Source organism: Dermacentor andersoni, chromosome 4 (assembly GCF_023375885.2).
Source record: "Dermacentor andersoni chromosome 4, qqDerAnde1_hic_scaffold, whole genome shotgun sequence".
Classification (NCBI taxonomy): Eukaryota; Metazoa; Arthropoda; class Arachnida; order Ixodida; family Ixodidae; genus Dermacentor; species Dermacentor andersoni.
The window spans coordinates 203,318,531-203,390,619 of NC_092817.1; the positions used below are offsets into that span (position 1 = coordinate 203,318,531).

General features: G+C 45.3%; 4 long non-coding RNA genes across 5 annotated transcripts; 3 read left to right on the forward strand and 1 right to left on the reverse strand.

The window, feature by feature from the left end:
* The first annotated feature begins 7,168 nt into the window (after positions 1 to 7,168).
* LOC129386689 (uncharacterized) lies at positions 7,169 to 16,367 on the forward strand. Its single transcript, XR_008613988.2, has 2 exons — positions 7,169 to 8,616; positions 16,231 to 16,367. It is a non-coding gene; the product is annotated as an uncharacterized lncRNA (long non-coding RNA).
* Positions 16,368 to 29,277: 12,910 nt separating this feature from the next.
* Positions 29,278 to 36,838, forward strand: LOC129386688 (uncharacterized). 2 transcript variants are annotated; one of them, XR_008613987.2, is made up of 2 exons: positions 29,278 to 29,293; positions 35,318 to 36,838. It is a non-coding gene; the product is annotated as an uncharacterized lncRNA (long non-coding RNA). The 2 variants fall into 2 exon arrangements; XR_008613986.2 differs by lacking the exon at positions 29,278 to 29,293 and adding an exon at positions 29,302 to 29,501.
* On the forward strand, positions 29,511 to 31,315 carry LOC129386687 (uncharacterized). The gene is made up of 2 exons (XR_008613985.2): positions 29,511 to 30,704; positions 30,745 to 31,315. It is a non-coding gene; the product is annotated as an uncharacterized lncRNA (long non-coding RNA).
* Positions 36,839 to 63,322: 26,484 nt separating the features above from the next.
* On the reverse strand, positions 63,323 to 67,695 carry LOC129386716 (uncharacterized). Its single transcript, XR_008614016.2, has 2 exons — positions 67,314 to 67,695; positions 63,323 to 67,106 (listed from the first exon to the last, which is right to left on the reverse strand). It is a non-coding gene; the product is annotated as an uncharacterized lncRNA (long non-coding RNA).
* Positions 67,696 to 72,089: the final 4,394 nt, after the last annotated feature.

The window sequence follows — 72,089 nt, forward strand, 5'->3', positions numbered from 1 at the left end:
TTACAAATTGAAAATATCTAAAAATGTTTGTACAGGGTGTGCAAGTTATATTTGAAGCATCGCATCACCATAGACACCAACATTGTCATTCTGTTTAGGCACTTCACTTAGTCTTCATCAACATCTATGTCTATCTAACACATTTATTCCAGATTAGTAGTCTGACGCAGGAGAAGAAATTGCATGCAATTTTAGTTGCCTTAAGTGCTGGCCACAGCAACTTGGAGATCACCACCTACTTGAATGTGGCAAAATCTTTTCTTGCCAAGGCAATACTGTCACCTTTGACAAAAAAATAAGTGTTGCCAGTGGTCAGACATCATTCAGGCTGTTGAATTTCGCCATCAGGTGGAGGCCATTGTGAGTGAAAAGCCAACGATGGTTATTGGCAAGCAGCTTTGGCTGTCCAAGTCAGCAATCGGGCTTCTATGATGTAGAGAGAGTCCTAAGCTATGGATATACTCTTTTCCACTGGGCCTGCTTGATCCAAGAGCAAGAGCGCCTAGCTGTGAACTTCTGCTGCTATGTCCCCCTCAATCTGGTGTTCTAGTTTTAATATTTAAACCTTTTGCCCTGCTATCTGCGAAGGGGGGTTGGGGGGGTGGGGGGGGGGCAACATGTCACTCAGAAAGAGCCTTCATCATCATCATCAGCCTAGTTACGCCCACTGCAGGGCAAAGGCCTCTCCCATACTTCTCCAGCTACCCCGGTCATGTACCAATTGTGGCCATGTTGTCCCTGCAAACTTCTTAATCTCATCCGCCCACCTAACTTTCTGCCTCCCCCTACTACGCTTCCCTTCCCTTGGAATCCAGTCCGTAACCCTTAATGACCATCGGTTATCTTCCCTCCTCATTACATGTCCGGCCCATGCCCATTTCTTTTTCTTGATTTCAACTAAGATGTCATTTACCCGCGTTTGTTCCCTCACCCAATCTGCTCTTTTCTTATCCCTTAACGTTACACCTGTCATTCTTCTTTCCATAGCTCGTTGCGTCGTCCTCAATTTCAGCAGAACCCTTTTCGTAAGCCTCCAGGTTTCTGCCCCGTAGGTGAGTACTGGTAAGACACAGCTGTTCTACACTTTCCTCTTGAGGGATAGTGGCAACTTGCTGTTCATGATTTGAGAATGCCTGCCAAACGCACCCCAGCCCATTCTTATTCTTCTGGTTATTTCAGTCTCATGATCCGGGTCCGTGGTCACTACCTGCCCTAAGTAGATGTATTCCCTTACCACTTCCAGTGTCTCGCTACCTATCGTAAACTGCTGTTCTCTTCCGAGACTGTTAAACATTACTTTAGTTTTCTGTAGATTTATTTTCAGACCCACCCTTCTGCTTTGCCTCTCCAGGTCAGTGAGCATGCATTGCAATTGGTCTCCTGAGTTACTAAGCAAGGCAATATCATCAGCGAAACGCAAGTTGCTAAGGTATTCTCCATCAACTTTTATCCCCAATTCTTCCCACTCCAGGTCTCTGAATACCTCCTGTAAACATGCTGTGAATAGCATTGGAGATATCGTATCTCCCTGTCTGACGCCTTTCTTTATTGGGATTTTGTTGCTTTCTTTGTGGAGGATTACGGTGGCTGTGGAACCGCTATAGATATCTTCCAGTATCTTTACATATGGCTCATCTACACCCTGATTCCGTAGTGCCTTCATGACTGCTGAGGTTTCGACTGAATCAAATGCTTTTTCGTAATCAATGAAGGCTATATATAAGGGTTGGTTATATTCCGCACATTTCTCTATCACCTGATTGATAGTGTGAATATGGTCTATTGTTGAGTAGCCTTTACGGAATCCTGCCTGGTCCTTTGGTTGAAAGAAGTCTAAGGTATTCCTGATTCTATTTGCGATTACCTTAGTAAATACTTTGTAGGCAACGGACAGTAAGCTGATCGGTCTATAATTTTTCAAGTCTTTGGTGTCCCCTTTCTTATGGATTAGGATTATGTTAGCGTTCTTCCAAGATTCCGGTACGTTTAAGGTCATGAGGCATTGTGTATATAGGGCGGCCAGTCTTTCTAGAACAGTGTTCCCACCATCCTTCAACAAATCTGCTGCTACCAGATCCTCCCCAGGTGCCTTCCCCCTTTGCATAGCTCCCAAAGCGTTCTTTACCTCTTCCGGTGTTACTTGTGGGATTTCAAGTTCCTCTAGCCTATTCTCTCTCACCTTATCGTCGTGGGTGTTACTGGTACTGTATAAATCTCTATAAAACTCCATACAGCCATACAGTGCTAAAAACTTGCCAAAGGCTGCTATCAATACACCATCCAGTTTGAATCTACAGCCACTATCGAAGCCAAATTTAGTAATTTATTGAGGCTGAAGAGGGTTTTATTACAACGAAGCTGTATGTGGCTAGGGTTCCATGCATTTTACAGCGAACTTGTATATAGCTAGGGTTCTATGCATTTTACAGCAAAGCTGTATATGGCTGGGTTCCGTGCATTTTTGTTCACCGTGAACCAAGACTATCATCATCAATGGCTTGTACGCCCATAAGCATTCGTTTCCCTTAAACAAGCAGAAAATGCAAAGGCTCATAGCCCCATAAAGCAGAGGCTACAAGCACTCAGCAAAGTGAAGTGAACAGTGCTTAAATTCTTTCTAATCACGTATACAACATACAGACCAGCATGTCGAAAACTGTCCCCATCAATGGCTTGTACCCCCGTGAGCAATCAAAAAGTGCAATGACTCATAGTCCCATAAGGTTCATGGCTACTTACTTTACGTGAATTAGCTGTGATGACGCTATCCCTGTTGTCGTTGTCGGTGATTTCAATATGGATGTGTCGGTACTGAAAAGGGAGCGGTTTACGCATTCCGTGTTGCAGACATATCCCTTGCGATGCTGCACAGATCAGGCCCAGCCGACCACCCAGCAGCGTACGTGCATTGATCTGACATCATCAAAAAATGTGATTGCAGTTACGAGTGAAATAATGACCACTGATCAAGACAATAAGTGAGTGTGTGCGTGCCTTTCGTCACGATGACCACCCATCAAGACGATAAATGAGTTCGTACCTTTGTTCAAAATTATGTGGTGAAATTATTTAGTGGTGAACCACTTTCACAGAGTGGAATGACTCATGAGTTTTTCTTCTGAACAGTTTTAGGAAATATTAAAAACAATGTAAATAATTTGAAATTAATATATCAAGTGTTGCCTTAGGTATTCCTGAGGTCGTCGTCATGTCCTCAGATGCCTTGTGCACCCAGTAAGTAGTTTGTATAGCTATGGTTTGGCAATGTTAATGTGAAACAGTAAAATATGGATGGTTGTGTATGTATCATTGGCACATTGGCAGAGAGTCAAACTGCTTGGATTGCATCACAAGTTCATGTGCGCTGCACATTTTGTACATAGTACTTAAAAGGTTCCTGTAACAGTTTAGACAAACCTTGCGGATGCATACGGTACTGCTACAGTAAAACATTCATGCCGCAATTTAGGTGAAGTGTCTGATATTAAGAAAGCTACGGTCGCTTGCAAGTTACCCTCCTCCCTAACCATGTTTTTTCTCCTCAACTCTTACGCCAAGTGATCGGAGCTAAGCTCCGCCTTCAGTGGCTCTGCAACATCATGTGATGTCACTTTGCCTACTTTGGGTTGTTTTGGAGCCAGCGCACAAAGCCTCTCCAACCTCTCCGCCAGCCAGTTGGCCATCGATCCTCGGCAAGAGCCATCCAAGCAGCCTGCGGTCTGTCACAGCACCAAGCATGTCCGGTATTCCGGTAAATGCAGGCTGGGTGTTTTTCCGGATATATGGAGGCATAAACTAAAGTCCCTCTATATAACTACCACTGTGATGATAGGATTTCAGCGTAAACGTGAGCAGCCTGCAGGTTGCAGCCACTTTGGGGTGCACAGCTTAGCCAGCCAAACACAGAGCTAATATAGCAGTAACCAAGTGTACTCTACTTTGCTGCTGGCGTAACTTTTTGGCAGCAGCGTATCTGTAAGCACGTTTTTTTTTTTTTATGTTTAAAATGTTTTACATTTAGTTATGACAATGAGCAAAACGAGAACAATGTAAAAGCCGGACAAAGTTTCGACAAGTGGACTTGTCATTTTCAAGGCTACATATGCTTTCCTCGGCGCAGTATATATAGTAGGTAGGGTTCTTCTAACAAGGAGAGGGGCTAAGGTGGGTGGGCACAGCAATGACCGAATGTGTGTTAGCGGTGAAGGTGTAGAATTGAGAATAAAGGAGTGCTATGCACAAGCCTGGTGACACGGCCGTGTGTCAATGCCGGTGTGCACAGCACCCCTCTATTACCTGCATCGCTGGTAGTCGTGGGCTATCGTGTCTCTGAATGAGGTAATAAAAGGAGTGACAAAAAGCGGTGGTCATGAAAAGAAAACTTACTGATATGGAATAAATTAAAAAGAAGGAAGGAAATATAGAAACGCTAAGCAACCAAACTAAGTGCTGTTGCCTATAGCTTGAAATTTAGTATAGTGAATAGATTCTAAAGCTCCCTTTGAAACATTTATTTCTATTGGTTGCAATGTCTTGAACTTAAGAATAAGGTATGATTCTCCATACCTTCTTTCTTGTTCAGAACAGAAATTTGACTAAGATGTAGAGATTAAGTTCATCAAAGTTATGCCCTCGTTGGTTTAAATGCTTGGCGACAGGTTTGGGAAGCTTTTCAGTGGTGTCAGCGCAATGTTCGTTTAATCTGACGTTCATTGATTGTCCTGTTTTATAAATATATTGTTTCTTACAGAAGGAACTTCAAGTATATAAATCACATTCAAACTTGTACAAGTAAAGCTAGTTTTGACTTCATGTGTATAACTATTTGTGGTTCTTTTAATTTTAATGTCACTTTGAATGTGCCTGCAGGTGTTGCATCTGGGGCGACAACAAGCTTTTATTATGGGGGGGATGGTGGCTGACTTGTGCATGCGCTAAAGTGTCTTTAAGGTTCCTGTTTCGGCGATAGGTAACCACTGGTACATCCAGAAATACTTCTCTCAGGCGGTTGTTACTTGACAATGTTGGGTGGTATTTTCGTAGGATGTTGTTTGTATGGGAGTGCATTAGAATATTTTGTTATGCAGGCTGGTGGTCTGTCAGATTCTGGTGTAGGCCATTTCTTGGCTGATTCCAACTCTCTCTCCAATCTTGACGCAACATAATAAGCTCTGTCGAGAGCAACTTGCAGATAGGTTTTTTTTCTGCTAGCATTGTTTTAAGGTCATTTAGGCGGTGGACACAATCATTGTCTTTGCTGCACTCTTCTTATTCATTTCGCTTGTCCAACAAAAATGCCTTGCTTGCATTGACATGGGTGATGACTGTTTTAGTCTAAATATTGCTGGCTATCCATAGGCTTCCGGTAAAGTGGCGTTTTCCATTTGTACGTAGACCGTCTTGTCAAGGAAGTTGATTTGACTAGGAGAGTGGTGAGCAGTAAATTTAATACTCGGGTGAAAGCGATTAAGATGGCTAATGAAGTCGGTTAACGCACTTGTGCCAAGTTTCCATATTGTAGATATGTCGTCATTGTAACACAGATAGGTGTGCAGTTTTAAAGGGTAGGATTTCAACAGGTCTGCTTCAAGCTGTCCTACGAAAATGTTCGCATACGTGGGAGCGAATGGTGCTCCCATGCTAGTGCCGAAAATTTACAGGTAGTCAACAGAATCTCATTTAAATACATTGTCGTACGTGAGGACCTAAGGAGTGACAAGTAAACTTCAGGAGCGTGCACTTGGGGATTGATTGTGAGGAATTTTGAAACGGCCTCAATTCCTTCACTCATGGGTATGTTAGTGTAAAGGGCAGAAACATCCAAGGTGACTAGAATAGCTCGGTCGGAAAGGATTTAGTTGGCGTTGATGCCATCAATAATTTGAAGGAAGTGCGGCATCTTGAACAAAAAATGAGAGAGTTGTGGGGACGTTTGACAGGTGGTGATTTAATTTAGACAGTGATTCGGTAGGTGTGTTGTTATTAGACACTAGAGGCCAACTTGGGATTTCTGCTGTAAGTATTTCTTCTACAGGAACCTTATGTATTTCAGTAAGAAGATAAAAGCGGCCTGCTGTTTTGTTCTTCGGAATAATGAAGTGATATTCAGATTTCATGATTAGTTCCCTGGACAGGAGCTCCGCTGTTATGCTTTGCACAGTATTGCTGTAATCTGAAGTTGGGTTAGAGTTGAGTTTTCTGCGCGTGGTTGCTGAGTTGTTTGGAGGCCTTATTCACTGGAGGCCAACAACACCCATTCATACAGAAGCGCACAACCAGCCCGAAGCCTTCACACAAACAGCTACGTACACTAACAAGCAGACAGATACACAAACAGGCATTGATGCAGGCTTTGCAAAAAATAAAAAATAAAGCGTAAAAAGATACCACCTGAGATGTTTCACCCTGAATGTCTGCCCGAACCAAACAGAAATGACTACCACACACTACGGATAGCACACGGAACAACAAATATCACCCTTCCCTCCAATCCCACAAACAAATTACAGATTGCACTTGAAAACTTTCAGTAGATGCATTAAACAAAAGAAAATCCCAAAAGGTATCACAATTAAGGTTAGATGTGCTCCTGGATGTTTACCCTCCAGGCTGTTATTGACGTGGAATGCTTTCCTAGAAAATGCATCGCTCTCTTTAATTGATTTTTTTTTTAACACTGCAAGGAACAACCTAAGATAATTATTAATCAGCTCGACAGCATAAATTTATCTGAACCGGAAAAAAGAGAACATGAACAATTTGTCCAAACAAAGGAGGAAGAATTACTAGATAAATACCAGCACAACGGTATTAGAGCTGCAGGTCTACCCAAGAAAACTAATGTAACCCCTACAGCACATAGCTCCACCGATAGTGCTACAAGCGACAAACCAGAGCACTGCAGCAACATAGTAGACATATCCCAGAGCCTAAGCCCCGATGAAGTCAATCTCCTGAAACGTGGTCTGTTTTGTCCCGCGAACAATGCAGTAAATGAATACGAACTCCACAAAAATATAACAGAGTTTTCAAGATACATGCACATCAAGGAACGAGAAGAAAGGGGGTTAACTGAGGGGCCCAGTTAACCCCCTCGAGGACCCCTCAGTTGACCCCCTTTCTTCTCATTCATTACATAACGAGGGTCTCGAATCCGGCAACATTAATGCCTTCAGGTAGCATGTGTGGGTTTATTAACCAGTTGCCTTCACCCAAAAAGATCACACACTCGTGGCACCTGCGGCAGAACAGATGTTCCACATCCGCTGCCGAGGTTTGTGAATGGTGGCACTGGCTAACACTCCCAAAGTTGGTTAATTTATTTATTTGAGTACCTTCAGGGCCCATAGGGCATTACGGAAGGGAGTGGTAACAATAAACAGAGACAAAAAAATGCAAAGCAAATATTAGGTAACATATTCAAGCACATTTTTAAAGTCATTGGGGTCTGTAATAGATACATACAATGGAGGTGGGCAAGTGGTTCCAATCATTACAAGTTTGAGGAATAAAAGAATGAAAGTGTTGGTTAGGGTGACAATGAAGAACAAACGCTTTATAATGGTGGTCGATACGAGATGATATGAATGAAGGGTGGGAAAGTAATTCATGCTTAATATGAGAGTTATGGTAGTTAATCTTCTGAAATAAGCAAAGACATGCTATTGTATTTTCCTGCGCAATGAAAGGGACGGAAGCCGTAACGCTGTTTTCATAGATGAAACACTGGAAAGACAGGAGTAGTTGGAAAAAATTAAGTGTGCGCTACGATTCTGTACTGTTTCAAAGGGACTAACCAAGACTTTCAGTAAATGGATCCCACACAGCTGATGCATATTCTAGTTTGGAACGAACCAAAGTTTTATAAAGGACTTTAAGAGAAGGGGCCATTGAAAAATTACGGCACAGGTACCCAAGATGCGGTTAGCATTACTGACAATATAATTAATGTGTGGTTGCCAAGACAGGTTAGAATTAATGTGGACCCCTAAGTATATGTAAATAGTCACTTCTTCGAGAGGAGAACCATTTATGTTGTACTTACAAGTGTTAATGGATAGTTTACACGAGAAATTTGTACGAGTTTGCACTTTGTTGCATTGAGTTTCATTTTCCATGTGCTGCACCAATTGGAAATATCAAGGTCAGTCTGTAGTAGTGATGTGTCATTATCGGAGGAAATCACGTGTATACAACACAGTGATGTTCAGAAAGCCTAATAGAGGAGTTAATACAATCAGGTGAATCGTTTATGTAAATTAGAAAAAGAAGGGGCCGAAGGACAGAACCTTGGGGCACTTCTGAAAGGACAGGACTGAGAGAAGAATCGTAGCCATTAGCAGTTACAAATTGCTGTCAATTTAACAAAAAGATTTTTATCCAAGCAAGAATGTTAAGGTCAAAATTTAGTATACTTAGCTTAAGATAAAGTAGTTCATGGCAGACAAGGTCAAAAGCTTTTGAGAAATCTAAGAACACACAATCAATATGAAATCCCAAGTCTAGAGCTATAGATAGTTCATTAGTAAATGAAATTGTTTGTGTTTACAGGAGAATGTCTTCCTGCAACCATGCATGCTGACATGTGAAAAAATTAGCATCAAGAAAGTTAACCAGGTGAGAATAAATAACATGTTCAAAGGTCTCAAAAGGGACACTGGTTAATGATATTGACCTATAATTTAGTGCAGAATGAGTGTCACCAGATTTAAACAATGGCACCACTTTTCCCACCCACCAATCACAAGGCAGCACACCAGAATTTAAGTCTGAGCAAAAAGTTCATACAAAAAATAGACAAGTAAGCAACCATAGTTTTAAAAAATTTTGCATTTACACCATCAATGCTGCAGGATGGCAAAACCTTCAAATTGTTAATAAGGCCAACGATACCATCATAATCAATTACTACAGGAACCATTGTAGGAAAGCTTGCATCACAAAATTCTGGCAGGTACTCGGCACGCTCATATAAAAGTGCTTTTGAAAATACTTCGTTGAATACGTAAAAACATTGCAAATGAAAAACGGTAATACCACTGTCGTCGGTTATTGACAATACATTTTTGCGCGCACCCTTAACTACACTCTAGAAATTTTTGGGGTCGTCTTTTAACAAAGCAAGTGAAGTAGTGCTAAAGTGTGCTTAGCGTCCTTAATGGCATTTTTATATTTGCGGGCAATCTGTTGATATGCGGTCCAGTCATCGTGACCATTCCTGAACATTATTTTTCGGAAAAAGCATTTTTTTCTGATTCTGAGGGCGCTTTAAGAACACATGAAACCAAGGTGACCTTTGCTTACGACGGATGACCCGCAGAGGTACATATTTGCTTGTTATAAAGTTAACTTTCTTTTTAAACATTGACCAGTTTTCCTCGACAGTGCGCTCATAAAAGCCGGTCATGCAGCCTACCAAGAAGGCTGCTAGTTCACTATTAATAACTGAAAAATCAGCCTTCTTATAACCTCTGATGAATTTTGGTTTACTGGTGGGGCGTTTAACAGTTGCTTTAATTGAAAAGTTAACACAGTGGTGTTAGAATAAGATCAAGTACATTGGCGCTAGACGAAGTAGTTCTCATTGGAGTAGGGACTAATTGAGTGAAGTTGAAATCGTAGCATAACTTCACAAAGGCGGCATATTCACTTGAGGACTCTTTAAGAACAAGAAAAGGCCCGGGCCAATCAATGTTCGGGAAATTAAAGTCACCCAAAATAAAAATTGGTGCGTGAGGGAACCTAACAATAATAGCATTCAAAGCATCATGTAAATCGGAAGAAAAATTATGCCCAGCATTAGGTGGCCGAAAGCAAATGCAAAATATGGCAAACATGGCAAGTTTCGGGAACCTTTACTGAGCCAACGCGGCCCAAATGCGAAAACATACTTTGGAAACCCTGACTTCACACTGCCGTATCGGCGTCGGGATTTCAGCGCAACATTCAAGTACTGATACTTCGACCTTCATTTTCTTGTCTAATAATCAAACTATTATTTTGAAATGACTGTCTGCAGGGTTCTCAAACAGTTCTTTATTAGTCTAAACTGATTTATTGTTTTGCTTTAGTGTCCCTTTAATAAACTTTGCTGTAATTAACACCGAAGGTAGTGGGTTTGACTCTCGACCTTCACAATTTCGATTAGAATAGAACTTGGAGATATGGCCGGTTCATTCGATCATATCACCACGTTAATTGGGTCATGGGTTCGAGTGCCTTAACTTTGCGTTAACAGTCAACCACAGGTTGTGTGTTCGACTCCCAACAAAGGTCAAGGGTCTGACTCCCATCAAAGGTCATGGGTTCCACTCTCAACCTTCACGATGTCAATTGGAATCCTACTTGGATATGGCTGGTTCGCCCATATCTGCAAATTAATTAGACTCCTACCAAAGGTCGTGGGTCAGATTGCCCTAAATAACTCTATCTTAATGAACTGTGCCTTAATTCACTTTGTCCTATTTAACACCAAAGATTTAGTGTTCGAGCCTCAATTTTGGTGACCTAACGCCGGCCATTGGATTCTTCTACCCATGACCCATTTAAGGATTTCACCCTAGTAAGAAAGATACCTCATGAGTTTTGCAATCTATATTTTTACATTTACACGTTTACATGTTACCAAAAACATTTCAAACAAGGTCACCAGCTACTTGCCGACTGTGGGGTAGCTGTGGCATTAGTGTGCCTCAGCAGATGTACCATTGAGGACAAATGAAATGCAAACAGCAGAGCGTATGGCCAAAGCATAATTAAAAGTACAGTGCATTGTGCACGCGGGGGGGGGGGGGGGGGGGGGCATGTGGTTTTTGTGCAGCGCTGCTCGCCCTGCTACAATAAACATCACCCTTATTTTGTCCGAAAGTAGTTTTCTCGTCTAGCCACAGCAGTGCCAGTCCCACCTGGCAGTACACTGTTATGGTGGCTAGCACTATTTCTGCATCTGTAGCATGATGTAGCTGGCATGGACCCAGTTTCCTAACGTCCGTTGCTTTGCTTTTGTTTCCACCATCAAAGCTGCCAGTGTTTAATCGTAACTTGAATAGCACCAAAAATGTATTTATTCCACAGGAGGAGCAATAACGGTGCTAGCCACCTTAACAGCAATCACAGATAGGAATGGCACTGCAATGGTGTGGTGAGAATACAAACTTCAAACAAAATACAGTTGACATAATTGCACTAGGACAAGCAGCCCCGCATTCCGCGTCGAAACCACATGTACATGTGTGTGTGCAATGATGGCTGGCCGACGGTGCACACTGTGCCCCCCCCCCGGTTGCGTTTTTACGATTGCTAGTAGGTACAGCGGGGCGTGGCACTTATTACGGCGCTCGACGTTTCTGCGCAGGCGCGAGTAAGAGCGGGCGTGAAAGAGAAAATATGGGGGTTTTTGCTCCTTGAATATATGACTCAGCCTAGGCACTACGGAGGAGGCTTCTTAGCGCGCGTTGTACTCGTTTGTCCCCTAGACATGCCGGCATTGCGGAGTGCGGTCGAGTTTGTTTAGGATCCACCGCTGGCTGCCAGCGCAGTGAGCCAGTGGGCGCGGACGCCGCTTGGTGATCGCAGTGTCTCTAGGGGCAATGTTCTGAATGGTGTTGTATAGGTCCCGAGTCGCTTTTTTCGTCGTGACGATAGATCGGATTTTTTACAAGCACTGCTCCAGGAGGGCACATGTAACCGGCCAACGGAGGCCTCAGGAGAGCACCTGAGGTTACACCTGTGCAGGATCTTCGGGGCACCCAAGCGGTACCGGGGGGATTAAAGCTGGAAGCAGGGCGGCCCATGGGTTGGGCCCGCGGAGGCCGAAGCGTGCCACGAGGTGTTCGCATACAAAATTGGCTGTCCGCGATAGCGGACAGCCAATCTTATACTCCCGTGGTACGCGCAGGCCTCTGCGAGCCCCAACAGCCCACACAAGAGCGAGGCACTCGCGCTCTGTGATTGAATAATTGCGCTCGGCAGGTGATAGAAGTCGGCTGGCATAGGCTATAACGTGATCATGTCCACGCTGGCGTTGTGCTAACACTGCTCCTATGCCGTGACCACTGGCATCAGTTCGAACTTCCGTTGTGGCAGACGGGTCAAAGTGGGCCAAAATTGGAGGCGTGGTAAGGAGAGTAGTCAGCTGCGAAAAAGATGCGGCATGGTCAGCACCTCAAGAAAAAGGGGCGTCTTTCTTCAAGAGGTCGGCAAGGGGACGTGCGATGGTCGCAAAATCCTTCACAAAGCGTCGGAAATAAGCGCACAGCCTTACGAAGCTACGAACGTCCTTGGTATACTTGGGAAGAGGAAAATTCGTAACGGCGCAAATTTTGTCCGGATCGGGTCACACGCCTCTGGCGTCCACGAGGTGTCCAAGGACGGCGATTTGGCGGCGAGCGAAGTGACATTTTGACGAGTTCAACTGGAGACCGGCGCGGCGGAACCCGTCAAGAATCGCTGAAAGACGGTCTAGGTGCGTGTCGAATGTGGGCGAATAAACGATGACGTCGTCCAGATAGGACAAACAGGTGGACCACTTGAACTCCTGAAGCAAAGAGTCCATCATTCGTTCGAAGGTGGCGGGCGCGTTACAGAGACCGAAAGGCATCATCTTGAACTGATAAAGGCCGTCAGAGGTAACAAATGCAGTCTTCTCTCTGTCCATGTCGTCGACGGATATCTGCCAGTAGCCGGACCGTAAGTCGATAGAAGAAAAATAGGTGGCACCGTACAGGCAGTCTAGAGCGTCATCAATACGTGGCAAAGGGTACACGTCCTTTTTTTGTGATTTTGTTCAGGTGGCGATAATCTACACAAAAGCACCACGTTCCATCCTTCTTCTTGACAAGTACCACGGGAGACGCCCAGGGACTACAGGAAGGCTCGATAATGTCCTTTTCAAGCATCTTTTTGACTTCCTGTTGGATAACAGCTCGTTCCGATGCAGAAACACGATATGGACGTCGGTGAATAGGGTTCGCATAGCCAGTATTTATGCGATGGGTCACGACGGACGTTTGACCTAAGGGTCGATTCTCAAAGTCAAAAATGTCGCGATAGCCTTCAAGAACGCGGCAAAGAGCTTCAGATTGAGCAGGTATAAGGTCAGAGGAAACCATCTTCTCAATGTCGACGTCAGTACCGTGCGATGACGTCACGGTATGGGCTGAGCTGTAACGATCTTCCACTTTGAATGGCTCGACCTCATCATCCTGCAAAGCGCTAACTATAGCCAAGGAGATCCCCTGAGGCAGAACTTGCGCGGCTAGCGCGAAACTGACGAGGGGAAGGCAGGTGCGGTTGCCAGTAATTCTCGGCACAGTGTGCGGCATGGTAACACCATGTGTAAGCATAACGGCCGGAATTGGTGCAGCCACGTAATTGCCGTCAGGTACAGCTGGTGAGGACAATAAGTCGACGTGTGTCACAGAGTGGGGCGGTAGGCGAATGAAATCCATGCAGCTCAAATGGCTTGGAGGCGGGTCCACAGGGTCGGCAAGAAGAGGCAAGTCAAGGTGAAGTGAGCCGGCTGAACACTAAATGAGGGCAGAATGATTGGCAAGAAAATCCAGACCGAGAATGAGTTCGTGAGGGCAATGCTCGATGACGGTGAAGAGAACGATGGTGTGTCTCTCAGCAATGGTGAGTCAGGCAGAACACATGCCAACAATAGCGACAGTCCCTCCGTCAGCAACTTGTACAACTCGGTTCGGGGCAGGCGTCAGAACAGATCGGCTTGTCGTCCACGGTTCACCATTCGGAGGGGTTGCGCTGTCCATAAAAAAAGTAAGAAGAGCGCGGTGGGGACGTGCGCGGGGACAAAGGTGCCGAGCGTACGGAACGAATGGATTGCAGGCCGACGTTGGACAACTCTTGACGGACAACGGCCTGGATCAAGGAGATTGTCACCGGAGAATGATCAGGTAACGGTAATGAAGGGGCCGCCGGTTGTGCCGCTTCGACCTCACGACGAATGATGCGGGTCAAGTTGTCACATCGCGACGGCTGGTGGAAGAGGTCGTCACAGGATGACGTAGCAGCTGTGTTGGGAAGTCGCATGATGTGCTGGGACACCCGGCGGCTTTTAGCATGCTCGAGACGGCGGCACTCCTTGAGGATGGTATCGATGCTGGTGACGTTCGTAAACACCAGTAAATTGAACGCGTCGTCAGCAATGCCTTTGAGGACGTGATTAACCTTATCGTCCTCAGACATGTTCGGGTCAGCCTTGGCACAAAGGGCCAAGATGTCGAGAATGTATGACACGTAGGACTCGGTCGACGTCTGTACACGTGTGGCAAGGGCTTTTTTGGCATTGACTTGTCAACCAAACGGATTGCCAAAAAGGTCGCGGAGCTTGTCTTTGAAGAGATCCCAGCTCGAGATCTCCTCTTCATGAGTCTGGAACCACGCCAGTGGAGCTCCATCGAGGTAGAAAAGAACGTTGGCAAGCATAATAGTCGGATCCCACCTGTGACTAGTGCTGACACGTTCGTATAAGCAGATCCAGTCGTCAACATCAGGACTGCCGACTCCGTTGAAAACACTAGGATCCCGAGGTGGGGAAATGGCGACGTAGGTCAGGGCTGCAGGCGGAGACGCTTGCGTAGGTGAAGTGCCGCCAGCAGGAGCCGAAGTTGCATTGTCGCCGTTGCGACCGCTGCGAAGCTCCATGATGGGTACGGGGAACGTCCACCTCCACCAAATAATGTTATGTGTAGCTAAAGCCGAATACTATTTACAATTTATTTACAGGGAAGCTAATGGAGGCCAAAATGGCAACGCTATATCAAGCCGGCACACACGTCGTCTTCGTCCTCCTCAGTGCAGCACACTGTGGCGGCTGTTCCGTAGCAATATTGTGAAATTCAATCTGAAAGCTTCTGGGGTACCACATGTATTGACTGTGTAATACTGTAGGACATCTGTGAACCACACGCCTATCAGCACTGCACAAGAAAGAAAGCAACAATAATTAATACTGGCACTGCTTACACAGCACACACACACAAAATTTACTCATACATGTGTGTTTTACGCATAGATCTCACTTTTGAGTACCGTCTACTGTATAACCTTTCATCCTTAACACATTTTCATTTCATGAAAAGAATCATGAAGCTAAAACCTAAGGATAAGTGTGTCACAACACGCAGTACAGAGAGTAGGCAATAAATACTCCATACGAGGACTAATGATGCCAAGCAAAGTTTACAGTTTAGTATTCTCCTTAAACACATTAAATATACACAAGAAAAACAATACAAACATTGTTACAAATACAATACAAACATACAAACAGCATCGCTATTTGCTACCTACAGATACAGGAGCGAACTTGCCATTGCAGTGCAAAAAGCACGATTGCCGACCAGTTTTTGATAGTGTATTGATTGTGGGGAGAGCGTGCAGTAAACTGGAAAGAGAAATAAGTGAAGCGTTCCACATCAAAAAGTTGGGCTCTCATACATGTGTGAGTGAACCTTCGGTCCATATCAATGATAAAGAACTTCAATCTTTAAATTTATCATGTTAATCCAAGTGTTGTTGCCCTTGTCTGGAAGGAGGGTGACGGCTTTTGTGTATGTGTATATCTTTTGTTGATATTTGACTATAAACCTTGTTATTGTTTTTGGGTGTACACGCATGCGTCACGGAGATTTGCAGAACGTATTCCCAATAAACTTCAGTTGTAAGTCCAGCTTTGTCCTGTCCGTTTCTTCTTACTTGTACTCGCGTCCGTACTTGCTGGAACCCTTATGCGTTCACCATGCACCAAACTGGCCCAACAAACCACACTACTAATACAAACATTCTTACATTGCCCTGAAAGTGCTTTAAACTTTCCTTTCTTCAGAAGGTAGCATAACTGGTGCTATGTATTGCGACTTTTATATCAATATTTTCTTACTGCTAGCAGTGTGATTTTATAGTGTAATTATTTTTGTAACAATTCAATAACATTTAGCATCGATATAATTAAGTAGTTCCTTGCTTGTATAAACTGTCTTCATATAGTTTGTGTTTTCTATGTATGACGTGCCACTCGTGATCTCATTTATGCAATGGGTACAGAGCCAATCCTTTTTCTTTCGAAGAGTGCCAGTATACTCATACTTTGCTGCCTTGCCGGTTGTCAGGCCTCGGAACACTGTATGTTTCCATGTATTGTCATGCAAATAAATATGTTTGAACTTTGAAAATACTTCTGGTGGTAACATTCATCACATTCCTTCACAGTGGAAGGTCAGGAAGGTGATTCCACTACACAATTTCAGTAACAAGGATTCGACCATCAAGTAGCATCTCCATTTCATTAACTAGCATCCTCTGTAAACTATATTCACAGCAGAATAAAGTTCTTGGTTCCATTTCAATCTTTTCGTCTGTGGAACACACTTATCACAAATAATTCTTTTGTAAAACTCCAACTTTTTCCTTCACTCACAAACTTCATATCATTACACCTCGTATGGATGAAATCAGTTCAAATGCAGTCAGTTCCTTGGCTGACTGCATCTTCTTTGATTGCTGAAAAGCATATGATTAGGTGTCCACAAATTACCGTAGAACCCCAATAATGCATTGTTAGTGAACCGCGGATAAAGAATGAATGATTCTAGAAAGAGTAACGTCCGGTAATGCTTGCAGCAGCACTAGTGATGAAACAAAGAGCTATGCGTGCACAAAATCGCCTGCTCAGTAAAGCTCGTTATAGCTGCCTGGCATTTAGACTTAATTGTAAACACTATATGGGCAAGTCATAGCCTTGCATCGTCACTGTAAACGAATCTTGTAATTTACATATGGAAGCTGGGTCAAACCTTTGATAACAACCTTTTTTGAGCTCTTGCAGCCTTTTCTCAGTTTCTGTGCAGCCTTGTACATCGAGGCAACAGTAGTAGGTAATGAATATTATGAAACTGTGACTAACTGTCGGCATGGGAAGATCCCTCGTGCCTTTAGCCAGCCACTTCCTTTGGGCTTTAAGCTTTGTCAGTCATGTTGACATCAGTGATGATCTGAACACTGTTATGGCGATTTTTCTGAGCCACAGAGAAGGTTCTATGAAGTGACCATTCTCAGAGGTCACATGTGACAAAGAGACACCACTGATGGACGACGCCGCATAATTGGTGAGCCATCAGTTTTTAATGCGAAAACCAACAAGGAAAACATAAACAGAAGGCTCTTCGGAAATTAAGTGGGACTGGCATTTCAGAACGTAGAAGCCAGGAAAACAAACAGGAACACATGAAGGAGGTTCTACTGTACCACGTTTTAATGCTAGCAAATTAAATAACGTTTTCACACAAGTTTAACCGAGCTTTAAATTAATTGCATCTTAAGTCAATGGCATCAATGGCATACTGTTTGTAGTCTGACAGACTATTTTTGAAGTGCAATTAGCCAAGTTCAATTATGAAAAAAATTTAATATTCATGTTAGGGTGCAAGTCCGAACGGAAAAGTTGCAGTACAGGAAGTTCAGGAATACCTCCAAAAAATTGTTTCCATGACGTTAGTAAATAGCGGCTCTTCGGTTTTTTTTTTTTTTTTTTTTTGAGGGGGGGGGGGGGGAGGGTTCTGAAGAAAGTCAGTGAGTGAGTGAAAAAAAAACATGACATCACTGGGCACCTGTACATGTGGTTTGCAGCATTCTCAGCCTTGCTTCCAGAGAAAAAAGCCTGCATGCTCATTGTAAAAGAAGCCTATGAGTGTGTCTGGATCCACTTTCAGTGCCAGCTTATCACTCATTTTGGACTTCAGTGAATTTCCGTCAAAACAAAACCCCCTGCTGGTGTGACCAGGGCTATTTACTTTTACAAAAGATATGCAGCATTGTTTCTTTGGAAACATGGTCAAGAGAGGTGCAAACCAGACATTGAAAATTTTGCATAATTGAACTTAGCTAATTATCTAATTGTCCTTATTAAAGAATCCTGCTAGAACCCATCTTGCAATGAATGTCACTATTAATACAATTAGCATCGAAGCAATGTAGTGAGGCTAGCTTAACAGGACTCTTTGAGGAACTATCAGACGTTGTTTAGGATATTATTGGCCTTAGCGAGATTAGAAGAATTGGTGAGGCTTATACATTGCTAAATAACGGCCATGTCCTCTGCTATAGAGGTCTCCCTGATAAGAAGCAATACAAATTTCTAATCCATAAGGACATAGCAGGCAACATAGATGAATTCTACAGCATTAATGAGAGGGTAGCAGTAGTCATAATCGAACTTAATAAGAGGTATAGATTAAAGGTAGTACAAGCCTGCACTCCAACATGCAGTCATGACGATGAGGAAGTAGATCAGTTTTATGAAGATGTTGAATTAGCGATGAGAAAAGTGCACACTCGGTATACAGTAGTAATGGGTGACTTAAATCCAAAAGTGGGAAAAAAGCAGGCGGGTGAACAGGCAATGGGAAACTACAGTGTCGATTCTAGAAACGCTAAAGGAGAGATGCTGGTAGAATTCGCAGAAAGGAATAAGCTGAGAATAATGAACACCCTTTTCGGGAAACAACAACAGAAAGTGGACCTGGAAAAGCACTAATGGTGAAACAAAAAATGAAATTGATTTCATACTTTCTGCCAATCCCAGCATAATGCAGGATGTAGAAGTGATAGGTAGGGTAAAGTTCAGTGATCATAGGTTAGCGAGAGCTAGGATTCACCTCAATTTGAACAAAGAATAAAATTGGTCAAAAAGAAACAGGTCCACTTAGAGGCAGTAAGGGTAAAAGCAGACAAATTTAGACTGGTACTTGCAAACAAATATGCACCCTTAGAACAGAGAGATGATGATGACACAGAGGTAATGAATGAAACCGTAACGAGGCTGGTTTCAGAGGCAGCAATTGAAGTGGGAGGCAAGGCACCAAGACAACCAGTAGGCAAGCTCTTGCAAATAACAAGGGACCTAATGTAGAAACAACAAAGAATGAAAGTGTCCAACTTAAGAGATAAGATAGAATTCTCGGAACTGTCGAAACTGATCAGTGGACATAAAATAGGCTGATGATGATGATGAATACAGTGACACCGTATTTCCACAGCCAAAATACACCATGTAGTATGCGGTGCGCATGCAGTCATACATAGTCTTCTTCCTCTTCGAGCTCCCGGTGTTGCTTGTGGCATTGGCCACTTTGGTCAATGTAGAGCTGAAACAAAGCAAACAGAGCAATGTACAGATGAAACGGAGCAAACGTTGAAGCAGGAAGTTGTAATTGGTGTCTTCCAGAAGAAACAGAATCTATCAGTTAGAAGTGTCAAACATACGTGCCAAATTGGCCAATCTTCAAACAGCGCAAGGCCCGTCATTCTGCAGCTCGGAAGCCTCAGTGAAAAAGGGAGCTTCCTGTGCAACCACTATAAGTAGGAGCACATATATTTTTGTCAATGTGGACTTTTCACACTATGTAAGAAGGAAAAGACAATGCCTGTAGAACATCTCTGTTGAAAACATAAAAAGAAAACAGAAGGTTGCACTTATGTTTTATAAAATAAAGATAAACGGTGCCATGTACGCATGGGATGGTGCTACTGTCACAAACCAAGGGGTTGTAGTGGAGCACCAGACAATAGGACCAGCTTAACAGGTTCTTGGAACGGATTAGCGTGTGCAGTGCTTGCAACGATCTTTAGCGTCTACACGTAGCATCGTCGGTGGGCGTTGCACTACAAACGCTATCGGGTTACTGAGGGCATGACTGATACTGATGGAAAAACCACTGTTGCTGAAGATTTAGATGACTGACACGCATGCCGTGGCAAGCTTCAGCTATTGAATATAAACGTATGAAGCGTAATTGGCAAGGTTGTAGACTTAGAGCATGTTCTCAATGAGCATTGCCAAGATGTTGTTTGCAACAGAAATGTGCTTACATGATGGTATCCTTGATTGTGAAACATGCCCTTCGTGATATAACGTGATCAGAAATGAGTGTAGTAGTAGAGGTGAGGGCGTTGCCATTTTTGTGGATAAAAGCCTTAAATACATGGTTCAATACAAACCGTTCGACATCAAAGCGATTTGTTGTAAAATTCTTGCAAGACCCAACTTGATTGTGAGAGGGGTGTACCGCGCTTCAGGAAGCACTGCCACCACCAGTGCTTCCTGAAGAATATTTTTTGTAAGGTTTACGCGTATGCAATTAAGATGTTGTCACGGCGGGAAATTTCAAAATGCAGAAATTTGTTCTAAAATCTCCGGGTGATATGTTCTTGCAAGTAGCATGGTATTTCATTACTTATAAAGGTAGTAATCATAGCAGATATCGTTATATGGGTTTACACACTAATATCAATGTTGCTGAGATTAAATGGGACAAAATGGAGCCAGGAATGTGAGACCATGAAGCAGGCTAAGCAATTATAGAGATGTGCTTTCTCATAGACTCACACAAGTAATACATGACTTTATTAGGGTCTGTGGTAATAGCAAATCAGTTCTTGATCTCTTCCTTTTAAGCCACAGCACTGCATCTAGACCCCATCGAGTTGACATTCTGCCCAGGATCTTGTATCACTCAAGTGTATGTTTAGCTTTAAAAATAAATTCTTTTTCAATGACACCCAGACCTGTTTCATACCACAGAGTTTAATGAAGCTGATAATATTGCCATAAAAGCTGAATTAGCCTTCAGGTTTGAGCAGTTTGAGGCGCTAGGTGAGGATGAATCTGTATATATCAATGAGTTGTGGCTAAGCTTTAAAAGAACAGTTCACAGATGTCTAGGGTTCTATGTCACTCTCAAATTCAAAACACGAATGCACAGCCCATGAATTATGATAGAGATTTTACAACTGAAAAGTGGCAAGACATAGGTCACAATATAAGCGTACACATGATTCCACTCTTCATGATGATATATATTGAACCTAAGCAAAAAGCTCAAATTAATGCTGAAGGAATCCAGGGTCAAGTTCTACGGTGTTACAATGATACCCTTCTACCCAAATCACCACAAACTCGCCATGGTTGCTTAGTGGTTATGGTATTGGGCTGCTAAGCCAAGGTTGCGGGATCAAATCCCGGCCACAGAAACATCATTTCAATAGGGGTGAAATACGAAAACACCCGTGTACTTAGGCGCGCGTTAAGGAACCCCAGGTGGTCCAAATTATTCTATTCCGGAATCTAACACTAATCAGATCATGGTTTTGGCACGTAAAACCCCATAATTGAATTTTTTTTTTACCACTACAAAAGATTTTGAGGCATTTGGCTCCAACTAAGAAGGCAATCACTAAATAAGCACAGTACAGAGAATTATTGAAACAGTGTTATAGCAGACACCTTCAATAAATTTTTTGCGAGTGCCTTCACTGCTGATGATGGACAGCAGCTGCACGCTGAGCTGAAACAGGAGCTCCCAGTTGCAGAGGAGCTGCTGTTGACGTATGAAGGAATGTTAGGCTTACTGCTCACTCTAAATATAAAGAAATCAACAGGCCTGGATGAGACACCAAGTTTTTAGAGGTACGCTGAATGGACTGCCAAGTATTTTTTTATCATTTTAAATAATTCACTCTGGACAGGTACTTTCTGAAGAATGGAAGACGTCATACCAATATTTAAAGACAGAGACATTACCTCTACAGCCAATTGCAGGCCTGTTGCACTAACACCAACTTGCTGTAAGGTGGTGGAACACAATTTCTGAACACGTTCGGCAGTATTTATCTCAGAACAAAATTATCAGCAGCCATCAACACGGTTTGCATGAGGGTTCTTCAACGGTAACACAATTATTAGGAAGTATGCATTAATTTTGTAGTCCTCGATGGTGAGGGACAGATAGATCTGATATTTCTAGACTTCAAGAAGGCTTTCAACAAGGTAAATCATAGGAAACTGTTCATTAAATTAAAGGCTATTTTAGGAGATACAACTGTAGTTAAATGGGTGGAGGACTTTCTTACTCATCGCTGACAATTTTAGTATTGATGAGAATAGGTCAGAAGTTTGTGATGAAAGCTCAGGGATGCCACAGGGACCAGTCCTTGGGCCTGTGTTGTTCCTGGTCTACATTAATAACCTGATCGAAGAATCATTTATTATAGTCAGGTTATCCGTAGATGACTGGATTATATACACAGATGTGAAATCGATTAATGACCAAGTACTCTTAAATAACTTCCTAGGAAAAGTACTCCAGTGGTGCGATACCTGGCAGATGTCTTTCATCACAGTAAAGACATTATGTATGACCATCACACAGAAGCATGAACTACTTATGTACAGATTACAAGGTGAACTACTTCATCGTGTAACAGAGTACAGTACTTAGGAATTTTAAGAGCATCTGACCTTAGTTGGACACCACACATTAAAGAAGTAGTAGAGACAGCCAACCAGAGATTAGGTTATATTTCATGTATCCTTAAACATGCTTCCCCAGCCACAAAATTGACTGCTTATAAGATGCTTGTGCAACCAATATTAGATCATGCATATGAGGTTTGGGACCCGTATGCAAAAGACTGTAAACTGGAGCAAGTGCAAAGAAGTGCATTATGGTTTATTTTTTCCTGATATTGGAGGCAAGACGCTGTAACTCCTCTCTAGGTGAATGCAAGTGACCCTCTACTTAGTGTAAGGAGAAAAATGGTTTGGCCCTTTCTACTCAATCATTAATCGGTTACTTGTTGATAAGATCCATTACATATAAGTAAATCAAAGAACCATATTGAATGAAATAAACATAGCAGCCATGTTAAGGAAGCACGCTTTTACAGAAATTGCTACAAATATTTTTTTTCTATACAAAATGTGATACGAATTGTTTTCCTGCAAACATCATAAGTGCAAGAACATGTGAGCAGTTTTTCGAACTTGTGTCTAAGCATTTTCAATTATAGGCATATATTGTTGCATTGCTATATTGTTTTGTTCACCGTTTACTGTATGTTATTGTATCTGCTTCCACTACTGTGTTGGTCCGGATGTAAACCGACAGTATCTGTAAATAAAATAGATAAAGTAGTACAGCTGAGCAGAATCTTGGAGATTGCTTCTGAGGAACAGCAGATGGATGCAATTATGTGCAATGCTAATCACATTGGTGACGAGCCACCTGCTTCCTTCCGCTTCATGCTCCCACAGCTGCTAGCAAATGAAAGCAGCAGTAAACCAAGTTGGCGTGAAAGAGGCTCCTTAAGGAGCGGTACATACCAAGTGTCACATACCCAGGGGCCCAAGTTGTTTTCAAATGTGGTTCCGTCAGCACAGTCACTGGGTGTACCCACTAGACCATGGACTAGCCAGTGAACCAAGCTGGCAGAAATATGGTCATATACGGACAAACAGAGAGACATACCGTAAACTGCGTAAAGTTGGCAACGAATGCTCATTTCATTAACAATCTCAGCAACTCAGGATGACTACTAACAACATGCTGATCTCGGCCTAAGATGAACCACTTTCCTACAAATCTTGGTTCAACACTTCGTGTACAGGGTGTCCCACGCAACTTGTGCCGATTTTAAAAATGAAAGGTGCGTCAGAAGCGAATTGAACCAACACAGACTATTCACAATGTCCTATAGTAACTCGGGCAACATTTTGTTTTCACATAACTCGCTCATTAAGTTTATGTTGCAACCTCACGTGTTTTCGAAGTGCACGCCCCTTTTATCGCCTCATCTGGCGATCCTTCAGGGTTCAGACTATCACTACTAACACGTGCTCCTTTCTATCTTGCTGCCACTCGGCTACCTTTGAATAAACGTTCATTTTGTTCTACTGACTACACCGATGCTTCACTGGTCTGGCGTTACTGCGAGCAAGCCATGGCTATGCTACAGTTTAATAACCCAACTTGTTAATCATTGGCTGAGCACCCCAAGTATGATATGCAGATTTGTAGAGCGCCTTCAGAAACCACCAATCAAGTTTCCTGTACGATACGTCTCTTGCAGTCTGTTTTTCCAGATTGCAAAGAATGAAAGTGAAATATGAAAAAAGCCATGCGACGGAGCGCGGGCGCAGTGGTATCGCGCTGTTCTCAAGCGTGCACGATGGTACTGGAGGAGGAATGATGCATGCGCAGAGCTCCGAAGAAGAGAGAACAGCAGCCGACCGGCATGCCAGAGGTCGAGTACAAATCACCATGGCAGACGGGAGACAATGTAGTCACTAATGGAAGTGTGTGCTGTTATCCAGTATGAATGGGCACCCATTTCCTACATTGAAAACAACACTATCAATACGTCACTTCCAAAACAATGCCGAGGTGGAGCAGGCTGTGCGACAATTCCTTGCATTGGCCCTTGCACCAATAAACTCCAATCATCATCAATTCCGTGCACTGCAGGGCATAGAGTTTTACCAGAATGGTTTTTTCAAACTGATTGCAAGCTACAACAAATGTCTCAATGTCAGTGGTGATTATGTCGAAAAATAGTGCAAGGTGTATAGTTTATGATGCCATGAAGTATTCTTTTTTTGCAATTAAATGACAAAGCTTACTCATGGAACGTCCCTCCTAGATGCTGCATCTAACTGGTGCAGCACGTGGCTCATTAAATCGACTCTAACAAGTGCACCAAAACACAAACTGCCACCATCTTTCCACCTTATCTTCTCAATAACAGTTCTGGAATGTTTCTTCTAACACTAACTTGCTTGATCTTAATGGAAATGACTCATCAGTACAATATAGCAACTGCTTGCTCAGGCTACGTTTTTCGTAACTTCTCTTATGCTCCGCTTAATTACTACTCTACAAAATTCTTATGGCTCCCATGTGGCATCCATTTTCTAACACACTTGTTAAAATTGTTCAGAATAATTTCTGACAGATTTCCTGCTAAGAACTATAGCAGTGCACAGCTGGTGACATCCGTTCAAAGTATTATAGAACAGCCTTGACCTACCACAAACATTATAAGCCATCTTTATTTCACATACCACTCCCGTTGATCCAGTTTCCCTACCTTCTTCCATTCCTTCATGCATTGACCACAGCAGCAAGGTCAGCATCAAAATGTTGTTCAAATGAAATTGCCTTCCTGGATCGGCCTCCTCCATGCAAAACATTATTTGCGTTTGCACATTATTAATCGTACAACCAGAAATTTTCTCTCATTCCTGTACTTCTGAGCTGTAACATTCCACCCTGCAATGCCTTCAGAACTTGAGGGCACTAATAAATGAAAGAGTTAAAAAGCAGAGATCGATTACAATGAAAACAAATCTCAGGTGCAAATTCAAGAACATGACGCCCCATCACTACATTACTAAGACTCAACAGAAATGAAGGGTTCAAATTTAAGTAACGCACTCTACGAAGCAGACATGAAAGCCAAGGAGAACTCTGGAAAGAATTTCATTTTTTGTTTAATAAAACAGTTTATTGATGGTCCAGGAATACTAAACTTGTGCCTCCATCATATTGATGGCAACAGAAATAATGAATGAAAGAAAACATAACATTGTGCCATAACACGATGCTGGTGGTAAGTGAATCCAAACTGTTTTATAGACCAACCATCTCTTTGGCAAAACTAAGCACACCACAGAAAGGACAAAGAAAGACACACATGGTGCTGTGTGCATCTTTGCTCTTCCTTCTGTGTCAACGTGTGCTGCGCTGCACTTAGTTTTACCATGAAATACCAGCTCGCCCAAGCTTCCCCCAATGTTACCGCTTCTTCTTACCACCACCTTTCTTTCTGGCTTTGCTATTTTCAGCAGGTGCTGCAAGCTCATTGCAGCCAGCTTGCAAAGCTGCGGCTAGCTGAGCCAGCACCCCTAAGAATGCTTCTTCCTGGTCGCGCTGCGCAGCCTTGGCGCTTGCCCCATTGTTGGAGCTGCTGGCTCCACTGCTAGACGCAACAGGGGCAAACTGTCCAGGTGCTGAAGCCCCAGTCTTTGATGTGGCACGGCTCGTCTTTTTAGACTGGTCTGTGGCACCAGATGCACGGCTTTCCACAGGCAGAGAAATGGCACTACCGCAACATTTACTGGTTACTGGAGCACGCCCAGGGCAATGCGCCTTGCGTGTTGGACCATGTGCAGCTTCTTGAGGAGTGGATGACCACTGGCTCAGTGCCGCCGCAGTAGATTGCTTGCCAGATGGCCGGCTGCTCGGCACTGTGGTGGCACAATGCGTCGGCATAACTTTTCCAGAAGCTCGAGCGCCACTGCAGCAGAGCTGTCCTTTTGGCGTAACTTTTGTGGTGGTCACACACGGTTGTGCAGTTGTCTTTTTCTGGCATGTCGCCCCCTTGCCAGGTTGAACCTTTCCATGATGAGGCAAGTTGTTGCACCCTGATGGAAGCAACCTTGCTTCCAATGCCACTGATGAAGCTTTGTGTTTTCCCTTGTCAACTGTGAGCAGCGGAGAAGCCAGGAGCACAGATGGCACGAAAGCCACCTTTGTCTTGTTTTCCAGTGCTTGTTTTGCAGGACGTTGCAACGATATGAGTGGCGCCTTTGTTTTTAAAGTTGCTGGTGCAGTTTCCAGTTTTGCTTTGTTGTGATCAGATGATGAAGGGGCCAGGAATACCGACGGTACAAGAGCCACTTGCACCTTCTCTTTGTTCTTCGATGGAGACTGTTGTGTGCGACGTCGCCGCACTTTCCTGGCACGGGGCCGCAGATCTGTGTACTCTGCGCGCACCAACTGCCTCGCAAAGGGGCGGGACGTCACATTCGGCGCCGTGAGCGCCGCCTCCACCCGACGTTCCTGCTTCCAGACGCGACAGCGCCGGTCCGTCATGGCGTGCGGCCGGCCACAGTTTCCGCACTTTGGTTCAGAAGTGCACGAGTCCAGCGAGTGGTCGCCGCTTCTGGCGCAGCGCATGCACCGCGACGGGTGCAGGCACGACGCTGTCGCGTGGTTGAAGCGACCGCAGTTGGTGCACTGCAGTGGCCGTGGACGGTTCGGCTTGACGTCCAGTTGCACGCACCAAAGGTCCCCTTTCACGACGACGTCCGGCGGCGGAGACGGTGCATCAAAGCGTAGTAGCATGCTGCAGCCCAGCTCCGTAGGGTGCGAACTGGCCACGGGCACACAGGACACGATCTCGCTCTCGGCCATCTCTTCGGCAGTCAAGCGACCCTTGACGTTGTAGTGATCGTAGATGACGCCAGAACAAGTGCCTGGACGAGCAGCGAGTTCGCGGCCGACAACGTCGAGACCGCAGATGCTGTCGGTAGCCAACAGGGCCAGGACCGCAGAGCGCTCGACGCCGTCTACGGCCACCACGTTGCGTTGGAAGTTCACTCGCACCGCCGCGACACCTCCGACGTCCTCGAACTCTTTCACAATCGCCGGGCGAGGAAGAACCCTGAAAGACACGGTGCGGTCTTTGGGCCGGAACAGGACGGTGCCTGCTATGTTGGCAGGCGCCCCACCGTCATCGTGGCACTTTAATCGTCGTTTGCGCGCTTGGCTTCTGCGCTTGAGGTGGTCCTGGCGTATCGCTTCACGTTTCTCGGAAGCCCGACGCCGCGCACTGGCTCTGTCGCCGCTGTCCTGATTGACGCCGTCTGCGCTACCACTCACACGCCCTTCGCCTGTAGTGTGCCCAGTGGGGCAGCCGTCCTTGGCCCCTTTGTTTTCGACAGCCAACGACGTGTCAAGTGGTCCCGCCTTTGTAGACTCAGTAGACTCCAACACCGCTGCACCGATTTCCTCATGAACTGCATGCTGGCCGTTAGCGTCGTTGTGAAGCGGCAACATTCGTTTCACTGTCTCTACCAGCAGACAGCCCTCGAGAAAAATTATTGTTCGCGGCGCAAGAGGGGGCGGTTGACACATTGGAGCACCCACTTTTGAACGCGGCACTTGAGTCGCACCGCCACGTTCTTGTATCGGCCTGAAACCGTGGCTCATGCCGACGAAGGGAACTTGTGCGGACACGACGCGGGCGGTCGCTTTCTTTTTTGAACATTCAGAGGCTGGAACTAGGTCCTTCCCTCTAGCCTTGGCTTGGGTTATGTTCAGCGGTCCTGACTCCAGCTTCCTAATTGAATCGGCATTACAGGTACTGCGGGAGCACTGCACGGGAGCATTTTCCACTTCAATTTCGAAGTCCGTCGGCGGCATAATTGTGCCCGCAGTATATACCGTCACTCACCTAGCGCAGTTTTTCCGTCCTGATTTTGACCACTGACCCAGAAATTTAAAAGTTTTCTGCAGCGATAAGCGCACACCGTGTCACAAACCCACTGGCAACGAGGTCGACGAAGTGTTCTGTATCTCTGGCTAGTGCGGTATCCGCGGCCTCCCGGGTGGCACTGGATGCAATGAATGCCGGCGGCTGCCGCTAGGAGCGGCTGCCGCTACAGCCAACGTTAATAGATTAGGTTCAGTTTTCAAACTCCCGTGACTGCGTGGACCCACCACCGATCCTCGCATCTCGTGGCGCTGCTGTCGCACTTTGCTCGGTCAGCACGGCGCGGACGGGGCGACGAAGCACTGTCCGTTTGCGCGTTGTATACATGCGTGTTTTGCTACAGTCTCGGTGCATTTTGCGACACTCTTGTCCGTTTCAATTGCCGTGTGCGTTTTGAAGAGTTTACGGGTCGTATCATCCAATTTTATTTGGTGACGCGAATGCATATTTATGCTCCGTTCCTGCAGCGATAACCTACTTTGAATGTGCAAGTCTGCTCGCAAGGGAGCAAAGCTCACGTAGGTTTCAACATTGCACTTGTGAATGCGGGGCTCTGATGAAAGAAATAGTGTTAGCTTCATTTCTTTTTTTCTTTTTCACCCCGAAATGAAGTTCTGAGAGTGCGTAAATACCGTGTGTCCCAGATAACTTCAGCCAGAGTTTTGAAATATGCGAATGCCGCGTAGCTGGTCACAACCAAGGGAATGTTTGCCGTAGCTTGGAGATATTCAAATTATTTTAAGTCCGCCTAGTTAGGTAATGCGTAGTTAACTCATGATTAATATATATATCATAGAGTTTCTCACTACATTACCTAGAGGGAAATCTGGCGCTGCTGCGCTGTGGTATGCATGGGAATGCCGGTATATTGTGGATTCGGATTGGCATCGTTCTCGTAGAGACAGGACACCTTGAAGACGCGCTTGGCAAGAAAGTGTCTGCGTTCACCCGGTCGACGGAACGCAGGCGTTAGGTTCACCCAAACGTCACGTCCGGGATGTCGCATTCATTCTTTGTTTTTCGCGTCCGTGATGTCACATCCGTCTTTGGTTTTGGCGGCAGAATGGCAAGCTCAAAGAGGTACAAAGAGGAGCTACGCTCAAACAACTCCATAAAGATGTGGATCGTTTATTTTTCGGGGTTTGTGCAAGCGTAAGCTATCGTAAGTACTTCACTTTTCCATTCGATGAGCCTCTACTATGCAAACCTACGCTTTCGGCTGCCTGATACTTCATTTCCAGGTTCCTTACCAGCTTATTTTCCTTGTGACGCATCCCGCGGACCGCCGCACCGATCAGCCAGTGCTACAGTGTACTAGCGCCGAGAACGCATATTAGACGACACTGTTTATCTTAGGTTCCTTCAAACTTGTAAGAGCCTTTTTCACAATCACTTAAACGTAACATTACCTGGTTACGGTGCTGCTACACGGCAGAATGTGTAAATGGCAGATGACCCAAGTGCGGCATGTGCGCGCACTTGTTTAGAGAAAATAAGGAGTATTCATCATTTATCTCGCAATGTAAACGCACATTCCTGACACATGGTTCAGGTCTGCCGTCCGCCGACTAAGGACGGTAGTGAATGAAGTCGCTAAATGAGTGCTTTGCGGCGTCATTAAACGCGCGGGAAACAGCGTTCCTTTACATAGTAATATGAGCCTTTACATAGCAATATCGCTGCGCTGTCAACAGCCATTCTCTGGTAACCTTTCTCCGCAGCGTAACGCTCGAGTGCTCTGTGCAGATGTGACAAAGGTTGTGTGTGCGGTCGGTATTTGTGATTTTCTAGAAAGAAGCTTCATTACAAAGTGCATGATCAGGCTGCGTGGTCGTCCATTCTACTAGAGCGGGACAATCAATAAACGATACAAGCATGGACATACACATGCTGTTGCCAAATAACCCTTAAGGTGGGTCCATTTAATACTGGTGATCTAATCGTGGATGAAGACTGGGATGTTCTCTTTATGTGCTTGCTTCAAAGTAGGATAAATCGTAACTTGGCCAACAAATTTTACTAGTGGCATAAGGTTTTGTGAGAAAGGGTGTTGTGTATGGCTTTGTAACGAGTCATTGTCTCCCATCGCACGTGTATATCCAGGCTGGAAGTTATGTTCATGTGCTCAAGAGTGCTTCAGGAACCCTCTGAGCACTTGCACGTTGATATTACAGCCACTTGTGAATTCTGGTCCTATGTAAGCATTAAGGGGTTTTAGCACTCATCTTAGTGATAACCTTAGACGTTAATTCTATAGTGTATATTGTTAACTGACAAGCTGGGTCTGGTAAGTTTTACATCTTGACACTAAGAACCTGTGGCATGATGAGTTTGCGCAAAAGAACAGTGCAGGTGCCATCATATATACATTCATTGTCATTCACGCACACTATTGGAGGGACTCCAATCTACATTAAGTACAGTGCAATCGGCGCCAGTACCAGTGGTCGCTCAATGTGTGGTTTGGAATTTACGCCAGTGCAATAATCAGTACCATCTTCAATCACGCACTGACTGGACAGCGTTATGTGAACGAAATCCTTGAAGGAGTGGTTGATGAGTTTCTCAGCAAAGTCCCGCTGTCACATTTTCCACTTCTGCTGTATCAGCAAGATGGGCCACCTGCATGCAGCAGCAGCCGAGCATGAAACTGGTTGGGTGCTACTTTTCAAATAGATTGGAAGGCACGAGCCTGTAAAGAGGCCGGCTAGGTCACGTGACCTCTCCGTTAAGTTTCTTTCTTTGGGGTTATGTGAAAGATTGTGCCGGACGTCACATTAGTTCAAGGTAAGGATAACGGATGTCTGCCATAGAATTCCGCCATCGGTCATCAAGAAAGCCACTAAAGGTGTGATAAAATAGACAGTACTGCGTAGCTGCAAAAGGAGACCTATTTGAACACGTCCTCTAGGCTGATGTTCAACGCAGCTTACGAATTAATAGATAGTAAGAGCACACAGTTTTTTTTTTTTTTTTTTTTCTGTGTGTGTGTGTGTGTGCCGACATTCTGATTGCCAGTTCGGCTCACAGAAGTGGTATATTTAATTTCGTGAACGCATTGGTTTTGCCTTTTCTCTACAAGTTGGTCGCTTTCCAGTGTGTTTATTTCGCTTTTATTTGTTGACACGAACCTGTTTTTGCAGCACGTGTACACTTTCATGAAAAATAAAACGCTCACTTTATATTGGCTTTGGTCCGAAGCAAGTTTCTGGTGCGAAATATAACTTCGCCCGCACTCTTTCGATGCGGTGCGAGCAAAGTCTGGATTTTGAAACATTCTGTGCCTATTACATTGCTCTTCACATTTCGTGTGTGGTCAGAGCTGCACTTTGGCTGCGTTATCAAGGTGCTTTTGTTATCATTTATCAGTCGGCCTTGAGAGAGGGATAATAAGTGTGACGTACAGAGAAAGGAGAAGCTGCGAAACTGCTGTTGGGGCTCCTTCCGTACCATTATCAAGGTGGTGCGCTGTCTCTTCGGGTTTGCGATAGGCAATGCAGTTACTTTCAATCAGCTTATTTGAGGGCACTGCTTTATGATGTGGGTGAGAGTTCACTCACATGGTATTTTTCATAGTTTGTGAGGTTATTTTCCAGTCGGTAAAATTGTACGCAATTAGTATGTCGCTGAAAACACTGCAGTTAGATGTCATTTTGGGATGCCAACAAATGCCTCATTGACACTGAAAATTATGAGAGTACTTCTCGAGTTAGATAATTGTAATTACCAAATTAAATCTCAGTAACGAAAGAATTACTGGCTACTACTCCACTTTACTGGAAACAATATGCACTAGGTTTTCTTCGAGTAACGGAACTGTTTTTTTTTTTTTAATCTTAGTGCATGATAGCTGTGGAACACTCTCTCTCTTCGTCCCTATACCCCGTTTCCCAGTGGAGGGTAGAAAAACGGACATGCGTCTGGTTAACCTCTCTGCCTTTCCTCTCTTCTATTTCTCTCTCTATATAATTCACTCAGTAACCATAATGAGGCCAAGCCAGATTCACTCGAAATCAGAATCAACAGCAGTCATGTGCGGCAGCACTTATGCTCGGACTAGCAGAAAAAAAAAGAGGCTGCAGTTTTGCAGAAAGGCAAAGCAGTCTTAGTGATAGCCAAGTATGCGACAATTACACGAAGGAAGATTACACCAGCAAGGGGACTCAGGCTGCGAAATTAAACTGTCTCCTACTATGAGGTCTTGTATATGCTTAGCGCCGTTACTTCAGTGCTCAAGTCTTCGAGGTCAAACGAAGTTTCTTGAAGTGCAAGAAATATATATATATATGTATCGTAAGGAACCGCTTTATTCCAGCCAAGCTCGGACTACTACCTCGAGGATTAAACTGTGCTGCTAGTGATGATATATGCAGATGAAAAAGATGTGCAGATGATGAAGTTGAAAGTCAGGCATGTGTTGTGCCCATGCTAAATCTCTCTCTCTGTGGAAGCGGCCGCCTGGCTGCGCGTAAGTACTATAAAATGCGTCAAGTATTTGGTTTTAAGCGGGAGACATGCACTATCTCTGTGCCACAGCAACGGGAATCGGGTGGCGTTCTAACAAGCGAGACATGGTAATTGACAGGTGATGTCTGCTCAACGACCGCGGAAAGTCGAATAAAACACCAGAAATTTTTTGCATAAGCTAGGAACGCACACAGGAGTCCAAAGAACTTCGTCACCAGGAGAAAAAGTCACAGCACAGTGGGTCAAGTCGTAACGAAACTTGAGAGCGTCCTGGGAGACGCCTGTGTTAAGCGGGGCAAGGCGACTGCACTCCGCGAGGCAAGACACAAACTGTTCCAAGAAAGGAACTGATGGGGGTACAGGAGTCGAAAGGAATGATACATCAAGAATGAAACTTGGTGAATAGCCATAGATGAAGAAAAAATGTTAAAAGCCAGTAGTACGTTGCGTAGCCATGTTATAGGCGAATGTCAGGAACGGCAGGATTGCATCCCCGTTCGTGTGGCCAGGGCGGATGTACATCGCAATCATGTCAGAGAGGGTATGGTGAAAACACTCCGTCAAGCTGTTGGTCTGCGGATGGTAACTGGAAGTCGTCTTGCGAATTCTGTTAGAGGCGCACAGAACTTCGGTAAAGATAGAAGAGAGGAAGACTGCTGCGGTCACTGAGGAGAACGCGCGGAGCGCTGCGGTGTAAGATAATGTTGTGTAGAAAGAAATCAGCGACTTCAGCAGCAGTCCCGGATTGTAGAGATGCTGTCTCCGCATAGCGTGTTGGATGGTCTATGGCCGTTATAATCCAACGATTGCCATGTAAGGTCGTGGGAAGAGGACCGTACAGGTCTATTCCAACTACTTCAAAAGGCGAAGCGGGACAAGGCAGAGGTTGTAAAGAGCCAGAAGGAGCTGTTGGTCGTTTGCGGCTTTGACAATGAACGCAGGGTACAACATACTTCGCAACGGCTGAAGGTGGGCCAGGCCAGGAGCAGCGACTTCATATTCTGTTGTAAGTCTTGTGGTAGCCTAGATGACCAGTCGTCGCATGATCGTGAAAGGCTTCAAGCACCTCACATTGCAGAGAACATGGTATGACCGTGACCCATTTGTTGCCATCGATGTGATAAATGTTGCGATGTAAAACCTCATTGTGCAGCTTGAATTGATTAAGTTGTCGACGAAGTCAGGCGTTTGGAGGTGACGAAGAATCTTCCATGCGTTGGAGAATAGTTCAGCAGTATGGGTCGATGCATTGGTGGGACACAAGGACAGATGGGCTGTCGTGTCTTAGCCATTCGAGGGTTACAATGGGTAAAGCCGATGAAGAGGACTCGGGACGTACACAATTACGGAGAGGTTATGGTGAATCGTCATGATTCTTCAGAGGGTAGCAAGAGAGAGCATTGGTGTCTTGATGCTTCTTTGCAGCCCTGTAGGTGACATTGAAATCGTACTCCTGTAGGTGAAGCACACAGCAACCCAGGTGACCTGATAAATTCTTTAGCAATGAAAGCCAGCACAGTGTGTTATGGTCGGTAACGACTGTGAAATGGCGGCCATGAAGATATGGGCGAAATTTTTGCACTGCCCAACAGCAAGGCACTCCTGCAGTAATTCTCTGCACTGGTTAGTGCACGACTAGCATAAGTAATTACTCGTTCGCGGAATGTGTTGTCACGTTGCAGTAGAATGGCACCGAGACTGACTGCTAGCGTCGGTGTGAAAGATGGTGGGCGCGGTCGGATCAAAGTGGCACAGTACTGGGTCTGACGTCAGGGAATGTTGCAAAAGCAGGAAAGCATGTTCACATTCGTCGGACGAAACAAAGGGCGCATTACTGGCGAGGAGTTGATGGAGCGGGGACGTAAGCGTAGCGAAGTTGCATATGAAGTGCCGGAAGAAGCAAGTCCAAGAAAACTGTGCATGTCTTTTTGACGCAGTAGACACAAAATTCGAGGATGGCAGTAAGCTTCTCGGGGTCCGGTCGAATACCTTCTTTGCTGACTATGTGCCCCAGAACTTTGATGGCCTTGCTGGCGAAACTGCATTTGTGTGTGTGTGTGCGCGTGCGTGTGTTGAGCTGCAAGCCAGCATTTGCAAGAGAGGCAAGGACTTCATCAAGACGTTGCAAATGTTGTGAGAACATGGTTGAAAACACAATGTCGTCGAGATAGCACAGACAGGTTTTCCATTTCAAGCCACACAAGACTTATCGATCATGCGTTCGAATGTGGCAGGCACATTGCAGAGTCCAAAAGGCATCGCACTGAACTCGTAGAGCCCATCAGGGGTAGCAAATGTAGTTTTTTCTTTGTCGGATTTGGACATCGATATTTGCCAATAGCCTGGTCTAAAGTCAAGGCTAGAAAAATATTCAGCACCGTGGAGTGAATCTAGTGCATCATCCATCCGTGACACGGGGCAAACATCTTTGCGCACGATTTTGTTCAGCGCACGGTAATAGACGCAAGAACACACTGAGCTGTCTTCGTGACACTTGCAACGACATGAGTGTCAACAGCTCAAGTGACAGTTGATCCACGAGGCAACAGTTGGGGTTCGAGAGTTTGGTTTATTGCAGTAAGCAATGCAGACCCCTCAGAGAAGTGAATAAGGCCAGGGGTAATCAGAATTGCTCGAGATAGGGTATGGTCATAGGGTAGAATGAGTACGCCGCCATCCACAATGTTACAGGAGTTGACACCTATAATCTCTTCTCTAGGTGGCCAAAGAACGTAATCGGAAGAGGTGACGAGACGAATGCGTTCTTCGTGGTTAGGAAAAGAATTGCCAGTGGCATCCAGTTGTGTGAGGCGCTGACGACAAGAGATAGAAGCAGACGCCAAAGAAGTCCCACCCCAAGATGAGTTCATGGGTCACTCACGAAATACCGCAAAAACAATGTGGTGAAGAATTTAGTCTATGGACACACGAACAGTACACGGTGCGATTGGACGAATAATAACGTTGGCTGCTGCACAAAGAGAAAGGCGGGAGTAAGGCAATTCTTGTTTTATAGAGTCCCGAACAGTCACATGGCAATAATCGCCAAGCGTCTTGTAACATGGAGCCACCTCAGAATTGCACCAAACAAAGATGATGGATGCAGCCAGTCTTGCCAGATAACTACATTTTGACTATTCTGTATTGTTTGCATTTATTGTGCAAAAGGAATTCTCGCAGAGAGTTTTATCTTCAGTGGCCTTCAGTTGACGTCATCTGCTACAACTAGCACATAAGTTAACTCCATAGCACCACTAGGATGGAGACATTGTGTCGTGGGATGCTTCCTTAAAAGTGGACAAGAAGATTCTAAAGGAAAAGTGTGAGATCGTCACAGTAATAACCAAGGCATTTGGCATGGGAATGACCCAGCTATGAAGGTATTATCAGATGTGGACAAGCATATAATACAAAATGGCGCCTTGCACAAGTCCCAAGTGTCAAATGTAATGAGTATTGTGCATTGAAAGGGCCAAAAATGTTTTGTACATGCAAGGGAACACTATGGGCATTTGATAGCAGTTGCTTAGATGTACTACATTAAAAGGAACCAAACGAATTCCCTTAGACATAAGCATGCAGCAAATTCAAGGACTAGATGAAGCTTCAAAGAAACTGCATTTCATGTAGGATAGGTGTGAATGACCTTTGTGCATGAGATCAGTGACAAAAACACTAAATGAATGCAGTACAGTGTCTGTATCATATCTTGTGCAGACCAAACTAGCCTGGAGTTTAAGCATTCCTTGTCAGTACATTTAAATAGGCACTACATTGTTCAAAGTGCAATATTGTTCTACAAAACATAATATGCAAGATGTAGCATGCTAACCCTTGTGGCTCAACAACTACTGAACCGAAACCTCAATGAGCAGTGAAGCGTCCTTGTAATTTTCATCGTAACCATACTTTTGCTCTTGAAAGTGAACCTCTTTAGTGAATTTGCTTGTGTATTAATTTTTCTTTAGGCAAGTATTTTTTAAAACAAAATGCCTCTTATTTCAATTTGATCTTTTGACCTAGGAAGCCATCAGGTGCTGTGTACAGCAAGCACATGCTTCGGGCAAGGAGGGAGCGAGCACCATATCTACATCAGCAAGAACCTCGGTGCTCAAAATAAACATTTTCTGTGCAAATACCTGTCTTTTTATACTTCCAGCATGAATTAATAAGTTTTTTTTGCCTTCACATGCAGGAAGGTTTATAGGAATAAATAGTGACTGTTGAATGCCCAGGAAAAGCCTTGAAGCCATTCTACGTGTACAGTGATAAAGTACATGTGTACTTGAACTTGATAGTACAGAAACGAAAGGCAAAGTAACAGGCAAAATGCTCGGGGCAGCAGTCGTATAAATGGTAGATGAACACAGCTAATTGTGCTGTCCAGTTTCATTCAGTTTGACCAAGTGTTGCAAGAATTGCCTTCAATATGAATCATTCAGTTTAGCCAGCTAAAGTCGAACTCGTACAAACTTTGGAATGTCTGCTGAGAATTTTAGCATACATGGTATGTGTGCATCCTTCAGCAGCACTACAAGCCCAATAAGGTTTTTGCGTTACTGTCCCCCCTCCCTTGGGGTTATTGCAGTGTCTACTTCAAGTGCTTGAGGGTATAATGGAGAATGACTCCAATTTGCTATAAATATGTGCAGTGTTGATGCAGAAATGAGAAGGCTATATAAATATGCAGGACAAGAGCTGGTAGGCCTGGTTATAAGCATGAATTAGAAATTTATAGATCAAAGGCAATATGAATACAATATGTTAAATGACATCCATATGTGGGAACTGCCCACATGAAAGGAAAGAAAGTGCAATGCTTGCAACCTACCAACACAAACATCAGTCGGGAAGGATTCTGCGAGGATCCACTACGTGGACTATTTCAGCACACACTGATTAGGTAGAGCTCTAAGCTGGTAGAGCAAGCGGCAATCGTCACCGTGGGCTCTCGTGCTCTATTCATTCAGCGTGTACTGGAATGGACAGTCCACTTAGTCAACACTTACAGACTAGCCCCCTAGGGCTGTGGAAGCACGCAGTATATTAAGCTTAAGTCTGTGTGGAGTGCTACCTCCTGCTTATGCGGCAAGTCCTCCTGTTTACCTGTTCCTTTCAACTGAGAGCTGAGCACCGCCTAGGTTAAGTCAGAAAAAGCAACCAGCGTCCATAGAATTCAAACTATTACTATTTGCCCTATAAAAGGGGATAGTGAAGCCTAAAATGACACTTGACTTGGGCCATATTTTTTGCAATATGCCAGAGAATATTGGGATTTCCCATCAATTTTACCCTTCCTACATCACATAGTGAACAACCTGAAAAGTTAACACCGTTGCGCAGAGCGATGAAGGGTCAGGATTTGAGCGAGAAAACAACACGACACCTGAGCGCAAACTACAAACTGGTTTATTTTTCTGCAAGTGAAGCGTACATAAAGCCTACACGCATGCACAGGAGTCCTTTTCCCGGTCTACCTACACCCTCTATTGTCAGCGATTATGCTAATCTCTTTATTGCTGAGTGAAATAGACGGCGGGCTGACACATGAGCCCTGTGGGTCCACCTTGAGGTTGTATGCTTCCACGACTTCTCTTTTCCTTTGGTTCCTACTTTTCAGCAGAATCATTGTCTTGTGATAATCACGTTGATAGTTTGTGCTCAGGTGTCGTGTGTTGTTTCCTCACTCAAGTCCTGTCCCTTCGTCACTCCGCACAACAGTGTTAAGTATGTTGAACCAACTAGCCCACTGCACAATTTTCCTGAACTTGAAAACAATTGTAAACTAAAGTCCGTGAGAAACGAAGTGTTCTGTCATGACATACAGATTTATGCATGATCACTTTGCTATATAAAGATACAATTTTAGTCAATGTTAACGAAGAGCTTCACTTTTGGAATTCACTTAAATAATGTCTGTGATGCATTGTGACAGTACAAGGTCCTGGAGATGCTACTGTGGAGATATGTCAACATTGAGGCTATTCCTGTTTAATCTATGGATAGATGGCTTCACGAAGAGTTGGAGAAACTGTACAATACAATGTTTTATATCACATGTAATAATTATGCTGTGATAAAGTGTACACGCTGAGCTTAATGTTTTAGAAAAGCTCAAGAAAAGGCTCCAGAATAGGTATATGATGGATAGGCAACCTTTTATTTGGCTCTCTTCATAGTGAAGTCTAGACGCATCACCTCAGCCACACTTAAAAAATCTGTGGGCTCGTACTGCCCATGCCTTTACTGCACAAGTTGCCTTGGTGCTCCCAGTCTTGACAGGTAACACTTAAGCACCCTCTCATGCACATGTTTGTTCCAAAGCTACAGTTGCTAACTAAAGTAACTCCCGCATGCGATTCTGTAACTCTAGACCTAACTGCAAAAATGCATGCAGTACTAAGAGTTTGGCATAGAGTCCACATGAAATGTGCACAACTTCAAATTTCGTATAGGCAACAGATAACTGGTAACCTGTTAGAGTAACAAAATGGATGCCAAGGAAAATTCACCCAAAGCCTTAGGCAGGAAAATGAGGTGTTGTGATGAGATAAATAGCAATCACATTTGATCGACTGACTACAAGCTGGCAGGGGTATCGCATTTGACATGATTGAAATGAGCTGCAGCATGGCATGGTAACTGTGGCAGCCTTTACAATGCCATGCTCTCTGAATTACACTTATGTGCATCCATATGCTGCAGCGACCAACTGTTTTTATTCAAGAAAGCCAGGTTTGTGGTTCAGCATGCACACATCATACGCTGGCAAACTCACTGATGAGTCAACTCCCTCAGATCATCCCATGAGTCTGAGTGAGCCCAGCTGAGCAGTATTTTGGCGAGTTTGAGCCCGAGTGGGCTCGGCTGAGTAGTATATTCTTATGAGTTCAAGTGAGCAGCTAAGTATAATTTTTGCGAGTCTAAATAGTGAGTTCCGATTATTTTGCCAACATATATATGGTCCGTGTACTTTCGAAATTCAGGTACGACACTTGCGCATAGGTTGGAAATTAGGCTTCTCGCCAAGTGACTACTGCAGAAATGATCATAGAGCTAGAGAAGAACGATACGCCTTAATGATGCAGCGTGCCGCGCGGGATCCGTGGTGTCCAGCGTGCCAGTGGATGGGTGCGTGTTTGGGAAATTAGGGGGTTTCGACCCATCCACAGATAATTTCCATAATACCTTTCTCCATAGTGTATTATTGCGATAGCAATTTTTGGACACCCTAAGCGAATTTTCGCCATCGCCCTGATGTTTGGTTTAAAGTCCAAGTGTGACAAAAATTATAGTGCCCCGTTGCATCCCACGTGCTGGGGTTAATTGCGAATGAAAGGGTGCGAGGGTGAGCCGAGAAGGATGGCAGCTTTATGCGCGCTGTCCACGTCCCGTGATCAAGCGCGCGCTAGGGTAGGAGAGCGCGCGAAGTCTCTTGCCCGGCCGTGCCCGTGCATACGGCTGTCCGCGCGCAGCAGAGTGCATACACGGCCCGCGCGTGCCACATTTTTTAAAAGTAATTTGCGGCCGGTGTAAAGGCGGCAAGCCGACGTGGCTGCTGGTTTCACGAGTGTTGGAAGTAGCGTTATTCAAGTTTCGGACGAAACTTAGAGAACAGTGACTTAAAACAGTGACTTCCTTAGAGGGGCCAAAATTTTGGGGCGCATGAGCGGCACGTATAGTAGAATGCAGTGTTCCATTGTAAAAAAAATGTTTGATGTAACAAAGTACAGTGCTGAGTTACGTCTTTGTTACATCAAGGTTCAACAAAAATTAAGCGCTGGAAATCAGCGCTGGGCGCATATGCAACTGGATCAACACTGAAAACATTTGAGAAAACATTTTTTTAAAAATACTCTGTACATTTGTATAAATCCCTACCTGCAGATATTCCTCTGGTTTAGCCTAATTATGTGCTGCCTACTTAACTTACTGACGCAGCACACGTATCATTGCGAAATTTGCTTAGAAAAAGCACTGAGTTATTGAATTTTGCGAACAGAAAAAAAATTGCAACTTCCAATATAGCGCGCTTCCTAGGCTATTAAATAGCTACAATGTTCAAGGAACGTACTGTTTCCATGAGGGGTTTACTCATGCAGTAAGATATGTACTGCTCCTACACCTTGTAATAAAAAGCATATGCATCGACACATAGCAGCTGATATTCTTGCTTATTTTCTCATCACAGAGGTAGATGGGGCACATGAACCTATATGCTCACACAAATCAACGTGACCAACTACTGTGGAGACATGGCAACGAATTCTTTGTTTACCTTGTACACCACAAGTGCGAGGTTTGCGCATTCATTTGACTTCATGAAACCCTATTTATACTACAGGCTTTACGGCAATGCTTGCATGCAGTGCGGTGAAGCGCTCGACAAAACTGCACATATATTATATGGTTTGTTTGATATTAACTCGAGATGCAAACGTTTGTGCAGGCAGGCAAGCAATGTTTCCATTCACGCAGCGCATCAAAAGAGCGTGGTATATGCATTGATCTGGTTTCATGACATCGTACTTTTGCCACTAGCTTTACGGCAGTGCTTGTGTATAGTGCTGCGAAGCACGACGGAACTGCACATTATTATACGGTGTGCTCGAAACCCACTCGAGATGCAGACGTTTGTGCAGGCAGGAAACGAATGATTTAATTCACGTAGCACAACACGAGAGTGCGCTCTATGCAGTCCTTTGATTTAATAAAACTCTATTTCTGCCACAGGCTTCACAGCAATGCTGTGAAGCTCGACGCAGCTGTAACAACATCCCACGGTACACCCGATTTTTACCGCGTTTGTTTTAAAGGGCCCCTCACAGGCTACATAACAAATTTTGGTTATACACTGAAAGTTGTTACGTGCCCTCTAAGAAGTGTTCTACCGCAAGCATTTTTCAAATTGGTTCATTAACAGCAGAGAGAGAATGATTGAAGTGCCGCAAACACGATTTCAGGAGGCACGCGTCGCCGCCTATATAAACACTCTCTCGACTTTCCCCGTTTCACCTGTGTAAGCGAATTTCCTTCACTGCGTTCTCCCATACCGGAGCCGAGGGGTCGCGCGGCGGGTATACCCTGCCGTCTTTTTTTCACCGTCACCGGCACACTTCCGGTGACGGTGTCGTGCGAGCTGTTGCGCTTGTCTCCTTTCCTGTAGCGGACGATAATGCGCGCTCTACACGAGAACACGTGATTAGCGGTATAAGTCAGTGCCCCAGCACTGAGGCAAACGCGAGGGGATGAAGGAGCATGATCGCAATGCTGGAACACAGTAGACAATGACGTATAGTTTCGTTCTCTGCGCGCGTGCAAACGTCGGAAAAAGGAGACGAAACGGAAATTCATATTGCTACAGTGCGAAGTGAAACAAAAGCACTCAGACATTCGGGTTGTATTTTTCATTATTTCTCTAAACTTTAATTAGTCCACTGAAGCAACAGATTCATTAAATAACTGATGCTGCCTTGAATCTAAGTCACGTGTCACTCTGAATGACATCACAGCACAGCCTGTGCTCCTACGCAGCAGCAAAGTTATTGGCATTCATCTGCTTGCTGTTGCGATAACATTATGGCACTTGAACTCAGAGGTACGATTTTTGTTGTGTGAGGTTATAGGTAGGCAGTAGACTACTTGTCTGATGTTAAATGCTATGACCCACTGGCAATCCACGATGCACTCAATGAAAACGTTTTTATGCTGTGTGCGGCGTGACTCTCCAGTGACCCACACGCAAGAATTCTCGCTCTTGTGTTGCCATCTGAGGTTTGAAATTGCAACTAACATATATTTTTGTTGCATTGGACACGGGGTGGCATGTTTGTTTCGGAGAGTCGAGTGGCGGCGCATTTCTCAGTTGGGTTTCTTGCAAACTTTCGCCGCAGTTTTTGAAATACGTGCCGTTGGAATAAGTACCTGCATTTTTCTTACTACTCCCAAACTTTTCAGCGTGTCTAATAGATAGATCCTCATGCCCCTTACGGATGCAAAAAAAAATCACAATGCAGAGGAAACAAATAAACTTAGTTTTGGGCCAGAAGAATGCACCAGCAACTTCGCGATCGCCAGCGGATGAGTCAAGTGCTTCAGTGTCAGATGTTCAGCAGTGGACAGACAGTGAAATCAGTGACAAAGATAATGTTTACGAACCATCACAGACCTCAGCCAGCATGTCGAATGGAGAGTCAGACCTGACTGATGATTCTGAGGTGAATGATTCAGGATACGATGCTCTCATTTCCCTCAGCCCATCTCTAGAGAAATGGACACCGGCAACAACCACTTCGCCTAGTGTGACACCGCACTCTAGGCCACCCACTATCATTCAGTTGCCATCTAGCCGTTATGCCCCATCTTTATGTTCACTGTTTATTACGGATGACATTTGGCAAATGATGGTCAATGAAACAAACAGGTTCACACAACAAGTGTTGAAGTCAACTACTCCTAAATCTAAATCACGGTTGAAAAATTGGACGGAAACCAATGCCCAAGAAATTAAAGCATTTATTCGAATACTGATTTGTATTGGTCTCCTCTGTCTTCCTACTCCCAAATCTAAATCGAAGTTGAAAAATTGGATGGAAACCAATCTGCAACAAACGAAAGCATTTGTCGGAATACGAATTTGTATTAATCTCGTCCATCTTCCTATCTGAGTCACTACTGGGCAAAAAGTAACCTGTATGGTGTTGAACTCATTCGTCAAAATATGAGCCGTGGCCGCCTTTTCCCTACTTTTGAGGTTCCGGCATTTTGCAGACAATTAACGGGTTGCAGAGTTGCAGGATCATGTCTTTAAGATCCATCCTCTGGTAGAGAAATTGAACCAAAATTTTTGCCACTGTGCTTGGGCCGGGAAAGGAGGTTGTGATAGATGAAACAATAGTGCCATGGCGTGGCAGACTTTCGTTCTTACAGAGTCAGGCTGTTCAAGGCATGTACCAAAGACGGTTACAGGCTAAAGGTTGATGTATATGCCGGAAAGTGTGACTGAACAGTTGGCATCGGACATGCCGAAGATGTATGCTTGAAACTCCTGCAAAATTACAAGGAAGTCATGTGCCCGCTGTACGTAGACAACTTCTACATGAGCTTGCCGCTCACTCTTCGCCTTCTAAAGGAAGACACTTTCATTCGTGGCACAGTTCGCTCAGTGAGGAAAGGGCTACCAAAAGATCTCACTGAAGTAAAGGTTGCAAATGGCAGTGTTACCGGACTTCAGTCCAAAAATGGAGTGAAGGCACTGAAGTGGATGGACAAGAGGTCTGTTCTGATACTCACATCTGTCGCCAAATATGAAGCAACTTTGGTGGACAGTGGGAAGAAAACAAGGGACGGCGCACCAATCATGAAACATCAGGCCGGTCTCGATTGCAATGCAGCAAAAAAGGGCGTCGACTATAGTGAACAAATGACGTTATACCACAACTGCCTTAGAAAAGGACTCAAGTGGTACAGAAAGGTAGCTGTTGAGTTGCTTGTTGGAAGTGCCATCATAAATGCGTGGAACATTCGTGGCATGCTTGAAGGAAACTCTACGCCAATTATAAAATTTCAAGATGAACTGGCTGATTCACTGTTCGGTCCTTGTCAAAACAACATCGAAGAAACTCGTGGGAGAAGTGTCCACTTGCTCAGAAAAACTGGCACATCGGCACACGACACTCAGTGGCACTGCACTGGCTGCTATGCGGCAAACAGTACCAGCAGTAGCCCAAACACTACGGTGAGAGTGAGAAAAGTGACCACTTCCTGTGGATAACACCCCGGCAAGCCATTCATCTGTTTGTTGTGCTTTAATTCTAAGCACAAGTAACCTGAGAAGCAAGCTAGCTTCAACTGTAAAATGAGTAGGATGAAAACTTCAAAACATGGCTAATGTTCATACTAAATTTTAGCCTTTCTCTAACTAATACATATTTCTAACACAGGAACTGACTTCTTGTCTTTTCTAATGGCAAGCACTTTGTGGTTCAACATAAATTTCTAGCATCTTGAATCCATTGAGGGGCTACAGAGTGTATTAAAGAAAGATAAAAATGCATAATGTTGTGCTGAATGTGATCAAGACACATGTACAAGAAACTATAGTTATTAGTTCGATGAGGACAGTAATGTGCTTTAGCAAGTTAGAAATTGTTACCAACTTGCCCACATTCACATCTTAACAGATTTAACAATGTTTCCACTACGCGAAGAACCTTGATCTACAGTGCTTTTATCATCCTGAAGAAGGTTGGTGTTCCTATTATAACACGTGTACTTAAGAAGCTCAATCTCTCAGGATTTCATGTTGTTTTACTTGACATAAGCTTACAAGGCTTACAGATTACGTGCTCATATCTCAACGTGAACACTTACTTCCTTTTCAATGATTTTCATTTCTGTAAAAGCACAGTAAATTTCGTCAGACGAGAAGTGCAAATGTGTTTTTTATTCTTTCATACTTTGTGCTTGCTATTATACAACTTATTTATATTACAACTTGCTTGTTTAGAAAACTCATAAAAAATACTCCCCCCCCCCTTTTTTTCTTCTTCTTTTACTTTCCATTGACTCTGACTTTCAGTATGTTAATTAACTTCAGAAGAGCTTGCTCTCAGGCTAGTTTGTACACACTGCTAAGAATGAAAAAATGGAGAGAAAACGGGACAAGAAAGAAAGGCCTACAGAATATTGATTTGCGCGCGGCAATTTATATCAAGGATGGGGTGCTGGACCAGGGAAGCTAAGAAGCCGCCACAACAAACTAGGGGAGCTAGGTGAATGGCTTCGATGTCCACACAGAAACATAAATATGTTACAGAATGCTGTGTCATTCAACAACCCCGTGAATGTTGAAAAGTGCGACAGTGATTAGCTGAAAAGAGTTTCAGAGAGCTCCAGGGAGTGGGAGGTGGATAAAGTAAGGGGGATGGGTGGTGATGTGCATTAAGGGAGTCAAGAATGAAGTTAAGTGAAAAATTATGGAACATAGGGGGATTGTCTCATCACTGCTCAATCGCTCAACACCAGATGGCCGTGGCCAGTTGCCTTAGCCGAGATTCGCCTACCCTGTCATAGCATGTGCTGTGCTTGCTGCTCTGCAGTCTTTAGAATAGCCAGGTGTCAGGGCAGCATGCCCCTAATGCCTGCAATTAAGTAATAGGCGACTTGCAAAATAGTGCCCGCTCTCTTCCATACACAGCCATGGCTGAACCACTCACTAGCAAACCTGGTAAGAAAATAATGCTGACCTCCACTGTTACTTGGGCTGCAGCAAGTCTGGGCTGCAAACAAGAAGACACAAGATAGAGCGCTGTCATGTTTTTAGCACAGTTCGCTTTCCTAAGTAATGTACCAACTAGGTCATAATATACATTATATAAGTACATCAATTTGTAAACAAAATGTTATTTTTAATATAATCATTTTTAAAAACAGCACAAGGATGATAGCATAATTTTAAGCATAGTGGCTGCATGCCTTAGCAATGAAAAACTTTTGTCAGAAGTTAAGCAAAGTTGTTTTGGCAACGTAAAAATGTGCATCCTCATTGCTAAAGCATTCCTGTCCGGGGAGTGCTAGGAGTTTGTCTTGGTGTGATGTAAAACTCTCCACACATTTATATAGTGCGAGAGAGAGAGGTGATGGGGGAGTGGTAATGGCCAGTGGAGAATCCTTCCCTGAAATAAATTTCTGGCTACGTCACTGAATGTCTGCAATGCCTTGTAATAGCAATAGGTCTTGGATGGAGACACTATAGATGATACCAGTGAACCTATTGAGCCTATTCCTGTTTAGTGAGGTGATGGATGTTTTCCCAAAGAATTATAGAAACTGTACAATGGAATGTTTTGTACCACCTGTAATAACCATGCTGTAAGAAAACAGAAAGGCTGAGCTTAAATGTTGTAGGAAATCTCTTAAGAGGCTCGAGGATAGGTAAAGATGACTAACTCCCGTATTCTCCACTCACCACTCCACCTGGATTCAAATGCACAGCTCCTTGACAGAGGTGGTTGCTTAGCTTTAATTAAACTTCATGTCAATTACTGTGAAACACAGCGTCGGCTTCAGTCGAGGGGTGGCACTGCGCTCAGCTCAGTGGAATGAAGCTTCCAGTCATAGATGGTTTCAGAATACAGGGCAAGTGACCTCACATTTTACTCTCTTTGTCGTGAAGTCTAGACACCAAAGCCTCGGTTTGAACAAGTAATGCTTTAAGCGCTCTCTCATGCATATGTTTGCTTTAAGGCAGAGTCAGCTTACTATTTCCTGCTTCTGCCACATGCAAATGACACAAAAATATCTCAATAAAATGATTGTGATTTAAGTGGTAGACACTCTCTGCAAGGTGATTAAATGTTTGTAATAAAAGAAGCACTACTCATGTGCTGGTCAGCATCTGCAGCAATATGTTCACCAAGGTATTCTCTTTGTCTCAATATATTCGATATTTTTGCAAATTTAAGAGGTTTTGCAGCTAACATGTAGCTGTTTACTTGTGTCTCAAGAACATACAGCTTTAGGTGAGAGGAGCGCTATATTGCATGATACAAAGAAACATTTCTAGACTGCTTGTTTTATTTTTGTGTGAAAAGCAATTGTGAAGGTTTTAATTGCAAAGTAATACAGTAGGTGTTGGCAACGCGAACAAGCCATGCAAAGTGTATGCATTAGAAATGAACTATCCAGATGAGGACCCCCCCCCACTGATATATGTCAATGCCATAATATCAAATGCTGTGACATTTAACACATATGGTGACAAAAAAAAAAGATAAAGCAAGAGCAGCATTAATAAAATGACAATATCAACTGCAAAATTTATATAATTTTTCTCAAAACTTTTATCTTCGCATAAACTGTGGCCTCACACACTGTGGGCACCTTTGCTAACAACCTTCACATTTCACTAGTGCTAATTCTAGCTTCCCTCTAGCTTCTAGCTCAACTGCAATGTTTTGAACGTCAGGGCATGTGCAAGTGAAAATTAGTTTGTGATGGCCATGTGGATCTGTTTCTTTGCCTTAATAATAGGGAGAGGAGGGCAATATAATTGCCTTGAGAACTATTAAGCAGAAGAAGCATGGTGGATGAGGAGGAGTGGCCAGGATAAAACATTTCAGGAGTTCAATGTGGTAAGGATACAGGAGTAATATGATTAACTTCACAAGAATATGAGGCCATTATAACACTAAGGGAAACAGACTGGCCCATCACAATGAATTTTCAAATATTGTAACTGATCTAGAACACCTTGCACGGCTGCTGTAATTAGGAAAAAAAATGTAGCATTGCCTTAAAAAGACAGCTTTTTTGTTTGTTTACTCTGCTATGCCACTGTACACATTATTACTATTACTTTTTTTTTCTTTTGGAACAGAAAGTCACCATATGCCTGGAGGTTTTAGATCACCTTCTTGGTGTGCTCCCGATATATGAACAGTTCGAAAACATTAACATTGTTGCTTGGTTTATTGCCCAAGTAGACCGGCACGTAACGACTGACTAAGGGAGCAGGCGTGTGAATATGCACACCCTGTATCCAATCAACCCCTATATCGATCAATTTTTCACAATTAGACCTCTATATATTGAACTTTAATGTAACAAACCGTTTTACTTTGCAGAACTTATTTGGTGTGCATATAGAAATCTTCAAGTTATTGAATTCTGTTTAACTGCAAGTTCAATTTACTGAAATCATAAATTCTTCTAAAATTTAAATGAGGATATGTGTTGCATTTGAACTGTAAATTCTATGGACGTACAAGCGCTTTCCGGGAGTAAAGCTTCACGATTTCCTTCCCAAGTTTATTCGACTTAAGGACAAAATTTTGCAGCAAAGTTATAAAACGACCACAGGTGACAAGCAGCTGAATGCGAGGTATCTGGTACAGACCGACGGGGGAAAACTTACAAATCACAATAGCACACATTCAGGCGAGTATGTAAACAGGCGAACTAAGCAGGGAACAAAAACAACACAGCACTGCTTTCATAGGTCCCGAATGATCAGAGTTTCGTCAGAGTTGGTGCAAGCACGCATCCGCAGATAAAACGGGCTCCCACCGTGCATTGCCCAATACTTCGAGAGCTGACGCCTACACGACCACCGGGGTAGGTTATAGCACTTGTTTCTGCTCTGATTGTATAGTGTTCGAATGATGTCGCGACAACGCAAGTACTTGCAATAGGGGCGACGACCTTCCACAACTCCAGAACATCACAAACGAGCGTTTGCACATGTACTAACCAGCCAAACAAACTAACCACGGCAGTGAAGACCACTTAAATCGAAAATACAACGCAGAAACACCTCGTAAAGGTTTCACCACAGAGAAAGGTTACACCCTGTTTCACAGTCGCTCACAAGAAACCCAAGAAATGTCCAAAGCGCACTACCGCTGCCTTTTAAAAATCCAACGGGAGCCAAGCCAAATCAGTATTAGTTGGCTATTTGGGTGAACGCAACGCACCCGTTCGAACCACCGGGTACGCGCAACGCCGGCCGCTTGGCAAGTACCGTTCCGTCTGTCACAATGATTCATTTTCTACTAGAACAGCACGTGAAAAGCTGTTTTAGCTTTATTATTACGCGAAAACATGTTTTGTTTAACTATGAGAACTTGTTATTGTGTGTACGACTACATGTTACGTAAAAAGTATCAGCGGGCCGCTAAAGTTGGAGGACAGACGACAAGGTTCGCGCTCACTTTGAAACAGTTGGTCGTCTGTTCTTGCTTTTCTTCGCTTGGTCATGCATCGTGGGTGAGTAAAGATGTAATATGCGTGAATGGGAACATTTTATTAAGATTTTACTTTGAGAACGCGCTATTTGCGTAGCCATATCCACGTTTTAGACGAAGCCTCTTACAACACCAGCCAACACGAGCCTCGCAGACACATATACCGTCATTCCCATGACGGCACGGTGCCCCCTTAAGAAACTCCCATAGACGGTGGCGCCAGATTACCCTCTAGGTGTTATAGTGAGAAGTTCTCTCTCTCTCTCTCTCTCTCTCTCTCTCTCTCTCTCTCTCTCTCTATATATATATATATATATATATATATATATATATATAATTATTAATTATTCAATTGATTGTTAGTGGGTTACCTAATTTAATGATTAATTGATTAATTCACCTAGTTAGGTAATTCATTGCCACCACCAAAGGTTGAGGCTTCAACTCTCACCAACGACCGCGGGTTCGAGTGCTTTAACTATATCTTACAAACTAGGCCTTATAATTAATATCGCCCCAATTGACACCAACGGTCGCGGGTTCGAAAGGTTCCCCCAATGGTCGTGGGTTCGAGTGCCTTAACTCTATTTTAATTAACTGTGCCTTAATTAACTTCGCCTAATCCACTCAGCCTTAACTGGCGTCGTGAACTGCCTCGATTGGTTCGCTTGGGCTCCGGTGACTTTTTTGGAGCCTCGTGTGGTCGCGCTAACATCGCCTCATGAGTCATATACCATGCGTTCGCATTAATAATTAATTAGTACTAAGCAGCAACAGCTGATTACAACTACTAATCAGCTACTTACAGCTACTCATCAGCAACAGCTGAATAATATGGCGCAGTGGACGGCCGGGGCTGCTGCGGCCCTCGACTAGGGACTCTACAGCGCAGCATCTTCACGGCTACGTAAAATTTTTTAATCGATCTCCTAAACGCGAGACTATACAAACATTTAAAGACGCATCGGTGAAAACACTTGTTGAGTACGTTAGTTGCGAGGTCGGAGGACCCGAACCCCTTCGCAAACGCAGAGCTGCGCCCGCGTAGAGCTACCTGCGGTGCTCCCGCCCTCTGGCGGTAAACCAAGAAACGGGGGCACCCGCGATGTACGGCGCCTACGGAGAGCTTGACAACTGAACCTAGTCTAGTAACGTTGACCCGCGATGTACGGCCCCTACGGAGAGTTTGACAACTGAACCTAGTCTAGTAACGTTGGCTACGGCGGCGGCGGCGCGCGCCGCCGCCGCCCGATTCAGAGGGTTCAGCCTCAATCATCCATCCATCCAGCAGTGAGGGAAGCTCGCAGTAAAATTGAGTATGAAGAACGGCTGAGGAATATGGAAGAAAGTAAATGGGCTGGGAGAGTGTTCAGGTATCTGTACAAGAAAAACATTGGTTCACAGTGAAGGAAAAGAACTAGGAAGCTTACCAGCAAGTATGCGGCCTGTAGGGTGGGCAACACAGCAACAAAGAAGGTCAAGCAGAAAGTCAGAGAGGCTGAAATAACCTCGTGGGTGGCGGCAATGGGAAAGAAACCTGCCATGAGTAACTACTTAAAATGAAAAAAACGAAATAAGGAAAGAAGCAATTTATGATAACTCAAAGGGAAGCTCATTACTTTTCGAATTGAGATCGGGAAGCGAGATATAAGATGGAAGAAGAAGCATGTGCTTGCTGCGGTAAAGCTAGGGAGACTATGGAGCATGTTTTATTAGAATGTGAAGACGTCTACCCAGCGGTCGACTTAGGCATCACTGGCCTCCTTGAAGCCCTCGGGTTCAGCGAGAGCAGTGGAAAAGTAAACATGTCCGCAACGGGGCTCTTGCATTGCCCAGGGGGCGCTGCGAATGGATGGAAGGTAGGAGCGTCCCCTTTGAAACGGGGCGATGGCAGTTGCCACCATGCTCAGATTTTATTACGAAGCAATACTACTTTAGGTCGCACTTCAGCCTGTTCCGTGGCGAGGCGGTGGTAGGCACCATTGACCTTTAGCGTGACCTCGCTGCGTGACGTCACACCACGTGACCTAGAGTGACGTCACACCAGCTGTGTAAAAACGGGGCCCCATCTCACGCCGTCGCGAGGCGAGGCGGTAGCCACCAACAGCGGCCTAACTCCCGCTCCTCTCACCAGGGGCGCGGCGCGGCGCCCGAGTCATCCTCGCGTGTCGCGACATCAGCAGCGGCCTCCTCGCAGCCGCCGACGTTCGGCGGGTGTCGAGCATCGAGAACGTCGTCATGCGCTACTTGGACCTCTCGTCCTTCAGCTCGATACGCGCGTTCGCCAACGGCGTGCTCAAGTCCGAGATGCACCTGGACGTGCTGGTGCTTAGATGATTCACTGTAAGCCGTAACACTAGCATAACCCAAGACTACCACCAGCCATACTACCAGCTGATCCGAGAATAACAGACTATTGCTTCGCAATCACCAGGCTTTTTATTTTGCCTTTTATTTTTATCTGTGTTGTGTGTTATTGAATTTCTCGATTTTCTTTAAATACGTCTTCCTACCCTTTTACCCGTATGTCACCTCTCTGCTTTTGAGCCACCAATCCTCCAATCGCCTTTTGCTAATTTCCAGCGCATATTTATTTACATGACTATTATTATCTCTGAACCCTAGGGCGTCAGGAAGGGTGACTGTGGCCGCATCGACATCGGGCTTGATACCATCACATTTTAGTATGAGGTGTTCCATTGTTTCTACATATTTACCACACACAATACATGTGTCTTCTTCGTTAAATTTCTTTTTATAGCTCCGCGTTCTAAGACATCCTGATCTAGCTTCAAAGAGTAGGGCACTGCCTCTTGAGTTTTCATAAAACGCTTCCTTCCTGATCTGCTGTTTCCAGTATCCATATAGTTCCACGCTATGCTTCTTTTCCATTGAACTTATCCAATTTTCACCTTCCGCGTTTTTAACCTGTCGTTTAATGCTCTGTCTTTCTTCGTCCTCGTGTCTGGCATACTTACTGGTTAGTTTCCTAGTTCTTTTCCGCCATTGTGAGTCAACGCTCTTTCTGTATAGGTATTTAAACACCTTAGCTGCCCACCTGTTATCGTCCAATTTCCTCAGATGTTTTTCGTATAAGATTTTACATTGAGCTTCCCGTGCTTCGAACGATGCCCAGCCCATATCCCCCTGTACTGCTTCGTTTGTGGTTTTCCCGTGGGCACCTAGTGCTAACCTTCCCACAGCTCTCTGATTTACTTCTAGTCTCGACTGAATCTCTGCCCTTAAACACAGGACCGCATTCCCGAAAGTAAGCTCCGGCACCATTACTCCCTTCCTCAGTACCTCATACCTGTTGTACCCCCACAATGCCCTATGTTTCATTATCCCGGCATCTCTTCGCCCTTTTGCTATGAGAGACTGTTCGTGCTTTTCCGTGTACATCTGCCCTTTGTTTATCCATACCCCGAGATATTTGTATTCGGCCACTCGGGGTATTTCATGGCCTTGTATTGTAAGCTCCTGATCAGCGGTATCGTTGAAAAACAACCCACCGGACTTAGCTGCATTAAAACTGAAACCCAAACTGTCTCCTTCGTCTCCACAATAATTAACCAGAGTTTGCAAATCTTCCTGGCTATCTGCTAACAGTACAATATCGTCCGCATACATTAAACCCGGTAGTCGTTGCTCAACAACCTTTTCGCCTAATCTGTACGACAGATCATACCCTAGATTGCTTCGTTGTAAACTTCTTTCAATGCTTATCATATGTGTCTGAACATGAACAGCAGCGGTGATAGAGGACAACCTTGCCTTGATCATCATACCTTGCTGGTGCCTTAATCCTTTGTGAACCTCGATAGTTGTCGTACTCTTAATTCCTTCCCATGTTATTTCAACATTATTCTCTCGATATATTTCCTGTAGAAAATCAATTACCTCATGACCGATACCTTCAGCTTTTAATATGTTCCACAGGAGTTCCCTGTTCACATTGTCGTATGCACCACTTATGTCCAGGAAGGCTAAATACACAGGTCTATTTTCCGCCTTAGCTATTTCTATGTACTGGGTAAGCACGAACAGGCTATCATCTAAGCCTCTACCACTTCTGAACCCGTTCTGAAGTTCTCCGAGTATTCTATTACTTTCTACCCATGACTGCATTTTTAATTTCACCGCCTGCATCGCCAGCTTATATATAACTGATGTTATCGTAATTTGTCGGAAGGATTTTATGTTCTTCTTATCACCTTTCCCTTTATAAATCAAATTCATTTTACTCTGTTTCCAGCTGTGCGGAATTTGCTTACTTGTTATGACTGCCTCCAATGCTTTTATCAGCGTTCCCTTGCTTCTTGGGCCAAGTTCATTAATTAACTTGATTGGAATTTCGTCTATACCCGCGGACGTGCATTTTGGAACATTTGCTTCCGCCTTTTTCCAGTTAAGATTGGTCAGTTCTAAGCTGTTTTCTATTATGCTATTCTGTGTTGCTCCCTCATTTGGGGCAATTACCCTATCGTCTTTCTTAAATGACTCTGGCATAACTGAACCAATGTACTTCACAACGTCATCTCCCTCTAAACAATTTCCTTCGGCATTGTGAATCTGTTCCTGTTTTCTGTGATTAGCTTTACCCAGCCAGCTTATATGGTTCCAGAATTTTCTTGACCCCCCTTTAGTTGCATCGCGAACTTCAGCCAGCCAGCGGTCAGAGGACTGCTTTATTTTAGCCTGGACGAGGACCTGCACTTGTTGTTTCTTTTGTCGATAATATTGCCTTTTTTAGCCTATTTCCTTTCAGATAACTGCGCCCTCTTTGCTTCTCTGTGTTCCCGAGATGCCCACCGTCGTTGTTCGATGGCCTGTCTAATTTCCTTATTCCACCAACTTCGTGGCTTCCTCTTTCCTCTCCAGTGGTTTACTCCTTTTACTTCTTTTATTTTTGTAGTAATGAGTAGTTCTAACTGATTATAATCCCACCTTTCCATGGGATGTTTCTCTATTGCTTCCTCTATGCCAGCCGCTATTTGCGCTATTTGTACGTCATTTAATTTTGCGTACTCTTTTTGACTTCCCTGCATTGCTCTTTTGAGTAGGGCTCCCAACTGTAGACTAATACGCTTATGATCACTTTCGAGGCTGTACTTCCCTTCTTCGTCTATTTCCATTATTGCGAGCTTGCTATACAACCCCTGCGACATTAAGCAGTAGTCAATGGTCGTTTGTCTATTACGGGACCCCCACGTGAGTTGTCTCTCACACTTAGTTTCTCTATTTACTATAACTAGGTTGTGTCGCTCACAGAAGTCTAGTATCAACTTCCCATTACAATCTGTGTATCCACCCAGATCCCCAATGTGGCCATTCATGTCACCCAGCAGACAAATATCGGCACCTTCTCCAAACTGCTTTATATCGTCATCGAGACACTTCACTAGATCTTTGTTCTCTTGCCTGCATTTGACCCCTGTCCCTAAATAAACTACTCCTAGCAATGCCTTTTTACCGACAATTGTACCTGACACCCAGACATGTTCTTTGCAAGTTAACTTTATTCTTTGCCAATTTGTTCCTTGGTGTGTGAGCATACCTATTCATCCCCCCTTCCTCTCCGTTATTGTCCTAATGCTCCCTTCCCAGACGTAGCCTTCAATAAACGGTGGGTCTTCTAGATCCCTGAGATGTGTTTCGCATAGCGCGTATACACCTACTTCTTCGTCCTTTAACTGCTGTTCTATTTCTAACCACCTCGCTCTCTTTCTACCGCCTTGCATGTTTATGTACCTGATCCTGGTGGTAAATTTCTTTGTAGTTTTCTTCCTGGACCTCCTAGTGGCCATTTTATTGGCGTCAGCCTCTATTGTTGCACTTTCTACACTGTTTCTATCTACCCCTACGCCCTGAGGAGCAGTGGACCCCCTAAAGAAGCTACTGCCCGACCTGCCAGGCGCCAGCCGATCTCGGCTCCTAGCCTTCCATTAAAGTGGATGCCATCTCGTGTAAAGCCTCCGCCAAAGCCTGCTCTATGCACTTCTCTGTTTATGTCTGCCACTTCAAATCCTTTCTCCTGGCTTAGCTTTCTTATCTCACGATTAAGAGCCACACTTTCCTTGGCAATTGCTCCGTTCCTTCCTTGCACCTCCGGCACTGTGCATACCACGATCTGGACTTGCTGTGCTACCGCCCTTAAATCGTCAACTCCCTCCGCTAATCTTTCCACTACTTTTGCGGCTTCCCCATTCAAGACATCATTTAGCCCCGCTGCTACCAATACCAAATTGCGCTCTGCAACATTCTCAGAAAGCTCGCTTTTTGTTTCTCTCAGTACTGCGTCCATTGTCCTGCCTGGGAACGTCCCGACCGCTACCCGCTTATCACCCTTTGCACGCTCCATTATAGCTATTTTGCACCTCCTCATATTTGGATCACCACCGACAAGTACTAGGGCATTCTTTTGCTCCCTCCTAACTTCCAGGTTATGCTTATCATTGGCTACGAGCTCATTCCTTGGGGTTAGCTTGTTCCCCTCCTCTCCTCGCCTCACTCGAGGAGAGGAGGATCACCAACACACCCCGAGTGAGGCGTCGCCTCACTCGGGGCGTGTTGCGCTGCTTCACTATAACTATGCCGATTCACCGGCGGCGAGCCGACTCCCGCTTGCTCTGGCTCCCTGCCTCCCACTTCGCCTGTAGGGTCTACCCTACTTTCCGTGCTTTTGCCGCCGGCTTGGTGTCCCGGCCCATCATTCTCCGCTGCCCGCGTCTCAAGCGCATCGAGCCGCCTATGCAGTTCTGCTCTCCTTTCCCTCTCTTCTCCAAGCTCGGCCACGGTTCTTACTAATTGCGCGGCCTGGACCGCTTCCACCTTGACCAACTCGTCGACTTTCGCCTGCAAAGCTACCCGCTTCTCCCGCTCCTCCCGCAGGTCTGCTTTAAGCTCTTCGAACTTGGCTGTCCAATTTCCTTCCGAAAATGGGGCTAAAAAGCGCCCTCTGTCCTGAACTGGGTAGTACCCAAGGGACCTCCATACTAAGGTAGCGACCACCGTTTATAAAGCTTATAAAGAATCTATAAACGGTGGTAGCTGGATGGATGAATGGATGGATGTTATGATCGTCCCCTTTGGAACGGGGCGGTGGGTTGCGCCACCAAGCTCTTGCTACTATGCTGCCTAATATCCTACCTAGGTTAACCAATGAAAAAAGAAAAAAAAAAACACTATGAACTACCGCGTCCAAACTTTCTGATCCCCTATTGCGAACTGTGCTTTTGTATGTCTCCGTCCTTTGTCGTTTCCCTACTTTTCTTATACCAATCCTCCATCGCCTCTTACTATTGTCTAATGCGGATCTGTTTGCTTTACCACTGCTCCCGCTGAACCCAAGGGCTTCAAGGAGGCCAGTGGTGCCTAAATCGACCGCTGGGTAGACGTCTTCACATTCTAATAAAATATGCTCCGTCGTTTCCCTAGCTTTACCGCAGCAAGCACATGCTTCTTCTTCCTTCTTATATCTCGCTTTATAGGTGCGTGTTCTAAGGCATCCCGATCTCGCTTCGAAAAGTAATGAGCTTCCCTTTGAGTTATCATAAATGGTTTCTTTCCTGATTTCGTTTTTTCCTCTTAAGTAGTTACTCATTGCAGGTTTCTTTTCCATTGCCGCCACCCATGAGATTAATTCAGCCTCTCTGACTTTCCGCTTGACCTTCCTTGTTGCTGTGTTGCCCACCCCACAGGCCGCATACTTGCTGGTAAGCTTCCTAGTTCTTTTCCTCCACTGTGAATCAATGTTTTGCCTGTACAGATACCTGAACACTCTCCCAGCCCATTGACTTTCTTCCATATTCCTCAGCCGTTCTTCATACTCAATTTTACTGCGAGCTTCCCTCACTTCAAAACTAGTCCAGCCCATATCCCCCTGCACAGCTTCATTTGTAGTCTTCCCGTGAGCGCCCAATGCGAGGCGACCCACTGACCTTTGGTTCCCGTCGAGTCCTGATTGTACCCCTGATTTAAAGCAAACAACCGCATTTCCAAAAGTAAGTCCTGGAACCATTACCCCTTTCCACATACCTCGGAGGACCTCGTACGTATTGTATCCCCATAGCGCTCTGTGCTTCATTATGGCTGCATTTCTCTTCCCCTTGACTTTTATAGTTTTTTCCGGTGTTTCCATATATCCATTGCATTCGTTTATCCATATACCAAGAGTAAAATTTCGTTCGTTCTCTGTCCTCGCTTCACCGTTGGAACATGAAGCTTCTCGGACGATGATCGGCGGTTGTTGATCAAACGCAGGCAGGAAGCGATGAGAACAGATGTACAAGAAATATTTATAGGTAAACTTTTCTATATACATAGCAGGTAAAACAAATACATTACAAACTTGAACAATTGAGAAACAAAGTCTCACTCTTCGACTGTCTCAATGACTGTTAGAGCCCGGACTCGTTTTAACGTACATAGTACGGAGGCTCATTGATCTATCAGCAATCCTGATTTCAGCCAAGTCTGAGGGACAGCATGTCGTCCCGATTTTTATAGCACAAAATATACAAAGAAAAAAAGGCGGTAGGGCCGTTGGCCCGTCCCACAGGTTCAGTTGCCAAACAGAGTCAACCGTTTGTTAAGCCACAACCCACAGAGATGGGCTTACTCTTAAAAATAAACATATTGGAAAACAAAGCTCTTTTCCTTCTTCCCTAAAACTCCGTTGCCCTCTCGTTTCTACGTAGTTAGTGACGGGCTCAGCAAAACACGCCAGGCCCGAACAAGTTATCGCTGGACCGCCTCAAATCCCAACGGCGTCTAGGCCGCAAATGTCTCGGAAGCAGGGGCATCGACACCACGTAGTGCCGCTGTACTCAAAGTTTGGCCGTGTGGGAGACGGATGGCCCTCCTTGTCCTTCAAACTTATTGTCTAGAAGACAAAGTTCTCTGAATGCGTATTTACAAGACGCCGCCGTTCGAATGCACTCTTCACGTGTGCACCGCATCCCTACAGCGTGCACTGTAAGCTGGCCTTCGACACCACACAGGCAGTCGCACCCAACAACAAGGCTGGCGATTGCGTTCCGGACGCGCGGCACGGGGTCAAGGTTGCTAAGCCCTTCTTAACCTCGGCGGCGCCTCCAATTAGTCAGGTACTCGGGCGCCAGACCCACAATACCGTATACAGCGGTACCTTTTAAGGCTGGTCTGTGTGGACTCGTGTGACCGTCGGCGGACTGCCAACACCCTGCGCACAATACCGACTTCCCGGAATCGGCACTCGCCCTCCTGGCGCTTGCCGCGACGCGTCACCCAACACCGCGCGGTCCGTGACCCCACATAACACAGAAACGGTTGCCCCGCTGACATGGGGGGGAAGTGCACCCCCTCTCTATACACACAGCACGTGGCCGATTCGTGACACTTAAGAACACGAACAATCAGAGCGACCTTACACGTCCCTCCTAAAGAGTATACTGGGCTCACAATGTGCCCAGCTATGCTAGAATTGCCAAAGGGCGCTGTATCCTAGAATTTAGGCTCTGAAGGTTCCGTCAAAGAAAACTGACATACGCTGCCCAACACGGGTGCTGCGGAGCCCGTAATGAACAGGAAAATGAACTGAAAGGACCACGAAAAAAAAAACAATTTTCTCACAGCGATAAAAAAAAAGGGCGACAGCTCAACACATTCATGGCAGTGAGCATGCAAAAGAAATACATGTAAGTACAGGAACACTTTCCAACGCACTGCACTGCACAACAGCAGAAAAGTGAGATATGCAGGGTATATACATAGTATGTAAAATCTTATAACCCTCACACACATGGACGACGACAACCACCGAAAGTTCCATCAAGGCTGAACTGTCCCACGCACACGTCCTTCGGGTGAACGGGAACATTCACGCCTGTCCTAGCTGGCATGGCTGTTTCTGTCTATCCTTTCTTTTCTGCTCTTTACTCGATTGGCTCCCATGAACGATTTGAGAGCCTTGACAATGCATCAGCATTGGCGTTACATGTTTCTTTCCGGTGACGCACCGTTACATTGTAGCGGTGTAGTGAAGGCGCCGATCTTGCTAACTTGGCCCCCTGCGGGGTGCTGGTTGTCAAATATGACAATGGGTTATGATCAGAGACAACATTCACCACTGCTCCGAAAAGCCAGTAGTCAAATTCCTTGAGTGCCCAAATAATAGCAAAGGCTTCTCTCTATATAGTCGACCAGAGCGCCTGTGTCGGGTTAAAGCGATGGCTAGCAAAAGCGATCGGCTTTTCTTTTCCGTCCGCTGACATTTGAGCTAAACAGGCACCGGCCGCCGTCGCCGACGCATCAGTGAATAGCCAGTACGGCTGATGAGGCTCAGGAGTGTTCATGGCGACAGCCTGACAGAGAGCTAATTTTTGACTTTCGAACGCGCACTGCGCATCTTCCAACCATGGAATTGAATTAGGAACCCCTCGCCTTGTCAAAGCTGTAAGCGGGCTAGCCACGTCGGCGTAGTTTGAGACATAGTCGCGATAATACCCACAAAGCCCCAACAGACTTCGCAACTCTTCCTTTAATAGTTCAGGAACTCTGTAAGGAAACGTCCTCTTTGGTTTACATCCTTCCTCCAGCTCGATGCGGTGCCGCCCAACGTTACTAGACTAGCTTCAGTTTTAAAACTCGGCGCCGTTGCGCGGAACCGCCACCCGCCCGCGCCTTCGTGGCGCTGCAGTCGCACCCGGATTCATTTCCTCACTAGCCGGCTACGCGGGCGGGCCGGACTAAGCACGCGGTGCAGCGTTGATGTATTCTGTGGTTCGTTGTTGACAGCGAATTCCAGCAAGCATGTCATCCGTGGAACTGTAGCCTTCGCCGAGTTTCTTAAGAATATCAGCAGACGATGCCGACGTGCTGCGTACCTGGCTGCATAGGTCGCTATCGGAACGATGTCGACAGTTCGGCGCACCACTTTTTCTGTGCTCCCAGTAGAGCGATTCCTCGTGCCGACCGGAAACTTTCTGCGAAATAACCATAGGTACAACACGTACTACACGGACGCAGCTGTGTATGCAGAAGCGACCGGGCGGCGCTACCAATTAAAGGAGGTACGCCCTGGCAGTCGTGAACGCGATCAGCCAACAGCAAATTACCGCGTCGGCCACGGCGGGATCCCCCACCTCGGCTGAAATATTAGCAGTGGCGATCGCACTCGCTCACGCGGAGCTTTCGCAAAGGGACTCGGTCGTGGTCGCGGACTCCCAGGAGACATGTCGCATGTTTCTCAAGGGGCACGTGACTGCGGCTAGCCTCGCGATAATCCCCAAATCCTTCAACCACCATCATCGCCTACTCTGGTGCCCGGGCCACGCGGGGGTACAGGGGAACGAAAAGGCTAACGCGTTAGCTCGAGGGTTCACTAACCGAGCGACGGCGTCCTCTTCTAACCCCAACAACCAACACTATACCTCACAATACTGCACAAATTTAAATGCTAAAGACATCCTTGCTCATCAGCGCGGAGTCCCCAGAAAATACCCGCCACCTCACCCACGACTTAGCGCGGAAGAGGCCGCCGATTGGCGTAAAATACAGACCGGGGTTTTCCCCCATTTAATATTGCTAAACGCCATGTATCCCACTCGTTATAGGGCTAACTGTCCTTGGTGCGGTGGCATACCTAGCCTAATACGTATAACCTGGGAGTGCACTAAGCACCATCATAGGCGAAACACCAGCAACACAATGGAGCAGTGGGTGGCACAGCTCGCCCGCTCCGACCTGGCAGGATAAAAGTTCTTAATTAGCCAGGTCAGGCAGGCGGCAGAGGCCAGTGGGGCCCTGGACTGAGAGGCTCCGACCACCCCTCCTTCAAATATTTTCCATTGCAATAAAGTTTCTATTATTATTATTTTGCGAAATTCACGGCACGCCCTCGTGCCATTGCTCCCGCGTTCGTCGTCGTCTTCCACAGCTGGCTGCGTGGCCGTTCATCTTTCCAGCGTAGAATTTCACTTCACTTCTGTCGTCGTAATAGGGAGGCCGCGTTTACGGGGGTATGAGCCATTCCTTAAGGGAGTATGAGCCACTCATGGTCTTACGTAACGGAAATATTTAATTTTGAAGAAATTTAATTTCGAAGAATCACAAGCGGCAAATCGCAGGCGAAGGCTGCTAACCACGCCGCCGAGCAAACTCGAAACATCGAACGCAAGCGACGAATGCGGACTGCGGGCGTACCGCCAGTGACGTCGTTCTCCGTCGCAGCCGATTGTGTGTGTAAGCTCATAACTGAGAAATACGTTAATGAACCCTCGGGATTAACCCAGTGATAAACACAGGGGCCGCACGTTTCAGCTTCGTTGATTAAGCGTCTTCACGGAATGAAAAATCCGACTTCTTTCTTTTTTTGTGTGTGTGGCTTGTGTGTACAAAGACCGACCTCATCTTTCTTTTTGTAGCGCTTCTTTCGCGTGGTGAGAAGCTTCGGTGTGGATGAAGAAACACACGACATTTAAACACGCAGCTTCTGCGCTTCGCTGTATGCGTTTCTTCCTTTCGTGCAGTTTACTCTTCTTTCAGTATTAACGAACTGGCGCGATAAATCTTATTGCTGTAGGTGGATACCGATTTCTCGTGGTATCGCTAATTCGGACAAATGAGAACGCCAGCGAGCGTGAAACACGCGCAAACTGCCCGTCCGCACGAGCTCAAGGCTGTGACGAGGCGTCTGCAGTAGAGCCCGATGGAACAGCGTTGCCATCTGGCGGCTGTCAGAGAAGTGGCGACAGCGGCTGTAAGCGCGCGGGCGGGGAGTTTTACAACTGAAGCTAGTCTAGTAACGTTGGTGCCGCCCTACTTTCGCCCTCCCAGGCTTTCCGTCAAAGACGCAATGATGTTTCTCAAATACCGCCTCGATTTCCGTGCGCGCATCAGACACCAATTGAGCTAGCTTGTCTTCAGTTATTGCGTGCTCGCTCACTGAAGTGCATACAGCTTGCGGCGCGTATTCCACCTGACCAAATTCTCCGTCTTCCTCGAACACTACCCCCGCATGATTCACTCTAGCGTAGTACGGCCTGAGTCGGTTAGCGTCCACTACCGAAGTCTTTCTGTCATTTATTTGCAAGCGATACGCCCACAGAACGAATGGGATCAGCTTGTCCCACTTTCTTCGGTCCCGTTCCATTACATGATACCACGTATTTTTGAGGACTCTGTTCCATCTCTCAACCACTCCGTTGCTCTCAGAGTGTTCGGCAGTGGAGAACCTGGGTGAACAGCCCAGTTTTTCTAACATTAACTGTGTCAGTTGAGATTTAAAGTTAGTACCTCGGTCTGCACAGATCGTTCCCGGCACTCCAGCATGACTGAAAATTTCCAGTAAAGCCTCGCATGTGGCCCTCGCTGTCAGGGATTGGAGCGGCACTGCCTCATTGCGTCTTTCTTCTGGTAGGACCAGTTGTCTGACTGACTCCCGCTAAGGAATCCCAATGCTACAAAAGTCCGTCTGACACGAACCTGTCAGCTTTGCCGTTTCTCGCATTATTCCAGGCCTTTTCCAGGCTTTCATCGGCAAGCTGAGCAGCTCGAAATTTCTCCCGCTGACTGGGCACCCCATTGACATCTTGTATCAAACTAGGCCGCCGTTCCTGCGACCCGGTCGACGGAGTGGAAAGGGGGGGTAAGCGTTATAGTGCCCTGGTCGTTCGAACGCTTAGGGCCCAAAAGCGTTAGGCATAGAATAAAGAACAACTTTAGAGAAGGGAAACTGTACCTTCCGCAGTGGTTCGAAAATAAGCAGCGGCAGCGCATGGAACTTACCTAGGTGGACGCCAGATGACGCTGCTAAAACAGGAAGCGGAATTGCGCATTTTTTTTTAGAGCATTATTCAATATGGCCGCTTTTTGCCGGTCGTGTACGCTTGCATCCGCTCGTACGCGCCGTACTCTCCTCGGCTGCCGCGTAGCCGGTGCGTTCTAATTGCCAGGAGAGCAAAGAGCCTCTACTGACGCCCATACAAACAAGCCACAAGTGAGTGAACAGAACGTGCGACTTTATTGGCAGAAGACCAGCAGTGTATGTACATTCTCGTGCAATAGCAGAAATAAAATTTGTATGTCGAGATACACTGGAATCTTTGACGCGAGCTCGTAAACGGCTCACCGTCGTCGTCACACATGGCGGTCTAGTAACGAGCGAAAACCAGCGGCTCATGCAGATTGGTCAGTGTCCCGCCTGTTTGCAGCGGCAGTCGCCGTTAAAGATGAGCAACTAACACTGCGAAACAATCGGGTGAACCAGGCATCTGCTGCCGCAGCCAACACAGCGACATGGACTACCCGGCATTTTAGCCTTAACTCCTTTCCAACCTGCACGTTACTTTTCTTTCGGGGGCCGCTAATGTGTGGCTCGCACTTGGTGTCCCACATTGTCTCAATATGGACAAGTCGCTTTCGTGGGCATCACCTTCATCAGCCACTTTTGCGGGCCTTTGCACCCAACTTCACACACGTCGGACCATGTAAGCACGTATGCCGGTCTCCGTTCGTGCTTAATCGCGGCCGAGAAAGGCAACAGGCACAATTTGCCCATGGCTGCAGCAGGAAAGGCTGAACGTGAACGGGGAGCACGAATCACGGTGTGTAAATTGGGAGTCTATGGCGCTGTGCAGATTGCAGGAGCAAATGCTTACTTCGAGAAACTGCTTTCCAGTGCAACTGACCAGGCCGCCACATCCGATAAGCATAACACGGCGACCGTAACCAAGTGAGATAACAGCAAAAATAAACGGCAATCATTCACCACATAGTGTTCAGAGAATACATTATACATTGGCTACAAACCATATGGCAACAGTGAGCATTCACATACACGGGTCTCTTAGGATACATTCAGCTGCCTACTTACAGGCATAATGCTTGCCTTCGTCGCATGTGGTGGTCTGGTAACGAGCGACAAACAGCAGTAAAAACAGATTGGACAGAGCGTCGCACCTGTTTGAACCGACAGTTGCCGTTGAAGATGAGCAACTTCCATTGCGAAGCAATCAGGTGATGCAGGCATCTGCTGCCACAACCAACACAGCGAAATGGACTATCCGGCATTTTAGCGTTAACTCCTTTCCAACCTGCATGTTTCTTTTCTGTCGAGGGCCACTAATGTGTGGCTCACATTTGGTGTCCCACTTTGTCTCAATATGGACAAGTCGCTTTCGTGGGCATCACCTTCGGCAGCCATTTATGCGGGCCTTTCCACCCATGTGGCTATGAACTTCAAACACGTTGGACCATGTAAGCATGTATGCTTGTCTCCGTTCGCGCTTAATTGCGACTGAGAAAGGCCGCAGGCACAATTTGCACATGGCTGCAGCAGGAAAGGCTGAACGGGGAGCACGAATCATGGTGTGTAAATTGGGAGTCTATGTCGCTGTGCGGACTGCAGGAGCAAATGCTTACCTCGAGAGACTGTTTTCCAATGCAACTGACCAGGCCGCCACATCCGATAAGCATAACACGGCGACCGTAACCAAGTGAGATAACAGCAAAAATAAACGGCAATCATTCACCACATAGTGTTCAGAGAATACATTATACATTGGCTACAAACCATATGGCAACAGTGAGCATTCACATACACGGGTCTCTTAGGATACATTCAGCTGCCTACTTACAGGCATAATGCTTGCCTTCGTCGCATGTGGTGGTCTGGTAACGAGCGACAAACAGCAGTAAAAACAGATTGGACAGAGCGTCGCACCTGTTTGAACCGACAGTTGCCGTTGAAGATGAGCAACTTCCATTGCGAAGCAATCAGGTGATGCAGGCATCTGCTGCCACAACCAACACAGCGAAATGGACTATCCGGCATTTTAGCGTTAACTCCTTTCCAACCTGCATGTTTCTTTTCTGTCGAGGGCCACTAATGTGTGGCTCACATTTGGTGTCCCACTTTGTCTCAATATGGACAAGTCGCTTTCGTGGGCATCACCTTCGGCAGCCATTTATGCGGGCCTTTCCACCCATGTGGCTATGAACTTCAAACACGTTGGACCATGTAAGCATGTATGCTTGTCTCCGTTCGCGCTTAATTGCGACTGAGAAAGGCCGCAGGCACAATTTGCACATGGCTGCAGCAGGAAAGGCTGAACGGGGAGCACGAATCATGGTGTGTAAATTGGGAGTCTATGTCGCTGTGCGGACTGCAGGAGCAAATGCTTACCTCGAGAGACTGTTTTCCAATGCAACTGACCAGGCCCCCACATCCGATAAGCATAATACGGCGACCGTAACCAAGTGAGATAACAGCAAAAATAAACGGCAATCATTCACCACATAGTGTTCAGAGAATACATTATACATTGGCTACAAACCATATGGCAACAGTGAGCATTCACATACACGGGTCTCTTAGGATACATTCAGCCGCCTACTTACAGGCATAATGCTTGCCTTCGTCGCATGTGGTGGTCTGGTAACGAGCGACAAACAGCAGTACAAACAGATTGGACAGAGCGTCGCACCTATTTGAACCGACAGTTGCCGTTGAAGATGAGCAACTTCCATTGCGAAGCAATCAGGTGATGCAGGCATCTGCTGCCACAACCAACACAGCGAAATGGACTATCCGGCATTTTAGCGTTAACTCCTTTCCAACCTGCATGTTTCTTTTCTGTCGAGGGCCACTAATGTGTGGCTCACATTTGGTGTCCCACTTTGTCTCAATATGGACAAGTCGCTTTCGTGGGCATCACCTTCAGCAGCCATTTATGCGGGCCTTTTCACCCATGCGGCTATGAACTTCAAACACCTTGGAGCATGTAAGCACGTATGCTTGTCTCCGTTCGTGCTTAATTGCGAGTGAGAAAGGCCGCAGGCACAATTTGCACATGGCTACAGCAGGAAAGGCTGAACGGGGAGCACGAATCATGGTGTGTAAATTGGGAGTCTATGTCGCTGTGCGGACTGCAGGAGCAAATGCTTACCTCACATCCGAGAAATGTAACACGGCGACCACAACCAAGTGGGGCAGCAAAACCAGATTCTGCAATCTATCATTCAGTGTAGCTTGCGCAAAGACCCAGGCTATCGAGGAAGAAGAGCAACCATCAACGAGACTAGGAATATGGAAAATGAGAAAGCTTGCATTCAAGAGAGAAGCCACCCTGCTCTGCAAGCATTGAAGGCCAAAAACATCAAGAAAAGTAAAATGGTGCATAGCAAACAGTGCGTAGGTTAATGCAAGAAACATGTCGATGTTGCATCAGCTATTTCAGGAGAGGAATTGTGCATGACAACATGCACTAAAAGGTACTGCTACAGATATGTTATGCTACTAGACAGTGACTGGTATTAAGTATCAGCGAAGAATCGGTTGACCTTTATGTTTGGATGAGGATGAATGATCTCTAACGAGAATGGGCAATGAAAAAGCTTGCATTTATAGAAGAAAAATTACACTTGGCACAAATGGAATTGACATGGCCAGGAAGCTGATTAAGGGCAAACTGATGGAACTCTTTTGGCCAGCGTCGTCCGTGCTTGATCAGAAGTTGCAGGCGCATCTGAAGACGAAGAATTTCCACAAAGTCCTTTTTGAGTTACCTGGATGACTAAGCCAATTTGTCCGCGCTTGTGGAATGGTGGCTGAAGCTCTTTTCAGTCTTGACACAGTGCTCTGCAGACTTGATATCTCATGTAAATTCTTCTGCATGCGCTTCTTTGTTCGTGGTGTAAAAGCCTTGCAAATTCAGGTCCAGCCCCTTTCTGTTGGTGTGGATAGGAGCTCCTGTGATGACCAAGGTATGCTTGGCATGGACTCTGTTGGGGCAGAACGGTGACACATGAGATACAGCACAGATTAGCCAAACTCATGTGTGTTTTCTTTTATGTTTGAACCAATTATACTGAACCATAAACATGAGCAAACATTCATTTCTGCTGCAAACAAATGACATGTATCTCAAGACTAGCAAGACAATACAGCATATATCAAGCATATTTATTTCTGAACCACATGTTGTTTACCTTGTAGTAGCAGCCAATGTCCACACAATGGCCTTGTTGTAGCAGGCAGCAGCTTCTGTTTAGTGTGTGGAGTGTGTTGCTTTATACTGGTGCCATCCTCATTACTGCATGTCTGGAACAGAAATTTTGACTGAATCAGAAATTGAAAAAAAGCACAATTTTGCAATATGAAATGCAAGAAGGTGTGACATATATATTGTAATGGTTTGCGACTACAGAACACATGCAAATATACCCTGTCTGTTCTAGGGCGCTTAAGCACCACGTTAAATAAATATTGCTGTTGTCCATAAATTTATGCCTGCCTAACTATACAATGCATGTGAACAGTTTAAGTATTATTAATATCACAAATGAGAACATTTGTGCGTTCCTTTATACACTGGAAGAGATCACACTGCTGATTCCACAAGCAAATACATGAAAGTCATGAAGCTATTAAAACTGATGCATTATTTTTCTGCACGAACGTGATGCACTGCTGCAGTACTGCAAAAATAAATGCCCTACGGTAAACCAAACTGAACAGCAAGAACATTTGGAACCAACAAGTACGAAATATGAGTGAATTATCACGCTTGCAACTGTTTAATACATTAAATTCTGTACTTTCACATCATTTTACCAAAGGATTATTCGATTTTGTGGACGAATAAAGTTGCCGGCGGACTCGAAAATAAGTTTTATATGTATATTGTTAAGGCTACCCAGTCACCTATGGCCACGGCTACAATAAGATGAAAAATGAGGCGCGCGTTCCGATATCGCTCTTTCTTTCCCGATTGTGTGTGTATAGGCAGGTTGCGCACGTAGTTCCCGCGCCTACTAGGGCGCCCCTCGCGGCGGCGAGCGCGGAACCGGCAGGATACGACCGGCTCGCTTGCGTTCGGAAAGCCTGTATGTGCACTGTTTCGCGCGTAGCTGTTGGCTTTTCTGAGCAATGCCGAAGTGCAATCCGAGCTGTTGAGTAGTGGGCTGCAACAGCACGTACACCAACTCACGAGGAACAAAGTTTTACAGGTTTCCAAGCCGACCATATGAACCAGAACGGCGTCAACACTGGATAGCGCTCGTCCGACGGCATAAGCTGTTTTATGTTCCGGCGTTATGCCAAGTGCGTTATAACGCTGAATTCTTTGCTTTTACAGCAATGATGGCAGCAACGGGACACCTGCAGTCAGTGACGTAGCTAGGTCGTCTGGCACCCGGGGCCCATAGGTCTTCTGTCCCCCCTCCCCTCCCCCGGGTTTATTTGAGGAAGGCGAGGATATCAACAATTTCCGCGTGTCTCCAGACGTATATGACACCCCCCCTTTGCTACTTCACTGCCTGCAGTGCGTACCAGGATATGCAGCAAACAAAGTAGTTTGTTCCCACACTATACCGCAGTAAAGATGTGGAACTCTTTCCCAATCCTCTCCCATTCAAACAGCGCTAGGGCTTGCTGAGAGATTTAAGGAGGGGTTGCAGCCGGCTGAGCTGGCATACACCCTTCTGCGCCCAGCATATCAACGAAGGGGCAGGTGAGATCGCCAAAATTTTTGACAACGTGGTCTCTGCGTGGAGCGCGTAATTAGCCGCACGGCGAACTAGCCCTGGAAGTAGTTGGCCCAGGAGGTAGTTGACAACGTGGTTTATTGGAACCTCCTTTGCACGCACTGAAAAATCGCAACATAAAAGTATCGCACTTCCGGTAACTTGGGCGAAAATATTTTCCCAGCGTAGTCTAACAACTGGTAAGTTCATCCCCTTTTTTGTGTTTGGGGAGAGCAACGTTAGAATACCTCTGGTAGGTCTTACGAGTCGTTCGTACGCCCCACGTTCTTGGATGAGATGTTTTGGATTCGTATTTGCCGTCCTGTATGTACAGGGAAACTACCGCGGCGTCCTTGCACTTCCCTGCGATGCCAGCACGGCAATCGCAGCTCCCCGCTAGGATTTGTCTGCTGTCGCCGATCTTCAAGAATCAATGTCGCCTATAATTTCATGTGTCCACACCATAGATAACGAAATAACTTAAGCTGAGCTTCACGCATCTCGCTCGTGCATTATTTTTCGTTTGCGGAATAAACCTAGCAGTCACTTCCGATCAGTGCGAGTTCAGCACTTCGCTCACGCCGTAGACGTGCCCCACTTCAAATAGACGACTTCCTTTCTCTAAATTCTTTTCCCCTAAAAAAGTTATGAAGATCTTGTAATTCCCGAAACCCGGTTAAAATTAATATCGGCACGCTGTTTCGCGCCATCGCTACCGTTTGACAGGACGCCAAACACGCAGCGCGGGCTGCTGACGCCGTGAGTAATCCTACCACATTCGCGCAACTATTCGTCAGATGGCGCTAGGGGTCGGAAAGACAGGGCGCCGCCTAGCATTGCAACGTGCCCATAACGACAGCCTCGCCAGTAACGGTTTATTTAGGAAACAGCAACGGAGGATCCCGACTGCCATATGCTGCGCAGGATCTAGTTCGTTAACTTGTCTCCGCCTGTAAGTTAATGAGACGAATATTATATAACGATTCAAGCAGCGGTGTTAAACGACTCACCGTTATTACCGTTGTCAGCCGCACCAGAATCCAGCTCCCGTTTCGATGCAGACGTGTTCCGAATGGCTCACGACCGATACCCAACTTTCGGGCTTACATGTCCGCTTGCAAACACGTCACTTCACCCCAGGTTAAATAACGCGTGACATCGAAGCGCAATAAACTAGTTTTAGCGAAAAAGAAGCAACCAGTCTGAGCGCACGAACGAATGAATCCGTGCCGCCATGTACTCGAAAATACCGGTAAAAATTTTAAATCCAGGCCAGAGGTCACGTGAAAGATCGATGATGCTGAACGCTATTTGCGTTTATAATGACAAAGAAACAATAAACTTACTTACAAAGAATACAATATCAAATTAGCAATGATAATTTCGCCCTCTTTTTCATGTAATAAACGTGCTTCGGTAATTGTAGGAGAAAGTTTCCAAAAAAAATTGCTCTTATTACGGCGCCTCCAGCGGAAAATGTTCAAACTAACGTAAGCATCCCGAAGTTATATTACTATGCTGGTTTTGTTAGCAGCAGCGCGCGGTCGATTTTTTCGCCCTCTGTGGCCATTTGTTGAACTTGAGAGTGTGCGGGGCCTGGCGTTAGGTTCACCCAAATAGACGCTAAATAATGGTTTGGCTTGGCTCCGTATATTATTTTTAAATAGATGGCGCTAAAGCGATGAACGCTACGAGAGCCCTGAATCGGTGCTTCCGTTCTGCCCGTGCGGTCTTCGCCTGTGTCTGTGGCTGTAGAGAATTAAGTGATTGTAGCTGTTTGATGTCGTTAAATGTGAGAGCTTGTGGCGAAGTGATTGAGTATGGCCGTAGTGGTTCTGCCCATGTAGTGTTTTGCGGACTTCACCAGTGCCTGTGACTGATCGTGTTGCCCAATAGCTTTGTGGAAAGCGACGTGGTTTGTGTGGATGTCATCGCAGCTTTTGCCAGCTCCTGGGTGGCCCCTGTGCCAGTTATTGATGGCGTTGCCCAGTAGCTTTGTGGAAGTTGATGTACCTTGTGTGGATTTCGTTGCCGCTTATGACTGCCTTAATTATAGGTGGTCACGCTGCTTTTTGAAGCGCGTCCGAGCGCGAGAAACTTCACCGATTTTTTTGTAAACAACGTGGACGTCTCGAAATGTTAGCTAGAAATCAACTAGCAGCAAGCCAAGTCTGTATTTTGTGGTTTTTCGAGCTTATGCTCATGCGAGCAGCAGAAGAACAAAAGGTCCGTTACATAATGTCAGTTCCATAAAATCAGCTTTGCCGCAATACAGTCATGATATGCGGTGAAGCATACGTAATGTATTGCGGTAAAGTATATGAAAAAGTAGGCAGGGACCACTGCGTTACTGGGGCGATTTTCTTGTATTATGGTCATGGCCGTGCACGAACAAGGAAAAATCACGGTCGATGCGCATGGCACAAACCATGCCAAAGCTTCAATTGAAAAAAAAAAAGAAAGCGAATTGGAGTGGGTGATGCCAAAAACAAAGCCTTGACTTTTGTATTATCAAAGCAGTTCCGAGAATAGTCAATCATATTCCAAACTCCTGCATTATTTGATTGCTTAAAGTATATGCATATATTGTGCACCAGCCTTAGCACCATTTCTAATGTACCTTAATTATGTAAGTTTAATAACACGTGGCAAATATATAATTTGTGCTGTATGGTGTTGTGCTGTTTATAAGCTGCTGCTTTCATGTGGTAATGTGTACATTAGCTGGAAGAGTTGATGCATCCTCCTTATAGAACTCAGTGAAAGGTGAACCACCTGTCAAGCCATCATTGTTCTTGCGGTTGTACACCAGATTTCACAAACATGGGGATAGTTATGATATAGAAAGACTAGCTGAGGTTTAACATATCCACATGCATGCACAGGAGTGCGGGAGTCGACCATCTATCTCTCTAACTCAGGTTGAATGTGCATACTTGAGTAACGTGTAACGCTTCTTTGGTGTCAGGTTTCTTTTATTGTTAGCCTAGTTTGTGTGTTTCTCCCATTTGTAGGTTTTAGTGTGTGTTGCTGTGTATGTAAATAATTGCTTCCAGAGTGGCTTTCTTGTTGCTAATAAATTTAGAGAAGGCAGCGTTCTTCATTTTGTGCATCAGACAGCAAGTGAGCATGTTTCAAAGGATGTTGGATTTTGTTGCCATAAGCAGCAAAGAGGCATAAGCATATAGACTGCTTGCTGGAGGTACTCTTTATAGCATTAAGGATATTATCATGCTGATA